Raw genomic sequence first — 72,089 nt, 5'->3', positions numbered from 1 at the left:
CATAGTGCACTACTTATGACCAGAGCCCTATGGGCCCTGGTCAAAAGTCATGTACTATGTAGGGTGCAATTTGGGACATGGCCACACATCCCAGGGAGTTATTTAAAGGGCTCCCGTCCTCCCCAATGCACCATGCAGGCTAAAATGGGCCAGGCAGGAGGCGAGTCACACTACCCAACTCTTTTCAGCAGGGCTTAATGTTTCTAATGTATTTAGGACATATTATTTAGTAGGCAAGAATGGTAAGAAATGTACTTTCTGTTACATATTTCAAAGTATGCTTTGAGAAAGTGGGAAGTGGGTGTGTCAGTAAAGGGAAGCCATCTTTGTGTTCAGAAATGTTTGGGGAAACAAATAAACTGTTTATAATTTAAAAGCACACTTTTTTCACTCCATACAAGTGAAAAATGTCTCAAGGGACATTAGATTAATCATCAAGAGAAGTTTCCTATCTGCGGACTGTTAGCTTCCAAGAATCAAAGGACTCCTTATATATTTGGGGGTTTCTCTGGACTATTTTCCTTTGTATTATTACACAGACTGACAACTGAACTGGTCCCGGTTTCCCGATAGCGATGGAACTTAGGCTTATGAGTGTTTTAACGATGCGTAATTCCTCCAAAGGCCGAAGATGTAATATCCGTTTCCCAAATCACAAAACACGTGCTAAGTGCGTCGTTGGAGCATGTGTCAATACTGAAAGGATCGAAAGAAAGGCAGCACTCGGATCAGCTTTCTCCACTCAAATCTTACCTTAACATCAGAATGATTTCACAATACTGACAACGGATCAGCTCCTAGAGATATATTATAACCTGTGGCTACAAATATTGAGGTGACTTAACCTAGCCTATTCTAATGCTTACCCAATAATTATGCACTAAATAACATATACTGTATGGCACATCATTGCGCTGATGTTACACATCATGTAATATATTGAGGCAAACATTAGGCTACAGACAGTAGCCTGCAATTAGCAAAATAGAACTCAATTGATTGAACATGAAATTCATTTGAATATGATTTAAATATATAGGCCGGTTTTTTATTTGAAGCATCCTTCGCTTGTTTGCAACAATTGCAAAGACACTGGCAACTTTGTATTTGTAGTCAACTTCGTTCTGAAGTTATTGGCGACGGTGACAGAAAGACAGATACAGTGCCTTACGAAAGTATTGACACCCCTTCACATTTTCAAAATCTTGTTGTGTTACAGCCTGAATTTAAAATGGATTAAATTGAGATTTTGTGTCACTGGCCTATACACAATACCCCATAATGTCAAAGTGAATTATGTATTTATAAATTTTTACAAATTAATAAAAAATGAAAAGCTGAAATGTCTTGAGTCAATAACTATTCAACCCATTTGTTATTATGGTAAGCCTAAATAAGTTCAGGAGTAAAAATGTGCTTAACAAGTCACATAAAAAGTTGCAATAATAGTGTTTTACATGATTTTTGAATGACTACCTCATCTCTGTAACCCACACATACAATTATCTGTAAAGTCCCTCAGTCGAGCAGGGAATTTCCAACACAGATTCAATCACGAAGACCAGGGAGGTTTTCCAAAGCCTCGCAAAGAAGGGCACCAATTGGTAGATGGGTAAAAAAAAAAAGCAGACATTGAATATCCCTTTGAGCATAGTGAAGTTATTAATGACATGTGTGTCAATACACCCAGTCACTACAAAGATACAGGCATCCTTCCTAACTCAGTTGCCGGAGAGGAAGAAAACTGCTCAGAGATTTCACCAAGGCCAATGGTGACTTTAAAACGGTTACAGAGTCTAATGAATGTGATAGGAGAAAACAACAACAATACTAACCTAAATGACAGAAAAGAAGGAAGCTTGTACAGAATAAAACTATTTAAAAATATGCATCCTGCTTGCAATAAGGCACTAAAGTAAATATGAAAAGAAATTAACCCCACTTGTATCACAACACAGGTGGGGCCATGTACAGTTGAAGTCGGAAGTTTATATACACTATAGCCAAATACTTTAAACTCTGTTTTTCACAATTCCTGACATTTAATCCTAGTAAAAATTCCCTGTTTTAGGTCAGTTAGGATCACCACTTTATTTTAATTTACACTTTATTTAAATTACTTACTTTTTGATATTATATTATTATATATTATATTATATATTATTATGATATTATTATATTATTATATTATATTATTATATTATATTTTAAGAATGTGAAATGTCAGAATAATAGTAGAGAGAATTATTTATTTCAGCGTTTATTTCTTTCATCACATTCTCAGTGGGTCAGAAGTTTACATACTCAATTAGTATTAGGTAGCATTGCCTTTAAATTGTTTAACTTGGGTCAAACGTTTCAGGTAGCCTTCCACAAGCTTCCCACAATAAGTTGGGTGAATTTTGGCCCATTCCTCCTGACAGAGCTGGTGTAACTGAGTCAGGTTTGTAGGCCTCCTTGCTCGCACACGCTTTTTCAGTTCTGCCCACACATTTACTATAGGATTGAGGTCAGGGCTTTGTGATGGCCACTCCAACACCTTGACTTTGTTGTCCTTAAGCCATTTTGCCACAACTTTGGGAGTATGCTTGGGGTCATTGTCCATTTGGAAGACCCATTTGCGACCAAGCTTTAACTTCCTGACTGATGTCTTGAGATATTGCTTCAATATATCCACATAGTTTTCCTTCCTCGTGATGCCATCTATTTTGTGATGTGCACCAGTCTCTCCTGCAGCAAAGCAACCCCACAGCATGATGCTGCCACCCCCGTGGTTCATGGTTGTGATGGTGTTCTTCGGCTTGCAAGCACCCCCTTTTTCCTCCAAACATAATGATGGTCATTATGGCCAAACAGTTCTATTTTTGTTTCGTCAGACCAGAGGACTTTTCTCCAAAAAGTACAATCTTTGTCCCCATGTGCAGTTGCAAACCGTAGTGTGGCTTTTTTATGGTGGTTTTGGAGCGGCCTTTCAGGTTATGTCAATATAGGACTTGTTTTACTGAGGATATGGATACTTTTGTACCTGTTTCCTCCAAGTCTTGACTGATTTCTTTTGATTTTCCCATGATGTCAAGCAAAGAGGCACTGAGTTTGAAGGTAGGCCTTGAAATAAATCCACAGGTCCACCTCCAATTGACTCAAATTATGTCAATTAGCCTATCAGAAGCTTCTAAAGTCATGACATACTTTTCTGGAATTTTCCAAGCTATTTAAAGGCACAGTCAACTTAGTGTATGTAAACTTCTGACCCACTGGAATTGTGATACAGTGAATTATAAGTGAAATAATCTGTTTGGAAAAAATTGTTGGAAAAATGACTTGTGTCATGCACAAAGTAGATGTCCTAACCGACTTGCCAAAACTATAGTTTATTAACAAGAAATTTGTGGAGTGGTTGAAAAACAAGTTTTAATGACTCCAACCTAAGTGTATGTAAACTTCCGACTTCAACTGTATATGCGATTTTCCTGGTATATCCTATTAATGTTGTGACAACATCACAGTATGTAGCCTTAATGTTTTATATTGCCAGCCCTCCCGGTTTTAGACTTTACCTCAGGTCTCCTTGTGTGAGGCACAATTAGGAATAACTGGCTGCTCCTGGCACCTGTACATGATCAGAGAGAAGGAGACAAGGATCGACAGCAGTGTAGAGAGACCAAGAAATAGTGGTGACTGAGTAATAATAGAATAGTGGCTACAGAGAATGAATGGAAAAGGGAGAGAGCGAGAAAAGCGTGTGATGGTACTGCAGGCCCTTGGCTGAATGGCCCCCTATCTGGAACATGGTCATCCATGGCTGACTGTAGGTTGGTTGGGCCCATCCCATGGTTAGGCTGCCTCTGGCTAGGGAGCATATGTCTGCACTGGGCTACCAGGTGTCCATGTGGAAACATTGTTAAATTATTACTTAACAACAACTCTTCTGTTTCACCACACGTTATTTCACCACAGGCCCACAGAGTAGTCATTTTGCCATTAGAGCTATTGTGGAGAGTATTGCATTTACTTTTATTTTTTGTCATGACATAGCAAAACCTTACCAAAATATTTTAATAGGTCTTGTCTGAGCTTCCCTAACATTTATTTTATGACCCAACACACACACACACACACACACAAACACACACACACACACACACACACACACACACACACACACCCACACATACCCACACACACCATGCACACAAACATCGTACACACACACACTTGTGAGCGTCCCTCCCTCAGCAGCCCATTAGGTGATTGGGTAACATCAAGGCCTCCCACGCGGATGGCAGTAATGAACCACAAATTTGGATCTAGACGATCCGGACGCGATGAGAGGTCGTCTCATTGGGTGTCTCACACTTACTGCATGTTCCAAACCCTACACCAGCCCCCTGTAACCCCTCTGACTTGGGGTCTTGGGGGAGGGGGGGAGGGGGGATGGGGAAGAGGTGGGAGGGAGTATCTAATATCCTTCCACAGATCAACCAACCGGACGTTTGAGTTCATTCAATTTCCAGCTTCATGCTGTTAGTTAGGCCAGACAGGAAGCAGCTCCCAACGGATGTGGGTGTCTAGGCTACAAAAGGTGGTAAAATAAATATAAATATCACAAAAGGTCAGAGGAAGAAGGTTGTGTGACCGTTATGTGAGCTTAATAAACAAGTGATACTGGCAGTGGCAAATGCAGTGTAGGATTTTATTTTCTCTAAAGTTACATTAGAGCAGACTAACAGGAAGGAAGAAGGCTACGCTGCCCTTTCTACACACCTGTGCCCCTGTTTCAACATCAGTAACTTAGTAACTCATAGGAGACAAAACAGTGTGTACTGTGTGCTATTTCCTGATAGCTCCGATGCGATGGTAGCTATTTCCTTGACAGCACATGGTATCCATTGTTTAGATATTACTCACACAGAGTTGGCTCTGAGGCCAACAGAGAGAATAAGAATACATCTGACGAGTGGAAGAGATGTGAGATGTGATGAAGCATATAAGTCCCACACAAGTATGGACTGACTGTTAATGTCTCCGGCAGCACTATTGACAGTGAGGATGATAAATAGCCTGGCATCCAAACTGACTTAGGGCTAGATTAAATCCGTAGCACAGAAGATCCGCGTTGTAGCTCGATAAACATTTTAAGGGAATTTCCGATTGAGCCGACATATGCAGTGTTTACCATGAATGCAGTCTCCACAAACGCGGGAACATTGCTTTTAAATTTCAATCGCGCTATAGGGTGGGTCTTCACTGTTTCACTGTTGTTTCACTTACAACGATGACATTACCGAAGTCAGATCAGACAACCAGGAGGAGAATCACGTGAGCACAGGTGCCACTGGATGTTCCTCACTGAGACTTTGGCTGTGTCTGAAAACGTTGCTAGCTGTCAAATCATTGCCTCCTTTGTCCTTGTTTTCTCAAAGAACATTAGAGGAGAGGATTCAAGGTCCCTCCCTAAGACCTCCTCCTCCTAAGATCTTTGAGAGGAATTGAGGAAACAAGGACAGAGGAACCAAGGATTTGACAGCTAATAATGTTTTTGGACACAGCAATTTCCAAATGGTACAATATTCCCTACATAGTGGACTACTGTTGACCAGAGCCTTGACCAGAGCCCTATGGCTCTGATGCCAAGAATGTCGCTGCAGAGGATAGTGGCCGTTTTACATGCTCCTGACCAATTCTGCTATTTTATGTGTTTTTTTATGCTGATCATTTCCTATGACCAAAAACGGCTTCTGGACATCAGAACAGCGATCACTAACCTCGATTTGAATGAAGAGTTCTACCTCAATGAGTTGAAAGCGCTGAAAATTCGGCTTACTCCGGACCAGGCCCTAATCCCCGGACTCGAAAGAGGAAGCGACGGCGAAAAAGAGGCATGCGAGGCGGTGCTCTCTGTTCTGTTGGCGTATAATGTGCAGTCACTGGAGAACAAACTGGATGAACTCTGTTTGAGATTATTCTATCAACGGGACCTGAAGAACTGTAATATATTTCTCTGAGTCTTGACTGAACAAGGACATGGATAATATATACAGTATCTTGCGGGTTTCTCCATGCATCGTCTAGATCGGACGGCAGCCTCAGGTAAGACTAGGGGGAGGGGTGTGTCTCTTTGTTAACAGCAGCTGGTGCGCGATCTCTAATGTTAAGGAAGATTCTAGTTTTTGCGCGCCTGAGTTAGAACAACTCATGCTGCAGACCAAACTATTTACAAAGAGAGTTTTCATCTATATTTGTTGTAGCTTGTCTATTTACCACAACAAACCGATGCTGGCACTAAGACCGGACTCAATGAGCTGTATAGGACCATAAGCAAGCAAGAATGTAGATTCAGAGGCGTCACTTCTTGTGTGCAACAAATATTCTTGTGGAAACAAAAAATGTTTTACCTCATTTTTACCAGCATGTCACCTGTGCAACTAGAGGTGACAAAACCCCTCTACTCCACACTCCCTCGCCTTCCCTTTCGCAAATCTGACCATAACTCTATCTTCATTTTTCCTGCTTACAAGCAAAAACTGCGCTCAATATGGAAGTGGTCCGATGAAGCGGATGCTACAGGACTGTTTCACTAGCACAGTTCCCAGATTCATTCAAAACATTGAGGACTTCACCACATCAGTCACTGGCTTCATTACTATGTGCATTGACGACGTCATCCCCACAGTGACCGTGCATACATATCCCAACCAGAAACCACGGATTACAGGCAACATCTGCACTGAGCTAAAGTCTAGAGCTGCCGCTTTCAAGGAGCAGGACACTAATCCGGATTCTTATAAGAAATCCCGCTACGACCTTCTACGAGCCATCAAACAGGCAAAACATCCATACAGGACTAACATCGAGTCCTACTGATGCTCGTTGGATGTGGCAAGGTTTGCAAACTATCACGGATTACAAAGGGAAACCCAGCTGTGAGCTGCCCAGTGACGCGAGCCTACCACACAAGCTAAATGCCTTCTATGCTCGCTTCGAGGCATTAGAGCAGCAACTCTGTGTGATCTGTGTGATCTCGCTCTCTGTAGCTGATGTGAGTAAGACCTTTAAACAGGTTAACATTCACAAGGCCGGGGGGCCAGATGGATTACGAGGATGCGTACTCAGAGCATGCGCTGATCAGATGGCAAGTGTTTTCACTGACATTGTCAAACTCTCCCTGACCCTGTCTGTAATACCAAGGTAACCTGTATTTCAAGCAGACCACCATAGTCCCTGTGCCCAAGAACGCCATGGTAACCTGTCCCATCTGTAGCCATGAAATGCTTTGAAGGGCTGGTCATGGCTCACATCAACACCATCATCCCAGACACCCTGGACCCACTCCATTTTGAATACAGCCCCAACAGATCAACAAATGATGGAATCTCTGCACTCTACACTGCCCTTTCCCAACTGGACAAAAGGAACACCTATGTGAGAATGCTGTTCATTGACTAGAACTCATCGTTCAACACCATAGTGCCCTCCAAGCTCATCACTAAGCTAAGGACCCTGGGACTGAACACCTCCCTCTGCAACTGGATCCTGGACTTTCTGACGGGCCACCCCCAGGTGGCCATGCTGACCCTCAACACAGGGCCCCTCAGGAGTGCATGCTTAGTCCCCTCCTGTACTCCCTGTTAGCCCATGACTGCGTGGCCAAGCACGACTCCAACACCATCATTAAGTTTGCCAACGACGCAACGGTGGTAGGCCTGATCACCGACGAGGATGTGACAGTGTGGTGCCAGGACAACAACCTTTCCCTCAACACCAGCGAGACAAAGGAGCTGATCATGGACTACAGGAAACGGCGGGCCGAGCACAACCCCATTCACATTGACGGGGCCATAGTGGAGCAGGTTGAGAGCTTCAAGTTAATCGGTGTCCACATCACTAAGGACCTATCATGGTCCAAACACACCAACACAGTCATGAAGAGGGCTCGACAATGCCTCTTTCGCCTCAGGAGGCTGAAAATATTTGGCATGGGCCCTCAGATCCTCAAAAAGTTATACAGCTGCACCATTGAGAGTATCTTGACTGGCTGCATCCCCTTGGCATCCGACTGTAAGGCGCTACAGAGGTAGTACATCACTGGGGCCGAGCTCCCTGCCATCCAGGACCTCTGTATCAGACAGGGTCAGAGGAAGGCCCTAAAAATTGTCAAAGACTCCAGCCACCCAAGTCATTGACTGTTCTCTCGGCTACCGCACAGCAAGCGGTACTGGAGCGCAAATTCTGGGACCAAAAGGCTCCTGAACAGCTTCCACCCCCAAGCCATAAGACCGCGGAACAGTTAATCAAATGGCTACCCTGACTATTTGCATTGATCCCCTTTGTTTTTGCACTGACTCTCTTGCACTGGCTCTATGCACATTCACTGGACTTTACCCACACACTCACAAATACTACACTGACACTCCAACACACACATACACACACACACACGCTCACACACATTCAACAATTTCAAAGATTTTACTGAGTTACAGTTCATATAAGGAAAACAGTCAATCTAAATTAATTAATTACGCGCTAATCTATGGATTTCACGACTGGGAATACAGATATGCATCTGTTGGTCACAGATACCTTTTGTTTTTTAAAGGGCGTGGATCAGAAAACCAGTCAGTATCTGGTGTGACCACCATTTGCATCGTGCAGCACGACACATCTCCTTCACATAGAGTTGATCAGGCTGTTGATTGTCGCCTCTTCAATAGCCAAATTCTCTAAAACGAGGTTGGAGAGAAATGTACTATTTCCTTTAAATTTTTTAACTCCACGTGGTTGGGAAAGGACTTGTAAGTAAGCATTTCACGGTAAAGTCTCCACCTGTTGTATTCGGCACGTGACAAATACAATTTGATTTGTATGGCTTCATTTCAGATGGATTTTTGTACATTTTAATGTTGCAGTAATAGGACCTAGGCCTAGGTGTTTGAGCGAGCGAGAGAAAACATAATTTTGATAACAAACCCTGATCCCAATGACTCGACTGCCCCCGCATGGAGAGAAATAGAACTGCTCATTTTCAGCCACTCGCAAGTCTCATTCAAATTTCCTGATGTATCAGAAAAATTATCCACGACAAAAGAGTGATCAAGTTAAGATCTGACATTTGTATATGTACAGTGCATTCGGAATATATTCAGACCCATTGATCTTTTCCACATTTTGTTACATTACAATCTTATTCTAAAATTGGTTAAATCGTTCTTTCCCCTCATTAATCTACACACAATACCCCATAATGACAAAGCAAAAACAGGTTTTTAGAAATTTTAGCAAATGTATAAAAATAAAAAACTGAAATATTACATATACATACGTCTTCAGACCCTTTACTCAGTACTTTGTTGAAGCACCTTTGGCAGCGATTACAGCCTTGAGTTTTCTTGGTTATGATGCTACAAGCTTGGCACACCTGTATTTGGGGAGTTTCTCCCATTCTTCTCTGCAGATCCTCTCAAGCTCTGTCAGGTTGGATGGGGAGTGTCACTGCACAGTTATTTTCAGGTCTCTCCAGAGATGTTCAATCGGGTTCAAGTTCGGGCTCTAGATGGGCCACTCAAGGACATTCAGAGACTTGTTCCGAAGCCACTCCTGCGTTGTCTTGGCTGTGTGCTCAGGGTTGTTGTCCTGTTGGAAGGTGAACAGCCCCCCTCTGAGGTCCTGAGCGCTCTGGAGCAGGTTTTCACCAAGGATCTCTCTGTATTTTGCTCCGTTCATCTTTCCCTCTATCCTGACTTGTCTCCCAGTCCCTGCCGATGAAAAACATCCCCACAGCATGATGCTGACACCACCATGCTTCACCGTAGGGATGGTGCCAGGTTTCCTTCAGACGGGACGCTTGGCATTCAGGTCAAAGTGTTCAGTCTTGGTTTCATCAGACCAGATAATCTTGTTTCTCATGGTCTGAGAGTCTTTAGGTGCCTTTTGGCAAACTCCAAGCGAGCTGTCATGTGCCTTTTACTGAGGAGTGGCTTCCGTCTGGCCACTCTACCATAAAGATCTGATTGGTGGAGTGCTGCAGAGATGGTTGTCATTCTGGAAGGTTCTCCCATCTACACAGAGGGACTCTGGAGCTCTGTCAGAGTGACCATCGGGTTCTTGGTCACTGACCAAGGCTCTTCTCCCCCGATTGCTCAGTTTGGCTGGGCAGCCAGCTCTAGGAAGAGTCTTGGTGGTTCCAAACTTCTTCCATGGAGGCCACTGTGTTCTTGGGGACCTTCAATGCTGCAGACATTTCTTGGTACCCTTCCCCAGATCTGTGCCCGACACAATCCTGTCTCTGAGCTCTACGGACAATTCATTTGACCTCATAGCTTGGTTTTTGCTCTGACATGCACGGTCAACTGTGGGACCTTATATAGACAGATGTTTGCTTTCCAAATCCATGTCCAATCAATTCAATTTACCACAGGTGGACTCCAATCAAGTTGTAGAAACATCTCAAGGATGATCAATGGAAACAGGATGCACCTGAGCTCAATTTCGAGTCTCATAGCAAAGGGTCTGAATACTTATGTAAATAAGGTATTTCTGTTTTTTATTTTCTATAAATTTGCAAAGCTTTCAACAAACCTGTTTTCGCTTTGTCATTATGGGGTACTGTGTGTAGATTGATGAGGGAATAAAATAATGTAATCAATTTTAGAATAAGGCTGTAATGTAACAAAATGTGGAAAAAATAAAAGGGTCTGAATACTTTCCGAATGCACTGTACATATCTACCTCAATTACTCGGTACTGGTAGCCCATATATATAGCCAAGTTATCGTTACTCATTGTGTATTTATTCCTTATGTAGTAGTGCGCTACATATGAAATAGGGTGCCATTTTGGAAGCATCATGTGTCCTACTTTCCCAAGCAGCATAGGTGTACCTCGTCATAGCAACAACCTGAGAATGACCTAGGCACCACTGAGTGATGAAGGACGCAGGAGGACCACAGATTGAGCTGTGAGGACCAGCATGCCTTGCTGTGTGGCATATGCTCTCTCAGTGTAACCACTAAATCACTTTCACTAGTCTAACCCTGCACAGTGAGGGGAGGGGGAGCACAGGTGGGTTTTCTGTGTGTGTGTGTGTGTTTGTGTGTGTGTTTGTGTGTTAATGACTAAGACAAATCTGTGCCCCCACTAAAACCGTACTTCCAATTTCGGAAAACATCTCTGTCTTGCCCCCATCAAATCTCAAAACATGCTTGATGGTTTATCATCCATGATGTGCATTTCATAAATGTTAAACATTCTCCAGTGAAGTCGTTAATGTAAAAGCCTTGCCAATTCTTGCGATTTCAATATTACAATTTACTTGACTCTCACCATAATGTTAGCTGACACAAGAATTGTAATTGCAATGCTGCTTACCGCCACACGCTCTCCTTATCATATTGAGGCATTTTGAAAATGTAACTTTTTCAGGCCCAATACTGTGTGAAATAATAATAATAATAATGTGAAACCTTACTGTATTCTAGCTGGAGTTGTGCTCTCCAGCGTTCCCTCTCACTCTTATGTAAGGGGGATTGTGTAACAACTGTGGATACATTTTTATTTGGGATATGGCCTCACCTCCCAAACACTCCCCACTGAGCCAGAAAGGTCAAATAATCCACAGGGATCGCCCGGACAGGGGGTGAAGAGGAGGGCGGTGGGGGCGGACGGTGGATAGGGAGGCGGACAAGAGGTAGGGGTGGACAGGGGGAGGGGGGTTGGCAGGGGTATGGGGGCGGACAGGGGATAGGGAGGCGGACAAGAGGGTAGGGGTGGACAGGGGGGAGGGGGGTTGGCAGGGGTATGGGGGTGGACAGCGGGTAAGGGGGCAGGCAGGGGGTAGAAGGGTTGGCAGGGTATAGCTAGGGGTGGAAAGGGATTAGGGGTCAACACGGGGTAGCTAGGAAGCAGACAAGGAGCAGGGGGCAGGGGATAGACAAGTGCTAAAGGGGGTATAGCAGGCAGAAGGTAGGGCTGGACAGGGGGTAGGGGGGACCCATCAGGACTAGTTTAACCCTTCCCACACACACACCACTGTGCTTGGTTTTCCCCATGCAAAAATAGCACATGCAGTGAGCAAAATAACATTTGAAATAGCCCAATACTCACTCACTGTAGAGACTCCTTCTCTCTTTGCCCCTGATCTCACACACAGACAGACTCGCTTGCGCACACACACACTCAGGAGATTATGATTAATTACACTGTGAGATCAGGCATGACTTATTAGAGTCTCTGTGTGTGTGTGTGTGTGTGTGTGTGTTTTGTAGAGCCCTATTCTGTCAGTGGCACAATCTGCTCCTCATGGTATATAATCCAGACTACCAGTCAGTTGCCTCTCTGGGATTACTAACAGATACAGCTCTCCTAGCACCGACACCGACACTGACACACACAGACACACACACACACACACACACACACACACACACACACACACACACACTCACTCTCATACAGCACTGAGAATTATGGCGCAACCCCTCGTCTTTGATTACTGTAAGATATTAATAGAACAAGACCACTCCACCTTAACCCCAAGACAGTTTTCAAGGTGACGGCGTAACACAAACACATATATGCACGCACACGCATGCACACAAACACACACAAACAAACATCAGCAATCTATGTAAATTTAAACTGGCAACAAGAAATCAACCAACACATGTATGACTACAGCAACAGGTAGTGCAGGTAATGGACTGTGTGTGTAAGTGTGTGTATAAACTTGTGTATGTTTTGGATTCTGCGATATTATATGAATATGTCTATGTATGGTGTTAAGGCCGTTGAAAATGTGTGTTACTTAATGTGTGTTCAGTTGTTTGTGTGTACACTGAGCATCAGGCTGCCTCTCAGTGCCAACGCAGTTCTTTGGGAGCGGACGAGCGCATATTCTGCAAATGCCAACTACAGTGACACATACGGAAAGGGAGAGAAAGAAAGAGAAAGAGGGAGGTAGAGAGAGAGGGGGCGGTGAGCAACAGTGAGTGAGCGAGAGAGATCTGCAGCAGAACTGGATCAGATAGCAGAGATAGAGAGAAAGAAGAGAGGGTGACTGTATGGATTGGACTAGGTTGGGGGAAACGTTGATTTAAGCAAGTGGATCCCTCCAGAGAGAGAGAGCGAGATAGAGAGAGAGAGAGAGAGAGAGAGAGAGAGAGAGAGAGAGAGAGAGAGAGAGAGAGATCCCCAAAGAACGTTCCGGAATGTCATGCTTTTTTTTTCTCCAGAAAATTGTTACCTCGCGAGGTTACCTTTGGGGGTTCTGGTCCTTTCCTTCCTAATTTTCCCATCTACCTATTTCTGAAATAGAGAGGACACAGAAAGAACCCAGGGCACCTATCGAGTGCGTCTTGTTGGAACAGGTGGTCCCTGTCCTGTCACTGCATTGTGTTGTGCGGGCACTTTTCCTGAACAGAGAAAGAGACCAGTGACGACCAGGACCGATCGAGATGAAGAACCTCAGCGGGTTTTTCCGGTTCTGCCTCACTCGGATGGAGTGGTTCTACCCATAAAGGATCTGAAGAGAATTAGCCAGAACCCAGCAGAGAACATGCTACAGTTCGGCTAAAGAACCTTATCGAGCAGAGGGGGAACTGGAAAACCTCCGTGGAACCTCTGTACCTCTGTTCTAGAGTAGTTGGAGAAAGGGAACTTTAACTGGAACAAATAGGGATCATCACATCACAAGGTAAGCAGCTAGACTATCAGACTGGCATTGATTGACACCTGTAATGGAATTAATTCACCACCTCTTTCTTTAACAGAAATCTAGCGCAGATTCGTTACCCTGAAAATCTGATAACTGACATTTTGAATGTAGCCTACATTCTCTGTTAAAATAACAGTTGTTGTACAGATATAAGCATGTATAATCATGTTATGTTAAACATGCATATTGTTCTGAGGGCCGGAAAGGGTCAGACAGGAGTCTAAGACAACAGTATGGATATTAATATGTCTGGTATGGTTCGCCGCTGGCATCCTAGCAACTGTATTGCTGTATGGCAAAGATTAGGTTTTCTACCTGCTCCCAACCTGCTGTATATCTGGGACATAACACATTGAACCTGGGGCAACATGCCAATGCATAAGCTGTTCTAAAACTGTTCTGAACCTGCATGGGTCTAATGGGAATACACTGATGAGACCATTGAGGAGGACAGAGCGTGAATTCATAGTCACAAATAGGTACGGTTAACTAGGCTATTAGTAAAGAGAGTAATTCTCCTCTCACTAAACATTCTAGACTAGACAATTACACCAGGAATCAAGGTTTCAAAGGCAATCATTATCAGTAGCTGGAGAAATTATATTCTTCCTGGGATAATTTTTGTTATTTTTTATGTCTTGCCAAGTTAAAAATATATATATATATATATATATATATATATATATATATATATATATATATATATATATACATATATATTCAGTACCAGTCAAAAGTTTGGACACACCTACTCATTCCAGGGTTTTTCTTTATTTTTACTATTTTTTACATTGTAGAATAATAGTGAAGACATCAAAACTTTGAAATAACACATATGGAATCATGTAGTAACAACAAAAGTGTTAAGTTGCCACCCTTTGCCTTGATGACAGCTTGGCACACTCTTGGCATTCTCTCAACCAGCGTCATGAGGAAGTCACCTGGAATGCTTGAAGGAGTTCCCACATATGCTGAGCACTTGTTGGCTACTTTTCCTTCACTCCGCGGTCCAACTCATCCCAAACCATCTCAATTGGGTTGAGGTCGGGTGATTGTGGAGACCAGGTCATCTGATGCAGCACTCCATCACTCTCCTTCTTGGTCAAATAGCCCTTACACAGCCTGGAGGTGTGTTTTGGGTCATTGTCCTGTTGAAAAACAAATGATAGTCCCACTAAGTGCAAACCAGATGGGATGGCGTATCGCTGCAGAATGCTGTGGTAGCCATGCTGGTTAAGTGTGCCTTGAATTCTAAATAGATCACAGACAGTGTCACCAGGAAAAGCACCCCCACATCATCACACCTCCTCCTTCATGTTTCACGGTGGGAACCACACATGCAGAGATCATCCGTTCACCTACTCTGCGTCTCACAAAGACACGCCGATTGGAACCAAAAATCCCAAATTTGGACTCATCAGGCTTAAGGACAGATTTCCACCGGTCTAATGTCCATTGCTAGTGTTTCTTGGCCCAAGCAAGTCTCTTCTTCTTACTGGTGTCCTTTAGTAGTGGTTTCTTTGCAGCAATTCAACCACGAAGGCCTGATTCACACAGTCTCCTCTGAACAGTTGATGTTGAGATGTGTCTGTTACTTGAACTCTGTGAAGCATTTATTTGGGCTGCAATCTGAGGGGCAGTTAATTGACGATTTCTGAGGTTGGTAACTCTAATGAACTTATCCTCTGCAGGAGGGTCTTCCATTCCTGTGGCGGTCCTCATGAGAGGCAGTTTCATCATAGCGCATGATGGTTTTTGCAACTGCACTTGAAGAAACTTTCAAAGTTCTTGACATTTTCCGGATTGACTGACCTTCATGTCAAAGTAATGATGGACTGTCGTTTCTCTTTGCTTATTTGAGCTGTTCTTGCCATAATATGGACTTGGTCTTTTACCAAATAGGGCTATCTTCTGTATACCACCCCTACCTTGTCACAACACAACTGATTGGCTCAAACGCACTAAAAATGAAATAAATTCCACAAATTAACTTTTAACAAGGCACACCTGTTAATTGAAATGCATTCCAGGTGACTACCTCATGAAGGTGGTTGAGAGAATGCCAAGAGCGTGCAAAGCTGTCATCAAGGCAAAGGGTAGCTACTTTGAAGAATCTCAAATATAAAATATATTTGTTTAACACTTTTTTGGTTACTACATGATTCCATATTTGTTATTTCATAGCTTTGATGTCTTCACTATTATTCTACAATGTAGAAAATAGTAAAAATAAAGAAAAACCCTAGAATGAGTAGGTGTGTCCAAACTTTTGACTGGTACTGTATATAAATTAAACATTATAACATTTTCAACATTATTGAATAGTTCTCATGGTTTTGGAGCTGTTTGATCCAAACATTTTGAGGAAATAACAGTACATACTTTTTTTGTTTCGCTCATTGGAAGATGAATAATCAAAATAAAGTTGATGTACTGTATCATGCATTTTTTCCCCATTATTAAAGGCAGACTATAGCCTACACACTTGGTATTACTGATATTTTTCTAGATTTATATACAGTATTTATTTGCCAAATATTATTATTACTCACTCACCACTATTTCGTTCGATCACTGAAATAAGCAAATGGTTGTTAGTTACATCAGAAGTTGAAATAAGTTCCTGAAAATGCTAGCACTATATGCACATATGTGTGTCCTGTAATACACACATGTTCAGGTCCTATCATAGAGTGCACGCCTACTCATAAATGTCTCTATTCCTGGTGTCAGCTGGTCTGAATGGGGATTCAGTTAAAATCAATGGATCAACAGAAACAGCTTCCATTTAGTCATTTATTGTACTTTTTAGTTTTAGTTGATCATCTGGTGAAAAATGTGTGATTACTGAATCACTGTATGCTGTAGATTGAGATCAACAAGGTGGTTTATTAGGAGTCTATCTGATTCAGGGCAAAACTTACCCCATGAGCTGTTCTGATTGTCTTTCATTTACAGCGGCAGTTCCATTATCAACCAATAACAAATTACTGTCCATAGTGATTTCTAGTTTGAATAGACAATTATTTACAAGATTTTTCAGATACTCACAAACGTAAGTGGAATTCATTACATACAGCAAAATATTTCTGAGACCTTCACAGAAGTTAAAACCGTTGTAAAATGTCTGTTTCTGTTTCATACAATTAACATTTAATGAGGGTACCACTTCACATTTCACCAAATTGAATAGAATTTGTAGGTGTTTTTTTGGACAGTTGTTTGGACAGTTAAATTAGTGTGTGCTTCTGTTGCTTGCTGTCATCACCACCACCATCCAACACCATACCAAGACCAGTGCTGTGCTCTCTTTCCCGCTACAGCAATAACCGCACACACATACCCCCTTCCGCCCTCCCCCCTCTCCCTCCCTCCCGTTTCACAGTTTATTTCTGTCCCAAACCTGCCAGTTTCCAACACCAGTCGGCTGTATCGGAGTCACAAGCGTCCGAGCACCTTGGTGCGAACGCCTTCCTAACGAACCAATCAGGTTTTTTTGTACGGCAGTGGGAAACCCAATCAATTAGACAATGTTGCTTCCAAGCTATGAGCTATGGTTAAAGAGCATCTGGCTGGTGGTGGGGTTGTGATGACAAATGGCACCCTATTCCCTAAAGTAGTGCACTAAATAGGGAATAGGCCATTTGTGTCGACAAAGCATAACAAGTATCTCATCACTTATCAATCTTTCTTTGGAACATACAGTGCCTTCAGAAAGTATTCATGCCTTGACCTTTTTCACATTTTGTTGTGTTACAAAGTGGGATTAAAATGGATTTCATAGTCATTTTTTTGTCAACGATCTACACAAAATGCTCTGTAATGTCCAAGTAGGAGTAATGTTGTAACATTTGTAAAAAAAGTAAAATAAAATATGAAAAGTAAAACACCAACATATCTTGATTAGATAAGTATTCAACCCACTGAGTCAATACATGTTTTCAGCGATTACAGCTGTGAGTCGTTCTGGGTAAGTCTAAGAGCTTTGCAGACCTGGATTGTACAATATTTGGACCCTATTCGATCCCACTTTAAATGACGTTCAGCTTATAAAAGTGATGTCATGTTAGTCAATTTACACCTAATCTCGTTCCCAGACACTTCTGCCCAAATGCGCGTAGGGTCTGGTGGACCAACGCATCAAACTTGGCCTTCATTAGTTAGGGTTAGGTTTAAAATAAAAGTTTAAGAAGATAAACTGTAGAAATGGACAGGGTTTAGCAATAATTAGGACTTTTTAACTGTGTTAAGTAGTGACGATAACAAATACTTTACTCAGGAAGGTCATTCCTATAGAATTCTATGGTCACTCCCACTAAGGCCAACTTTGAATGGTTGATATCCCAGGCTTATATGTGCTGTGTGTTCAATAGCCTGCGGACAACGCTACACCAAGAAACACTTACCTTGAACCCCCAACCTAAAGAAATTGAAAGTGTCTTTCTTTTGGAACCAAGTTACACGTTCCTCAGTACACAAACATGCACACAACAAAAACGAGCCGTACCACGCGGTGCTGAGCCCAGTCAGGTCATTGACACATACACCCACTCCCCTGCTGAAAGATCAACCACAAAATGTTGGCACTATTGTAACAGGTTGTAATCAAACCCTGGTCTCCAGCATGGGAACAGAAGAGGACTACTTGGTGTGGTAGTCTCAAGTTGGACTACTCCAAATCTTCTTGTTTCTGATAAACACACACACACACAAACGCAAGCTTTGCAGGTCCATCAACCCATTTAAATACCTCTCACATCCTACAGTAACCTGTGGATCATGAGAGAGTCTTCATAAATCATCAGAACGTTAATATCCTATTTATTGACACTTCATGTAGTGTCCTGTAATAAATCAAATCAAATCAAATTTTATTTGTCACATGCGCTGAATACAACAGGTGTAGACCTTACAGTGAAATGCTTACTTACAAGCCCTTAACCAACAATGCAGTTTTAAGAAAAAATGAGTGTTTAGAAAGTATTTACTAAATAAACTGAAGTACACAATAAATAAATAAAATGAAAAATATTTAAAAAAACAGTAACGAGGCTATATACAGGGGGTACCGGTACAGAGTCAATGTGCGGGGGCACAGGTTAGTCGAGGTAATTGAGGTAATATGTACATGTAGGTAGAGGTATATGCATAGATAATAAACAGAGAGTAGCAGCAGCGTAAAAATGGAGGGGACAATGCAAATAGCCCGGGTAGCCAGTTGGTCAGCTGTTCAGGAGTCTTATGTCTTAGTTTGAAGTGAGACATCTTCGATCATTCATAACACATCCATAAAGACTCTATATTGCATGACGCTGCACTTAATTTAAAGTCAGACCCCTTTGGTCATTTATAACAAATACATAAATGCCTTGTATCATATGACTCTGCACTTACTATAAGGTCAGACACCTTTGGTCATTCATAACACATAAATAAAGGCTTAATGATGTAAACACAAATGTATTAACACTTAGGGAATTATCACTAACAGCTAAAACAAATAAATATTAAAGACATGTTTAAACCATACATTTCCATTTGTAAAACAATACAAATACATTAAGTTTCAAAAAGTCCAGCAATGTAATTACACTATATATACAAAAGTATGTGGACACCCCTTAAAATTAGTGGATTCGGCTATTTCAACCACACCCTTTGCTGACAGGTGTATAAAATCGAGCACACCGCCATGCAATCTCCATAGACAAACATTGGCAGTAGAATGGCCTTACTGAAGAGATCAGTGACTTTCAACGTGGTACAGTCATAGGATGCCACCCATCCAACAAGTCAGTTCGTAACATTTCTGCCCTGCTAGAGCTGCCCCGGTTCTGCCACTGTAAGTGCTGTTATTGTGAAGTGGAAACGTCTAGGAGCAACAACATCTCAGCCACGAAGTGGTAGGCCACACAAGCTCACAGAACGGGACTACCGAGTGCTGAAGTGCGTAACACGTAAAATTTGTCTGTCCTCAGTTGCAACACTCACTACTGAGTTCCAAACTGCCTCAGGAAGCAACTTCAGCACAATAACTGTTTGTCGGGAGTGTTATGAAATGGGTTTCCATGACCAAGCAGCCGCACACAAGCCTAAGATTTCCATGCGCAATGCCAAGTGTCGGCTGGAGTGGTGTAAAGCTCGCCGCCATTGGACTCTGGAGCAGTGGAAGCGCGTTCTCTGAAGTGATGAATCACGCTTCACCATCTGACAGTACGACGGACTAATCTAGGTTTGGCGGATGCCAGGAGAACGCTACTTGCCCCAACGTATAGTGGCAACTTTAAAGTTTGGTGGAGGAGCTATTTTCCATGGTTCGGGCTAGGCCCCTTAGTTCAGTGAAGGGAAATCTTAATGCCACAGCATACAATGACATTTTAGACAATTCTGTGCTTTGAACTTTGTGGCAACAGTTTGGGGAAGGCCCTTTCCTGTTTCAGCATGACAATGCCCCCATGCACAAAGCGAGGTCCATACAGAAATTGTTTGTTGAGATCGGTGTGGAAAACTTCACAGCGCCCTGACATCAACCCCATCGAACAAATTTGGGAGGAATTGGAACACCAATTGCGAGCCAGGCCTAATCGCCCAACATCAGTGCCCGACCTCACTAATGCTCTTGTAGCTGAATGGAAGCAAGTCCCCGCAGCAATGTTCCAACATCTAATGGAAAGCCTTCCCAGAAGAGTGAAGGCTGTTATAGCAGAAAAAGGGGGACCAACTCCATATTAATGCCAATGAATGAGGTGTTCGACGAGCAGGTGTGAACATACTTTTAATCATGTAGTGTACATTGAATGTTACACAGGGCTGTGAATAGTGTAGCTTGTCCCTGAGCTGGAGAACACATGGTTCTTGCCTCTCTTCCTGCTGGAGATACTGCATGTTGGTTCCAACCTTAAAGTAACAACAAAGAAAGTTAGCAGGTCTGTTAGGAAATGCCTTTGTCACATCATCTGGATAAAGGCATTTCTGTGCTGCACCAGAAACACTACAGTACCCCGGGAAGATAAGAAACTCCATTCAATTAGTATTATTATATTCCTCCTTCATTTACAAATCTCATGACGTGACTATGAGACATGGCTGTATCTAGGGGGATTTGTATTTAGCTGAGCTAGCTAGCAATTACTGTGAAGTCACTGAAATTATTTGAAATAACGATTGAAGTAGCTACAGTATGTAATCTAACTCAACACTTAACTACTACCAACTAATTTAAATTACAATAAATAAAGGTTAACTTACTTGTCTTTTGCTGTTCAGTGGCAGCACAATTCGGGGCATTTGATTTGCGAACTCATCACACAATCAGCGTCTTGTTAGCAACACTGAAAAAAGTACTTCCGGGTCAGGAATTTAGGAAATGATTTTTAAAAAGCCTCCGACGTAATAGTAGAAAAGTGTCAATAACAGTCATAATATCTGAAAAATGATTGTCTATGCATTAACAATTATTTATATTTGTACATATTTAAGTGACTTTTGCATTAAATTTGGGTTTTAAAATATGTTTCCAAGGTCAATAGATGCCTCCAAAGCGAATCACTATATATGGAATACATATTGGCAGGGACGCAACTTTCACTGGGGACAGGGGGGACATGTCCCCCCACATTCTGAAATTGCATTTTTGTCCCCTCGAGTTTTATCATTGGAATATGATACAAAACTAGGCAACGGTGTGATTTAGGACCATGCGGACGCATTCGAGCGGTCGGGTAGGCTGTTTGGAGTGTTTATCCGACTGGAAAAATATATATATGTCCCCCCCACTTCTAAAACCAAAGTTGCACCCCTGCATATTGGCTTAGAGCACGAACTATTCTGGGTGCAGCAGTAAAAGTATAGGAATACTCAGTACGGTCTGCAGAGTGTATACATGGTGTCATTTCATGGGGCTCTGAATAATACGGAGTGTTGCTGACCTTTTACTTCACCCATTCCACTGGCGGCTGCATCACATCATGTGTGCTTACTGCACTACAGAAAACCCGCTAACCAAACAATAGTGCTCATGCTCACTGAATTAAAGGGCAACTACACTCAAAAAATCTACGTTTCTTAGACATCAAAAGTCATCCCCTGATGTGGTTTAAGCATTGTTGTGAACAAAGAAATCAAATCTTGTTGTTTTCCTATTAAACGAGTGTGAAAAGATTGGGTAAACCAGAAAAAATTGTGGAAATCCGAAGCCTGGAAAAACACAACCAAGAAAACTGAATTTTGGAAAAAACAGATTTAAAAGGCCCTACCAACGTTTCTTTCTGTGCACTTTAGCGTGTGTGTCATCCTGCAGCACAGCATTTTGGGGGAAGTTGAAGTCAGATCCAATATTGACTATGCACCCAAGAGGGAAAGAGGTTGGGCCATCCTAGAAATGTTTTAGTGAAATATGATTTATACAATTTTGCAGACACTTTTATCCAAAGCGACTTACAGTCATGCATAAATACATTTTCACTTATGGGTGGTCCTGTGAATCGAACCCAATATCCTAGCGTTGCACGGCTCTACCAAGATGCATGACAGGGTTATGAATGCTTTGGAAAGCCTCAATTTAATATGATTTATAAGACCTTTATTAGGCGGTTCTTATGCCAACCTTTATAAAGCACAGGTTTATGTCATATTTTACAAAGTGGGTTATGTCACATTTGACATTGGTGGTTATGTCACACAGTTATGCAACATTTATGAACCCTTTATAAAGCATGGCATATGGTTGTAGATGATTTGTAACACATTTATGTAGCATTTATGAAGACTTTATGAAGCCTCAATAAGCTGCACGTAATTTAAAGCGGGACCCATTATTCTTAAAAAAATTATTCAAGTTCTGTCAAGTTGGTTGTTGATCATTGCTAGACAGACATTTTCAAGTCTTGCCATATATTTTCAAGCTGATTTAAGTCAAAATTGTAAGTAAGCCACTTAGGAACATTCAATGTCGTCTTGGTACGAAACTCCAGTGTATATTTGGCCTTGTGTTTTAGGTTATTGAACTGCTGAAAGGTGAATTTGTCTCCCAGTGTCTATTGGAAAGCAGACTGAACCAGATTTTCCTTGAGGATTTTGCCTGTGCTTAACTCTATTCCATTAATTTGTATCCTTAAAAACTCCCTAGTCCTTGCTGATGACAAGCATACCCATAACATAATGCAGCCACCACCATGCTTGAAAATATGAAAAGTGGTACTCAGTGATATGCTGTGTTGGATTTCCCCCAAACATAATGCCTTGTATTCAGGATATAATTTCTTTGGCACATTTTTTGCAGATTTACTTTAGTACCTTATTGCAAACAGAATGCATGTTTTAGAATATTTTTATTACGTACAGGCTTCCTTCTTTTCACTCTGTCATTTAGGTTAGTATTGTGGAGTAACTACAATGTTGTTGATCCATCCTCAGTTGTCTCCAATCACAGACATTAAACTCTGAAACTGTTTTAAAGTCACCATTGGCCTCATTGTGATATCCCTGGGAGTTAGGAAGGACGCCTGTATCTTTGTAGTGACTGGGTGTATAGATACACCATCCAAAGTGTAATTAAATAACTTCACCATGCTCAAAGGGATATTCAATATCTGTTTATTTATTTATACCCATCTACCAATCAGTGCCGTTCTTTGCAAGGCATTGGAAGACCTCCCTGCATAGCCGCGGGAAGTAGGGGTGCTGAGGGTGCTGCAGCACCCCCTGAAAAACCAGAAAAAAAATATATATACACTACTGGTCAAAAGTTTTAGAACACCTACTCTGTGTTTTAAACAATAGCTAAGATGGGGAGAAGTCCATAATAGTCCATAATAACGCGCTGCTCTGCCTTTTTAACGACACTGTCAACAAGGCAGGTCCTACAGGCCCGAGTTTTGTCGCACCTGGACTACTGTTCATTCGTGTGGTCAGGTGCCACAAAGAGGGACGTCAGAAAATTACAATTGGCTCAGAACAGGGCAGCACGGCTGGCCCTTAAATGTACAAGGAGAGCTAACATTAATAATAAAAAATTTAATCTCTCATGGCTCAAAGTGGAGGAGAGATTGACTTCATCACTACTTGTTTTTGTAAGAAGTGTTGACATGTTGAATGCACCGAGGTGTCCGTCTAAACTATGATGATGTGTGAAAATATCACTTCGTAACTAATCAGCTGGACACCAAATGCACATCCAACAAGTATTATGCATAATTATTAAAGAACCACAGTAATGACGGTATCAATTTAGGTTTTAAGTGTCAAGGTAAGGTGACTCTTTCGGTTAGAAGCATTCCAATTTGCAATCATATTTATTATAACAGGATTCAAGTTCCATGTCTAATTTAACTGATTAATACTTAATATATGATATAACAACTTACACTGCCATAAATGCAAGGACAGAACTAATGTTTTATGTCACAAGATTTTGGACAAATCCATCAAGACACCAACCATGATAAAGGGTTAAACATAGGTTTTAAATCAACTCGTGAATTTAATTGAACATGGGTATAATCCCTCATTTCTCAATAAAATGCCATCAAACCTCACTGGTACCCTATTTTATAGAAAGACCCATTGGCATGTTTTGGAATATTTTTTATACTGTATATTTTTATTCTTCTTTTCACTCTGTCATTTAGGTCATTATTGTGGAGTTAATTATTAATACAATGTTGTTGCTCCATCCTCAGTTTTTTCAGCCACTGAACTCTATAGCTGTTTTAAAATCACCAATGGCCTCATGGTGCCATCCCTAAGCAGTTTCCTTCCTGTCCTGCAGCTCAGTTCAGAAGGACCTGCATCTTTGATGTGTCTGGGTCATTTAATGCATCATCCACAGCATACTTATTAACTTGACCATGCTTAAAATTACAGTGCGTTCAGAAAGTATTCACACTCCGTGACTTTTTCCATATTTTGTTGTGTACAGCCTGAATTTAGAATTGATTAAATTAATGTTTTTCATCAACAATCTACACACAATAACCCATAATGACAAAGCGAAAACAGGTTTTTTCAAAATGTTTGCAAATTTAGGTTGTTGCTATGACGAGGTACACCTATGCTGCTTGGGAAAGTAGAACACAGGATGCTTCCAAAATGGCACCCTATTTCATATGTAGCGCACTACTACACAAGGAATAAATACACAATGTGTAACGATAACTTGGCTATATATATGGGGTACCAGTACCGAGTAATTGAGGTAGATATGTACAGTGCATTCGGAAAGTATTCAGACCCTTTTATTTTTTCCACATTTTGTTACATTACAGCCTTATTCTAAAATTGATTACATTATTTTATTCCCTCATCAATCTACACACAGTACCCCATAATGACAAAGCGAAAACAGGTTTGTTGAAAGTTTTGCAAATGTATAGAAAATAAAAAACAGAAAAACCTTATTTACATAAGTATTCAGACCCTCGACTCAAAATTGAGCTCAGATGCTTCCTGTTTCCATTGATCATCCTTGAGCTGTTTCTACAACTTGATTGGAGTCCACCTGTGGTAAATTAATTTGATTGGACGTGATTTGAAAAGGCACACAGTGTCTATATAAGGTCCCACAGTTGACAGTCCACGTCAGAGCAAAAACCAAGCCATGAGGTCGAAGGAATTGTCCATAGAGCGCCGAGACAGGATTGTGTTGAGGCACAGATCTGGGGAAGGGTACCAAAAAATGTCTGCAGCATTGAAGGTCCCCAAAACACAGTGGCCCCCATCATTCTAAATGGAAGAAGTTTGGAACCACCAAGACTCTTCCTAGAGCTGGCCACCCGACCAAACTGAGCAATCGGGGGAGAAGGTCCTTGGTCAGGGAGGTGACCAAGAACCCGATGGTCACGCTGACAGAGCTCCAGAGTTCCTCTGTGGAGATGGGAGAACCTTCCAGAAGGACATACATCTCTGCAGCACTCCACCAATCAGGCCTTTATGGTAGAGTGGCCAGACGAAAGCCACTCCTCAGTAAAAGGCACATGACAGTCCGCTTGGAGTTTGCCAAAAGGCACCTAAAGGAATCTCAGACCATGAGAAACAAGATTCTCTGGTCTGATGAAACCAAGATTGAATTCTTTGGCCTGAATGCCAAGCATCACGTCTGGAGGAAACCTGGCACCATCCCTACGGTGAAGCATGACGGTGGCAGCATCATGCTGTGGGGATATTTTTAAGTGGCAGGGACAGGGAGACTAGTCAGGATCGACGGAAAGATGAACGGAGCAAAGTAAAGAGAGATCCTTGATGAAAACCTGCTCCAGAGCGCTCAGGACCTCACACTGGGGCAAAGGTTTACCTTCCAACAGGACAATGACCCTAATCACACAGCCAATACAACACAGGAGTGGCTTCGGGACAAGTCTCTGAATGTCCTTTAGTGGCCCAGCCAGAGCCCGGACTTGAACCCGATCGAACATCTCTGGAGAGACCTGCAAATTGCTGTGCTGCGACACTCCCCATCCAACCGGACAGAGCTTGAGAGGATCTGCAGAGAAGAATGGGAGAAACTCCCCAAATACAGGTGTGCCAAGCTTGTAGCTTCATACCCAAGAAGAAGTGAGGCTGTAATTGCTGACAAAGGAGCTTCAACAAAGTACTGAGTAAAGATTCTGAATACTTATGTTAATGTGATATTTCATTTTTTAAATGTTTCATTTTAAAAAACTGTTTTTGCTTTGTCATTATGGGATATTGTGTGTAGATTAATGAGGGGAAAAAACTATTTAATCAATTTTAGAATAAGGCTGTAACGCCTCCCGAGTGGTGCAGCAGTCTAAGGCACTGCATCGCAATGCTACAGGTGTCACTACAGATCCGGTTTCAATCCCGGGCTGTGTTGCAGCCGGCCGTGACCGGGAGACCCATGAGGTGGTGCACAATTGGCCCAGCGTCGTCCGGGTTAGGGGAGGGTTTGGCCGGCTGGGATGTCCTTGTCCCATCGCGCTCTAGCGGCTCCTGTGGCGGGATTGGCGCATGCATGCTGACACGGTTGCCATTTGGATGATGTTTCCTCCGATACATTGGTGCGGCTGGCTTACGGGTTGAGCAAGCAGTGCGGCTTGGCAGGGTCGTGTTTCAGAGGATGCATGCCTCTCCCGAGTCCGTACAGGAGTTGCAGCAATGGGACAAGATTGCAACTACCAATTGGATATCACGAAAAAGGGGTAGAAAATATTTGTTTTTAACGGCTGTAACGTAACAAAATGTGGAAAAGGTCAAGGGGTCTGAATACTTTCCAATTTTTCAAATTTTTCTGCAGGTGGGGGCTGTATCATGTTATGGGTATGCTTGTCATCGGCAAGGACTAGGGAAATACATGCAATAGAGCTAAGCACAGGCAAAATCCTAGAGGAAAACCTGGCTCAGTCTGCTTTCCAACAGACACTGGGAGACATATTCACCTTTTAATAGGACAATAACCTAAAACCAAGGCCAAATAAACTCTGGAGTTGCTTACCAAGACGACATTGAATGTTCCTGAGTTGCCTAGTTACAGTTTTGACTTAAATCGGCTTGTAAATCTATGGCAAGACTTGAAAATGTCTGTCTAGCAATGATCAACAACCAATTTGACAGAACTTGAAGAATTTTTTAAAGAATAATGTGCAAATATTATACAATCCAGTTGTGCAAAGCTCTTAGAGACTTACCCAGAAAGACTCACAGCTGTAATCGCTGCCAAAGGTGATTCTAACATGTATTGACTCAGAGATGTGAATACTTATGTAAATTAGATATTTCTGTATTTCATTTTCAATACATTTGCAAAAATGTCTAAAAACATGTTTTGAAACATGGTATGAATACTTTCTGAAGTCAATGTCTGATTTGTTATTGTTACCCATTTACCGAAAACTGCACTTCTTTATGAGGCTTTCGAAAAGCTCTCTGGTCCCTGAATCTGTGCTTGAAATGTAGTACTTGACTGATATTGTATGAATGGGGGACAGAGGAAGGGGTAGTCATTGAAAAATCGTCAACCCCCATTATTACACAGCGTGAGTCCACTCCTAATTTAGACTTGCCTAAACAAAGGGGGTGAAAACTTATGCTACGACTATATTTTTGCCATTTAATTTGTATTAATTTGTAAAGATTTGTAGAATTTTCTTTTCACTTTGACATTATGTAGGATGTTGTGTAGATCAATGTGAAAAATTACAAAATCTATTTCAATCCCACATTGTAACTCATCAAAATGTGAAAAACTTCAAAGGGGTGTAGACTTTCTATACACTTTTAGAAAAAAAGTGCTATCTACAACCTAAAAGGGTTCTTCGGATGTCCCCATAGGAGAACCCTTTGAAGAACCCTTTTTGGTTCCAGGTAGAACCTTTTTGAGTTCCATGTAGAACTCTTTCCATACAGGGTTCTACATGGAACCCTCAAGAGTTCTACCTGGAACCAAAAAGGGTTATCCTATGGGGACAGCCAAATAACTCTTTTGGAACCCTTTATTCTAAGTGTGTAGGCACTGTAGATATGTAAATCATAAACTGTGTTTGTCAAAGACACAACACAGAAATGTACCGTTCCACTGACGCAATTAGGGTAGGATGGGAGGCAGGGATGCATAGGAGTAATGTTCACTTAACACTTTCCTTAAGGGATGGTATTGATAACACCTTTTATTGCACCTTTGAGTATTGCTGCATCTTTGTTAATGACGCATTCATCAGTGTAATTTCTAACATTACAGCTTGGCAACAGCAGTAAAAATAAAAGTGCCTTTGTACTTTTTGGACATTAATTTATTCTATCTTTATTTTACTGCGAGGAAAGGGGTGCTCTTATTTTAGCATCTTCTCTCCAGGCATATTATAATACATTTACATTGATAAGATTGTTGTCATGAAGGAAAGGTGTAATGAGACATACATGTAAGGCGTTATGAGATGTTGAGATGCCACTATCCTACATACCCCCTTCTAGTAAAGTGTGACAGAACATTTCTTCCTCAGTTGTCAGACTCACTGGGACAGAAAGAGCACAAATGGGTCTTGTATGCCCAGCTACTCCCCTCGCCTCTGTCTCCCCTCCCTCTCTCCGTCCATCTACCGCCGTCTCTTTCTCCTCCTCCCCTCCCCCCTCTGTCTCTCCCTCACTCTGTTTCCGCGTCCGTCCATCCTTCCTCCCTCCCCCTCCCCTCCCCTCCCCTCCATCTCCCCATCTCCCCCCGTCTCCCCCATATCCCATCCATTCCCCCATCTCTCCTGTCTCCATCCAGGTGGGACACTTTGACCTTGTTCTGCTGCTGGCTGGACCAATTTCTGAACAGAGCTCAAATAGACTGAGCAACACCAGGCCAGATCCTCTTAACTCCCCATCTGAAAACACCAGATAGTACCAAGCCTATGGTCTGGTGGTAGTTAACAACACACCTGGCTCTTAACAGAGACCAGGGTTCGATCCCTGTGCCTACTGTGTCTCCTCCTCATTCATCTTCCGTTCTGATTTCATCCTGTCTTATAAAGCATGAAAAAACTCTGCAGTATATGAGACCAGATTTCTCTCCAGACCATCTCGCAGACCAGATAAGAGATCCTAAAATCCTAAATTGGCAGTGCAATATTGGGTATAACATTCTGCTGTTCAGGCAAACGGCCAAGCAAACCAGCAGCCCTGTCTGTTCTCCTGTTGCCATGGTGATTCTTTGAGAGCGCCGCTGGGTCTCATGGGAGCAGGTTTGGTGATGGACATGTCGACAGTCTGGGACCTGCCGTTCTTTGCATATGGCTTCCTTCCCCGATCAGCACGTGTCATGATGTCATACTCCTCCGGCGCTGTTCGTCAGGAAGTTTTACATTCAGGTTGCGTCCCAAATGGTACCCTTTTCCATATAAAGTGCACTATGGGCCTTGGTCGAAAGTAATGCACTATATAGGGAATAGTGTGCCATTTGGGGCGCAGATTCAGAATATGAGAACAGTAAGATGACAGCTGTCTCATCTGATTGGGCACAGGTAAACCTGAGATGAAAGGATGCCAAGGGGGACAGAGAGACGTGTCATTATTTATTTATTTGTTTATCCTTATTATTAACATTCTGTTAGGAGGGAGACCTGGACAGGGACAGATGGAAATAGGACATTTATACAGAGTGAATGTCCACGTTCAGTCTGTGGTTCTCTGGCTGTAATCTGTATGAGTCTCTCCTTGATCTCATCCCTTTATCTAATCTCTCTATCATTGGTCTGTGCAGCCTGTCTGCCCTAGGCTTGTAAGTGTCATACGGTTTTACCTGCCTCGAGTGTACCCACGTTTTTGACGCCTACATCCCTGCTGTTGATGTTATTGTGGACGGAAGACGTGATCTCGATTGACTAACAGAATGGCCGAAACTAGTAGTAGTTAAATGGCTTGAGAGGAAGCGAAGAGAGGATTTGAGGATAGGACAGAGGAAAGACTTTGAGATTCAACCTTTGTAGTTGGATTCAGGAAGTGCAGAAGACACAAAGGACTGAGACAGGAGTGAAGTCCTGACCAGCCAGAGACACCCCCGTAATAAGAGAATAGCACACTAAAGCTCCTCTAGTCAGATTATTATCTACCGTACATCACTGGACCCTGGAATAACCTAATCCGGACTCAATCCACCCAGCTCAAACACACAAGTACACATGCGTACAAATACACATGCGCACACATGCACACACTCGCACACACAGTCTTGTATAACTAACCTTGTGGGGACACACAAGTCAGTCCTAACTCTAACCCCAAAACCTAACCTTAACCCTAATCTTATAAACCTAACCCTAGCTCCTATTTCTTGAACAGACATCCCCATTCAAGTCTAAACCGGTAACAATTTAGTAGTGCTGAGCAATTAGCGCTTTTTGAGGTCGGTTCAGTTTTCGATTTCGGTTTAGATATTTTTTTTAAACATTAAATGCACTATGCATTATGTGGGTTGAATGCTGTAACAACACAAAATAAAACATTAATAAAAGTCCCATAATGGTAGTGACTGCCCATTACTGCTTTACACTTATTAACCATAATTTATTCACATTACTTTAATTAAATATTTCAGTTGTTGTGTATATTACATTTGTTTTATTTGATGACTGTTATTTCATTCCAAGTCATCATCTCATCTCTATAGAGTTGCTGCCTATGCTGTCTGATAAAATCACTATTTTAGTAGTTCTTCAAAGTAAATAAGGTATACTTTTATGACTGCTGAATACCAACTATCAATCACTTAGATCATGTATTTTCAGGTAGAGATACCTCGCGAAGCAACTGCTCTCTATCCTTCTCCTTCGCGCATTCTTCGGTCTCTTCTCTACCTCTCCATGTCTGCCACACACTAACCTAACGTAGCAGGCGTAAAAGAAACACACAAGTAGGCGCGTAATGGATTATGGCCATTGTAGTTAATTACCACATTTTCTTCTCTAAACTATGTAGAATATTGGCCTGTTGGAAACTATAACTCCCTACTACATCACACAGTTCGGGCTTGATCTGATTCATCTCTAGAGCGCATTGAGCTCGCAGACAAAACCCGAACTAAATGGAATTCAAATAATTAAACCAATGTTGGTCAACTACTTGTTAAAAAAATGAAAAATAACTGACATTTCTGTTAATCGCTCAGCACTACATTCTAGTAATTATATTTTTATGCCCTCCATGTTGTCTTTCTCCCTATTGTCATAACACCTCCACTGCAGCTGGACTCCAGATCCAGAGCATTCTGTGGTGCAGGGAGGAGAGAGGGAAGTGAGGCTTGAAGGCAGAGGTGGATATTTAGGCCATGGGCTGTGTGTGCTGTGAGAAGAAGGGGGAGAGGAGAAAAGGACAAGTGAGGTTCCCTAGGGGTCTCCTACAGAAGTCCCAGGGGACGCGACTGCACAGTCCTTCCTGTCTCCAAAAGACTTCACACAACTAAACTGACACGGAATGAGCACACCTCAACACTTGGGCCCAGGTTTATTCGCGGTGTCCTGACTGACCCTATGCTTCACTAGGGCATCATACAAACGTGAAAATCGTTAAACCCCAAGCAAACCCACCGTGAAATTTAAATACTACTAATTATAATTTGAGTATTACTAAGAGGCATAACTTGAATACAAATGACTCATGACTCATGACTCACACACCAAAAGCACAAGGAAGCCCTAATCCCCTCATTTGCACACACAGTTATGTAACAGGTTGCCTCTGAAGCATACTGTCTGGACTTACAGTAGGTGTTTGTCCCCGTAGGTGTATGGCACCCTATATAATGTACTACTTTTGACCAGGGACCATCACTGCCAACAAGACCAACCATATAGGCTACGGTACATAACAATACTTAATTTGCACATCAATAGTCAGTGTTGAAAAGCTGAATTGGTAGAGCATGGCACTTGTAACGCCAGGGTAGTGGGTTTGATTCCCGGGACCACCGATACGTAAAATGTATGCACGCATGAGCCATGAATGGCAAATTAGTCTGGCTGCGCAACCGATTGGCAAACGCACTGCAAATTGAGAAATCATGTGACTAAACAGAATATAAATGTAACAGTGTTGCTTCTGTCCTTCTCCTCGCCCCTACCTGGGCTTGAACCAGGAAACCTCTGCACACATCGACAACAGTCACCCTCGAAGCATCGTTGCCCATCGCTCCACAAAAGCCACGGCCCTTGCAGAGCAAGGGAAACAAGTACTTCAATGTCTCAGAGCGAGTGACGTCACCGATTGAAATGCTACTAGCGTGCACCGCTAACTAGCTAGCCATTTTACACCGGTTACATAAAGAAGAAGAAACAATACTATGAAACAAAGATAAATGATATAAAGAATGATAGTGAAAAGCTGTGGAGAAGGGAAAAAAAATTGTTGTATATCAACAATGACAAGCCATTGGGGTCTGACAACTTGGGTGGAAAATTTGTCAGGATAACAGTGGACGATACAGCCACTCCTATTTGCCATATTGTTATGATGAGTTTCTAGGGTATCAAGTGATTAAGAATGTAAGGATAGATTTAGATACTTTTGATGGGGAGTTCATATAAGATATTTAATATGGTACCATGGTTAGTTATAGCAGAATAAGGACATAGCCCTGCCTCTGCCATCTTCCAACTCCAGTACAAAGATATCCCTCAGCTTATATACACTCTGTTACAAGTTTCTTCACGAACATCTGTTAAACCTCCATGGGCTCCCTTTCTTTGATGTTATTACCTTTTACCCCTGTCATTATATCCTGTCCATTAATTATTCTAAGATCAACCTCAGTAATCTCCTTTGACATAAGGAATGCAGACTCTGTGGCACCAAGCCACTTATCTACCAACTCTCCCCTGGGTCACACAACGCTATGCAATGACATCATTACACATATCTTCAATCTAAGCCTGCTAGAAAGTGTGTGCCCTCAGCCTGGAGGGAAGCAAAAGTAATTCCGCTACCCAAGAATAGTAAAGCCCCCTTTACTGGTTTAAATAGCCGACCAATCAGCCTGTTACCAAACCTAAGTAAACTTTCGGAAAAAATTGTTTGACCATATACAATTATATTTTACTGTAAACAAATTGACAACAGACTTTCAGCACGCTTATAGGGAAGGACATTTAACAAGCACGGGACTTACACAAATGACTGGCTGAGAGAAATGTATGATAAAAAGTATGCTGCTGGAAAAGCTTAGGTGTTATGGCTTTACACCCCCTGCTATATTGTGGATAAAGAGTTACCTGTCTAACAGAACACAGAGGGTGTTCTTTAATGGAAGCCTCTCCAATCCAGGTAGAATCAGGAAATCCCCAGGGCATCTGTCTAGGCCCTTTACTTTTTTCAAGATTTACTAATGACATGCCACTGGCTTTGAGTAAAGCCAGTGTGTCTATGTATGCGGATGACTCAACACTATACACGTCAGCTATTACAACGACTGAAATCACTGCAACACTTCACAAAGAGCTGCAGGTAGTTTCAGAATGGGTGGCAAGGAATAAGTTAGTCCTAAATATTTCAAAAACTAAAAGCATTGTACTTGGGACAAATCATTCACTAAACCCTAAACCTCAACTAAATCTTGTAATAAATAATGTGGAAATTGAGCAAGTTGAGGTGACTAAACTGCTTGGAGTAACCCTGGATTGTAAACTGTCATGTCCAAAACATGTTGATACAACAGTAGCTAAGATGGGGAGAAGTCTGTCCATAATAAAGCATTACTCTGCCTTTTTAACAACACTGTCAACAAGGCAGGTCCTACAGGCCCTAGTTTTGTCGCACCTGGACTACTGTTCAGTCGTGTGGTCAGGTGCCACAAAGATGGAGCTCAGAAAATTACAATTGGCTCAGAACAGGGCAGCACAGCTGGCCCTTAAATGTACACAGAGAGCTAACATTAATAATAATCATGTAAATCTCTCATGGCTCAAAGTGGAGGAGAGATTGACTTCATCACTACTTGTTTTTGTAAGAAGTGTTGACATGTTGAATGCACCGAGGTGTCCGTCTAAACTACTAGCACACAGCTCGGACACCCATGCATACCCCACAAGACATGCCACAAGAGGTCTCTTCACAATCCTCAAGTCAAGAACAGACTATGGGAGGCGCACAGTACTACATAGAGCCATGACTACATGGAACTCTATTCCACATCAGTTAACTGATGCAAGCAGTAGATTTAAAAAAAAACTGATAATAATACACCTTATGGAACAGCAGAGACTGTGAAGAGATACACACACAGGAACAGACACACGCATACGCACACTCACGCTAGCACACTCTACACTATCTTCTGTACACCCCCCTACCGTGTCACAACACAACTGATTGGCTCAAACGCGTAAAGAAGGAAAGAAATTCCACAAATTAACTTTTAAGAAGGCACAGCTGTTAATTGAAATGCCTTCCAGGTGACTACCTCATGAAGCCTGTTGAGAGAATGCCAAGAGTGTGCAAAGGGTGGCTATTTGAAGAATCTCAAATCTCAAATATATTTTTATTTGTTTAACACTTTATTGGTTACTACATGATTCCATATGTGTTTTTTCATAGTTGTGATGTCTTCACTATTATTCTACAATATATAGAAAATAGTAAAAATAATGAGTAGGTGTTCTAAAACTTTTGACTGATAGTGTACGTACATTGTAATATTGTTGTATGGTGGTATTATACATTTTGTGTTGTGGATATGTAGTGGTGTAATAATGTTATATGATGTAATGTTTTTAACTTTTGTTTTATATGTGACATAAGTGGGGGGGGGGTGTTTGTGTACAGTAAATAAACCATCTTTATAACATGGCTTAACAAATACTATTCACATCAGTCTATATTGTAGAAATCTTGGTAACACTTTACCTGACACCCAATGTCATAACATGTTATGACACGGTCATAACCATGTCATATTATGTCATAACAGCTGACCTAACTTGTCATAACCTGTCATAATATGTTCATAACACTGCCATTTATTTACATCTGTTGTGACATATATTGCGTTATTTTATGGCTGGTTATGACACCTACATAAGTGTGTCAAAACCCACATTCCTTTTTTCGCTACGAAGAAGCTTCCTTTAATTTGAAAGTTTGTTTCTTATGTCCTTTATTGTTGTTGTAATTAATTATAACTTGTAGAAAATACACTTTATCACTGTCATGAAGCATTATGACCATCCTGTGTCCCTTTACTTGGACTAAGAAAATACACTTTATGACACTGTCAAGATGCATTATGACCATCATAATCATATCAGCTAGATAGGCTTATCATGTACATGCCCTTATATCAGTCATCAGTCACAAAGAGGGTGTCTTGTCCTGCTCCTGAAATCTGCTCCTGCATTCATCCCAGTCATCAGTAACAGAGCATTACGGTAGGTGCATGTCTGGCATCAATGTGTGCGCAATTACAATTACAATTTAATATGGTCAATAAAAAAATTACTAAATAACATTCACATACTGTTGACAGGTAGGCTAAATGATGTACATGTAAATGTAAATGTGATGGCCCAATGTTTTGTGGTAGGTTCTGTGGGTTTTGACACTCTTACGTAGGTGTCATAACCAGCCATAATGCATTATATGTCACAACAGGTCTAAATACAGTACCAGTGAAAAGTTTGGACACACATACTCATCCAGGGTTTTTCATTATTTTTACTATTTTCTACATTGTAGAATAATAGTGAAGACATCAAACTATGAAATAACATATATGGAATTATGTAGTAACCAAAAAAGTGTTAAACAAATCAATTATATTTTATATTTGAGATTCTTCAAAGTAGCCACCCCTTGCCTTGAGGGGTTGCGTTTGAGCCAATCAGTTGTGTTGTGACAAGGTAGGGGTGGTATACAGAAGATAGCCCTATTTGGTAAAAGACCAAGTCCATATTATGGCAAGAACAGCTCAAATAGGCAAAGAGAAACGACAGTCCATCATTACTTTAAGACATGAAGGTCAGTCAATACGGAACATTTCAAGAACTTTGAAAGTTTATTCAAGTGCATTCGCAAAAACCATCAAGCGCTATGACGAACCTGGCTCTCATCAGGACCGTCACAGGAAAGGAAGACACAGAGTTACCACTGCTGCAGAGGATAAGTTCATTAGAGTTACCAGCCTCAGACATTGCAGCCCAAATAAATGCTTCACAGAGTTCAAGTAACAGACACATCTCAACATCAACTGTTCAGAGGAAACTGCGTCAATCAGGCCTTCATGGTCGAATTGCTGCAAAGAAACCACTACTAAAGGACACCAATAAGAAGAAGAGACTTGCTTGGGCCAAGAAACACGAGCAATGGACTTTAGACCGGTGGAAATCTGTCCTTTGGTCTGATGAGTCCAAATTTGAGATTTTTGGTTCCAACCGCTGTCTTTGTGAGACGCAGAGTAGGTGAACGGATGATCTCCGCATGTGTGGTTCCCACCGTGAAGCATGGAGGAGGAGGTGTGATGGTGTGGGGGTGCTTTGCTGGTGACACTGTCAGTGATTTATTTAGAATTCAAGGAACACTTAATCAGCATGGCTACCACAGCATTCTGCAGCGATACGCCATCCCATCTGGTTTGCGCTTAATGGGACTATCATTTGTTTTTCAACAGGACAATGAATCAACACACCTCCAGGCTGTGTAAGGGCTATTTGACCAACAAGGAGAGTGATGGAGTGCTGCATCAGATGACCTGGCCTCCACAATCACCCGACCTCAACCCAATTGAGATGGTTTGGGATGAGTTGGACCGCAGAGTGAAGGAAAAGTAGCCAACAAGTTCTCAGCATTTGTGGGAACTCCTTCAAGACTGTTGGAAAAGCATTCCAGGTGAAGCTGGTTGAGAGAATGCCAAGAGTGTGCCAAGCTGTCATCAAGGCAAAGGGTGGCTATTTGAAGAATCTCAAATATAAACTATATTTTGATTTGTTATTTCATAGTTTGATGTCTTCACTATTATTCTACAATGTAGAAAATAGTACAAATAAAGAAAAACCCTTGAATGAGTAGGTGTGTCCAAACTTTTGACTGGTACTGCATATGTGTCATGACAGTGTTGTGACCATATTATAGCAGGTTATGACAGTTATGTCAGCTGTTATGACATATCATGACATGGTTATGACCGTGTCATAACGTGTTATGACGCTGGGTGTCAAGTAAAGTGTTACCGAAATCTTACAGAACACCCAAATAATTCTAATTGTGTCTGGGGAAGACAGAATTCTGATATTTTAGTTTCCAAATTGTGTGATTATTCATATCTAACTGTAAGCGGTTTAGTCAGATTGGCTATGAATGTGGTATGAGACAAATATGAGAAAGAGCCACACAACGTTCACATAGTCATGTTATTCCATCCTGTAGTCTGTGCATTCTGTCAGATGAGCATTCATACATACTCTACTGCGAACATTGAGGAACACACACACACCTGTGGTGTCCCGTCTGCATGCTGACAGCTCTGGGAGTTTGATTTCAGTACAGGTCAAAGATGGGAATTATGAGGTCCTCTCATTTCAACTCAGTACATTCAAAAACTGTAATAAACATTTTATAAATCATGAGATTCACTTGACCCTATAACTGTGCTGTGAATATTCAGAAAGCAGATAACATAAACCAAACCAACAGGTAGCCTAAATGTCTGTAACTAACTAATGTTAGTCAAACCAAACTACAGCAACAAGATCGTCTTGGCATGGACTTCAACACCCTCTTTTTATTACATTATAGTCATTTAGCAGATGCTCTTATCCAGAGCGACTTACAGTTAGTGAGTGCACACATTTTTATTTTCATACTGGTCCCCCGTGGGAATCGAACCCACAACCCTGGCGTTTCAAGCGCCATGCTCTAACAACTGAGCTACACAGGACTGTATTTAATAGTCATGAATACCAAGGAGATAATCATGGAAGGACTCTAATTTCTGTCTGTCTGTCTTTCTGTCTCTCTGTCAGTCTTTGTCTCTGTGTTTGAACGTATGTGTTGTATTGAGGGTTCGGACGTCGGAGTGTGTTTGTTAGACAGTCAGGCGGTGGGTCACATAAGTCTGATTACAATTGGCTATGTGCTGAATCATGTCACCGTACAGTGCTCTCTGACTCACTTAGCCTATGTCCCAAATAGTACTTTTTTTGACCACGGCCCATAGGGCGCTCTGAAAGTTTGTGTGTGTTCCTCTGTTCAGCTCTTATTTATTTTATTCCTGCCCCACTAACTCTGTGATAATTTAATTGCGATTGGACCCAGCAGGCTTTTAATAATGACATGAAATGTAGTGTTTAATTAATACATGCTCAGTGTACATTATAGACAATATTCAGCCCCACTTCATCAGAAAACCATTAAAGAGAAAAGTGACATTAAGTACAAGGCCTGTTCTAAACTAGTCTAGCCTGCCTTGTTTCAATGGCCAGACAGAGACTAATATATATTCCAATGTTCAGCCATAGACTAATACACAGTATATTCCAATGGCCAGCCATAGACTAATATATGTTTTTCCCCCTCTGAAGATGTTCCAGCTCCTGTCCTGTCCCTCTACTGTGTAACATCTAACACCTCCGTGTGTCTATTCGTGGCATTAAAACACTCATATGATCTGCAAGTCATCTGGCAATAGCGCAGCCTCTGCATATAACCACGTGTGACTGCCATCTCAGACGGCTGATCAGGTTCAGATGGCAATTATCTCAGGGTTTCACTGTCGAAGAAGAGGCAAGTAAATGTTGGGTAACATTACGTGTTGCACAGGGACAGTGTAATGGTGTTAAAATCTCACTCTGTAAGATGTGCATAATGCAATACATTTAAGGGTACTTATTTTCTCAGATAGCACTTGAGTTCTATTCTATATCTGTAGAGAGCAACGTTACATTTTTACGCATGATTTCAAGCTATAATACATAGCTTGTCTACCAAGTCTCATATGACAACAAAAACATAATTTGTTTTTTATGATTCTAAGACATTACAAGGCATAATAACGGAAATCAAAATCAAATCACATTTTATTTGTCACATGTGCCAAATACAATAGGTGTACAGTCGTGGTAAAAAAGTTTTGAGAATGACACAAATATTAATTTTCACAAAGTCTGCTGCCTCAGTTTCGATGATGGCAATTTGCATATTCTCCAGAATGTCATGAAGAGTGATCAGATGATTTGCAATTATTTGCAAAGTCCCTCTTTGCCATGAAAATTAACTTAATCCCAAAAAAAACATTTCCACTGTATTTCAGCCCTGCCACAAAAGGACCAGCTGCCATCATGTCAGTGATTCTCTCGTTAACACAGGTGAGAGTGTTGACGAGGACAAGGCTGGAGATCACTCTGTCATGCTGATTGAGTTAGAATAACAGACTTGAAGCTTTAAAAGGAGGGTGGTGCTTGAAATCATTGTTCTTCCTCTGTTAACCATGGTTACCTGCAAGGAAACACGTGCCGTCATCATTGCTTTGCACAAAAAGGGCTTCACAGTCAAGGATATTGCTGCTAGTAAGATTGTACCAAACTCAACCATTTATCGGATCATCAAGAACTTCAAGGAGAGAGTTTCAATTGTTATGAAGAAGGAGTCAGGGCGCCCAAGAAAGTCCAGCACGCGCCAGGACCGTCTCCTAAAGTTGATTCAGCTGCGGGATCGGGGCACCACCAGTGCAGAGGTTGCTCAGGAATGGCAGCAGGCAGTTATGAGTGCATCTGCACGCACAGTGGGCGAAGACTTTTGGAGGATGGCCTGGTGTCAAGAAGGGCAGGAAAGAAGCCACTTCTCTCCAGGAAAAATATCAGGGACAGACTGATATTCTGCAAAAGGTACAGGGATTGTACTGCTGAGGACTAGGGTAAAGTCATTTTCTCTGATGAATCCCCTTTCCGATTGTTTGGGGCATCCGGAAAAAACCTTGTCCGGAGAAGAAAAGGTGAGCACTACCATCAGTCCTGTGTCATGCCAACAGCAAAGCATCCTGAGACCATTCATGTGTGGGGTTGCTTCTCAGCCAAGGGAGTGGGCTCACTCACAATTTTGCCTAAGAACACAGCCATGAATAAAGAATGGTAACAACACATCCTCCGAGAGCAACTTCTCCCAACCATCCAAGAACAGATTGGTGAAAACCAATGCCTTTTCCAGCATGATGGAGCACCTTGCCTAAGGCAAAAGTGATAACTAAGTGGCTCGTGGAACAAAACATCAACATTTGGGGTCCATGGCCAGGAAACTCCCCAGACCTTAATCCCATTGAGAACTTGTGGTCGATCCTCAAGAGGCGGGTGGACAACCAAAAACCCACAAATTCTGACAAACTCCAAGCATTGATTATGCAAGAATGGGCTGCCATCAGTCAGGATGTGGTCCAGAAGTTAATTGACAGCAGGTCTTGAAAAAGAAGGGTCAACACTGCAAATATTGACTCTTTGCATAAACTTAATGTAATTGTCAATAAAAGCCTTTGACACTTATGGAATGCTTGTAATTACCGTGGGGGAAAAAAGTATTTAGTCAGCCACCAATTGTGCAAGTTCTCCCACTTAAAAAGATGAGAGAGGCCTGTAATTTTCATCATAGGTACACGTCAACTATGACAGGCAAAATGAGAAAAAAAATTCCAGAAAATCACATTGTAGGATTTTTAATGAATTTATTTGCAAATTATGGTGGAAAATAAGTATTTGGTCAATAACAAAAGTTTCTCAATAATTTGTTATATACCCTTTGTTGGCAATGACACAGGTCAAACGTTTTCTGTAAGTCTTCACAAGGTTTTCACACACTGTTGCTGGTATTTTGGCCCATTCCTCCATGCAGATCTCCTCTAGAGCAGTGATGTTTTGGGGCTGTCGCTGGGCAACACGGACTTTCAACTCCCTCCAAAGATTTTCTATGGGGTTGAGATCTGGAGACTGGCTAGGCCACTCCAGGACCTTGAAATGCTTCTTACGAAGCCACTCCTTCGTTGCCCGGGCGGTGTGTTTGGGATCATTGTCATGCTGAAAGACCCAGCCACGTTTCATCTTCAATGCCCTTGCTGATGGAAGGAGGTTTTCACTCAAAATCTCACGATACATGGCCCCAATCATTCTTTCCTTTACATGGATCAGTCGTCCTGGTCCCTTTGCAGAAAAACAGCCCCAAAGCATGATGTTTCCACCCCCATGCTTCACAGTAGGTATGGTGTTCTTTGGATGCAACTCTTCATTCTTTGTCCTCCAAACACGACGAGTTGAGTTTTTACCAAAAAGTTCTATTTTGGTTTCATCTGACCATATGACATTCTCCCAATCCTCTTCTGGATCATCCAAATGCACTCTAGCAAACTTCAGACGGGCCTGGACATGTACTGGCTTAAGCAGGGGGACACGTCTGGCACTGCAGGATTTGAGTCCCTGGCGGCGTAGTGTGTTACTGATGGTAGGCTTTGTTACTTTGGTCCCAGCTCTCTGCAGGTCATTCACTAGGTCCCCCCGTGTGGTTCTGGGATTTTTGCTCACCGTTCTTGTGATCATTTTGAGTTCTTGTGACTGTTTGAGGTTGTGGACAGGTGTCTTTTATACTGATAACAAGTTCAAACAGGTGCCATTAATACAGGTAACGAGTGGAGGACAGAGGAGCCTCTTAAAGAAGAAGTTACAGGTCTGTGAGAGCCAGAAATCTTGCTTGTTTGTAGGTGACCAAATACTTATTTTCCACCATAATTTGCTAATAAATTCATTAAAAATCCTACAATGTGATTTTCTGGATTTCTTTTTCTCAATTTGTCTGTCATAGTACCTATGATGAAAATGACAGGCCTCTCTCATCTTTTTAAGTGGGAGAACTTGCACAATTGGTGGCTGACTAAATGCTTTTTTTCCCCACTGTATACTTCAATATACCATAGTAACATCTGACAAAAATATCTAATAACACTGAAGCAGCGAACTTTGTGAAGACCAATACTTGTGTCACTCTCAAAACTTTTGACCACGAATGTAGACCTTACCATGAAATGCTTACTTTACACGCCCTTAATCAACAATGCTGTTTTAAGAAAAATAAGAGTTAAGAAAAATATTAAATAAAAGAGCAACTATACAATAACAATAACGTGGCTTGCGAAAGTATTCACCCCCCTTGGCATTTTTCCCATTTTGTTGCCTTACACCCTGGAATTAAAATGGATTTTTGGGGGGTTTGTATCATTTGATTTACACAACATGCCTACCACTTTGAAGACGCAAAATACTTTTTGGGGTGAAACAAACAAGAAATCAGACAAAAAAACTGAAAACTTGAGCGTGCATAACTATTCACCCCTCCAAAGTCAATACTTTGTAGAGCCACCTTTTGCAGCAATTACAGCTGCAAGTCTCTTGGGGTATGTCTCTATAAGCTTGGCACGTCTAGCCACTGGGATTTTTTCTCATTCTTCAAGGCAGAACTGCTCCAGCTCCTTCAAGTTGGATGGGTTCCGATGGTGTACAGCAATCTTTAAGTCATACCACAGATTCTCAATTGGATTGAGGTCTGGGCTTTGACTAGGCCATTCCAAGACATTTAAACGTTTCCCCTTAAACCACTTGAGTGTTGCTTTAGCAATATGCTTAGGGTCATTGTCCTGCTGGAAGGTGAACCTCATATCTCTGGAAGACTGAAACAGGTTTCCCTCAAGAATGTCCCTGTGTTTAGCACATTCATCATTCTTTCAATTCTCACCAGTTTCCCAGTCCCTGCCGATGAAAAACATCCCCACAGCATGATGCTGCCACCACCATGCTTCACTGTGGGGATGGTGTTCTCGGGGTGATGAGAGGTGTTGGGTTTGCGCCAGACATAGCATTTTCCTTGATGGCCAAAAAGCTCACTTTTAGTCTCATCTGACCAGAGTACCTTCTTCCATATGTTTGGGGAGTCTCCCACATGCCTTTTGGCGAACACCAAATGTGTTTGCTTATTCTTTTCTTTAACAATGGCTTTTTTCTGGCCACTCTTCCGTAAAGCCCAGCTCTGTGGAGTGTACGGCTTAAAGTGGTCCTATGGACAGATACTCCAATCTCCGCTATTGGAGCTTTGCAGCTCCTTTAGGGTTATCTTTGTTGCCTCTCTGATTAATGCCCTCCTTGCCTGGTCCGTGAGTTTTGGTGGGCGGCCCTCTCTTGGCAGGATTGTTGTGGTGCTATATTCTTTCAATTTTTTTAATAATGGATTGAATGGTGCTCCGTGGGATGTTCAAAGTTTCAGATATTTTTTTATAACCCAACCCTGATCTGTACTTCTCCACAACTTTGTCCCTGACCTGTTTGGAGAGCTCCTTGGTCTTCATGGTGCCACTTACTTGGTGGTGCCCCTTGCTTAGTGGTGTTGCAGACTCTGGGGCCTTTCAGAACAGATGTATATATACTGAGATCATGTGACAGATCATGTGACACTTAGATTGCACAAAGGTGGACTTTATTTAACTAATTATGTGACTTCTGAAGGTAATTGGTTGCACCAGATCTTATTCAGGGGCTTCATAGCAAAGAGGGTGAATACATATGCAAGCACCACTTTTCCGTTCTTTATTTTTTAGAAGTAATTTTTTTCATTCAACTTCACCAATTTGGACTATTTTGTGTATGTCCATTACATGAAATCCAAATAAAAATCCATTTAAATTATAGGTTGTAATGCAACAAAATAGGAAAAACACCAAGGGGGATGAATACTTTTGCAAGGCACTGTACAGGGGGTATCGGTACCGAGTCAATTTACGGGGGTACAGGTTAGTCGAGGTAATTGAGGTAATATATACAAAAGTGGTAAAGTGACTATGCATAGATAATAGATAATAAAACGTGAGTAGTATCAGTGTAAAAAAAAAGGGGATGGGGGGTCATTGCAAATAGTCCAGGTAGACATTTGATTAGCTGTTCAGGAGTCTTATGGCTTGGGGGTAGAAGCTGTTAAGAAGCCTTTTGGACCTAGACTTGGTGCTCGGTACCGCTTGCCGTGCGGTAGCAGAGAGAACAGTCTATGAGTGTTTGGAGTGTTTGGCAATTTTTAGGGCCTTCCTCTGACACCGCCTGGTAGAGAGGTCCTGGATGGCAGGAAGCTTGGCCCCAGTGATGTACTGGGCCGTACGCACTACCCACTGTAGCGCCTTGCGGTCGGAGGCCGAGCAGTTGCCATACCAGGTGGTGATGCAACCAGTCATGATGCTCTCGATGGTGCAGCTGTATATCTTTTTGAGGATCTGTGGACCCATGCCAAATCTTTTCAGTCTCCTGAGGGGGAATAGGCGTTGTCGTGCCCTCTTCACGACTGTCTTGGTGTGTTTGGACCATGATAGTTTGTAGGTGTTGCTGACACCAAGGAACTTGAAGCTCTCAACCTGCTCCGCTAAAGCCCCGTCAATGAGAATGGGGGGCGTGCTCGGCCCTCCTTTTCCTGTAGTGCACAATCATCTCCTTTGTCTTGATCACGTTGAGGGAGAGGTTGTTGTCCTGGCACCACACCGCCAGGTCTCTGACCTCCTCCCTATAGGCTGTCTCATCATTGTTGGTAATCAGGCCTACTACCACTGTTTTGTCATCGGCAAACTTAATGATGGTGTTGGAGTCGTGCTTTGCCACGCAGTCATGGGTGAACAGGGAGTACAGGAGCGGACTAAGCACACATCCCTGAGGGGCCCCTTTGTTGAGGATTAGCATGGCAGATGTGTTGTTGCCTACCCTTACCTACCCTTACCACCTGGGGGGCGGCCCGTCAGGAAGTCCAGGATCCAGTTGCAGAGGGAGGTGTTTAGTCCCAGGGTCCTTAGCTTAGTGATGAGCTTTAAGGGCACTATGGTGTTGAACGCTGAGCTGTAGTCAATGAACAGCATTCTCATGTAGGTGTTCCTTTTGTCCAGGTGGGAAAGAGCAGTGTTGAGTGCAATAGAGATTGCGTCATCTGTGGATCTGTTGGGGCGGTATGCAAATTGGAGTGGGTCTAGGGTTTCTGGGATGATGGTGTTGATGTGAGCCATGACCAGCCTTTCAAAGCACTTCATGACTACAGACGTGAGTGCTACGGGTCGGTAGTCATTTAGGCAGGTTCCCTTGGTGTACTTGGGCACAGGGACTATGGTGGTCTGCTTGAAACATGCAGGTATTACAGACTCGGCCAGGGACAGGTTGAAAATGTCAGTAAAGACACTTGCCAGTTGGTCAGCGCATGCTTGGAGTACACGTCCTGGTAATCCGTCTGGCCCTGCGGCCTTGTGAATGTTGACCTGTTTAAAGGTCTTGCTCACATCTGCTACGGCGAGCGTGATCACACAGTCATCCGGAACAGCTGGTGCTCTCATGCATGCTTCAGTGTTGCTTGCCCTGAAGCGCGCATAGAAGTCATTTAGCTCCTCTGGTAGGCTTGTGTCACTGGGCAGCTCGCAGCTGGGCTTCCCTTTGTAGTCTATAATAGTAAACAATCCTTGCCACATCCGACAAGTGTCGGAGCCGGTGTAGTAGGATTAAATTTTAGTCATGTATTTACGCTTTGACTGTTTGATGGTTCGTCTGAAGGCATAGCGGGATTTCTTATAAGCGTCTGGGTTAGAGTCCCGCTCCTTGAAAGCGGAAGCTCTACACATTACCTCAGTGCGGATGTTGCCTGTAATCCATGGCTTCTGGTTGGGGTATGTACGTCCAGTCATCGTGGGGACAACGTCATCGATGCACTTATTGATGAAACCGGTGACTGGTGTCGTATACTCCTCAATGCTATCGGATGATTCCCAGAACAGTCCTGTAGCTTAGCATCTGCGTCATCTGACCACTTCCGTATTAAGCGAGTCACTGGTACTTCCTGCTTTAGTTTTTGCTTGTAAGCAGGAATCAGGAGGACAGAATTATGGTCAGATTTGCCAAATGGAGAGCGAGGGAGAGCTTTGTATGCGTCTCTGTGTGTGGAGTAAAGGTGTTCTATAGTTTTTTTCCTCTTGTTGCACATGTAACATGCTGGTAGAAATGAGGTAAAACTGATTTAAGTTTCCCTGCATTAAAGTCCCCGGCCACTAAAAATATAGATGAACAGTCTCTTGGTAAATAGTGTGGTCTACAGCTTATCATCAGGCGAGCAAAACCTCGAGACTTCCTTAATATTTGATTTTGCGCACCAGCTGTTATTGACAAATATACACAGACCGCCACCCCTTGTATTAACGGAGGCAACTGTTCTGTCTTGCCGATGCACGGAAAAACCAGCCAACTGTATATTATCCATGTCGTCATTCAGCCACGACTCGGTGAAACATCAGATATTACAGTTTTTTAAGTCCCGTTGGTAGGATAGTCTTGAACAGAGCTTTATTGATATGATTGCACATTGGCCAATATGATGGTTGGTAGAGGCGGGTTACCCACTCGCTGACGAATTATATCAAGGCACGACCTGCATCGGCGTCTTCTCTTCATGCGAATGACGGGGATTTGGGCCTGGTCGGGTATCTCGGTTAAATCCTTCGCATCCGACTCGTTAAAGTATCTTTGTCCAGTTCGAGGTGAGTATTCGCTGTTCTGATATCCAGAAGCTCTTTTCGGTCATAAGAGACGGTGGCAGAAACATTATGTACAAAATAAGTTAAAAACAACGTGAAAAAACACACAATAAAGCACAATTGGTTAGAAGCCCGTAAAACGGCAGCCATCTCCTCCGGCGCCATTCCATTCATGCATACTGGCATCATAACGCATTGTACCTGTTGACTGTAGCCCTTTCCCGCAGCCAAATTTCTAGTGGCCTCATGGGTCGAATGTTATTAATATTTTTCATAATTTCATAATTAATCAACTTTTTTTTCAATGTTTTTTTTGTTTCTATGTTAAACAGTTTTGTTATATTTCAGTCTTCTGTGATGTATATAAAGTGTAATATTAGGATGCAAACTCAAAATAAATTGAATACATTTCAACTCTATATCTGACATGGTACAGGTGTCTTCTTTTTTTTAAGCCCATAACCATGTGTGTGAGGTGTATACTTTTGTTTCAAAGTACATTTGTTTAAGACTACCAAGAAACACTCTGTGTGACCCTGATTTAGCCCACTGCAGTAAAATGGAGTAAAATTATACTGAAATGTCTAACAGCAGGCAAGTACAGAACAAGAGGAGAGCAGTAACCACGGTGACAGCATCAGAGGGTTTTTCTTTGGTTATCGGAGAGAAAGCGGAGTCATTTCTTGGCAGACGTTTGATCAGTATCCGTTTCTCCCTCTCGCTCCCTTCCACAGTCCCAAGGGTCCCCCCTGTTTCCTGGCTCCTTCTCTTCCCTTTCTTCCTCCTTGTGGCCTCCCTGTCTTCCCTGACCTCTATCCTTTTTTAATCCTTTCTTCTCACCTCTTCACTCTCTCTCTCTCTGGTTTCTCTGTGTTCCATTACAGTACTTCCCTCTCACCATCACTCGCCCTCTCCATCTTATCTTCCTCAGTCTGTCTCGCTGTTGGTTGGTTTCTCTGTACATGGGCTACGTTCCAAATGGCATCCTATTTTCTATAGAGGGCTCTGGTCAAAAGTAGTGCACTATATAGGGTGCCATTTGGACACAACCATGCTCACAGGAGGGGGGCAACTCTTCCTGACTGTTCTGCCACCTGGAGGGAACCAGAAATACTTCATTTAGTGTGGCAAGACACCAAGACGGGCCAGGCCAGTTATTCCTGTAAAACAAAATCGATTTACAGCCATATTCTGGGAGAGGAGGAGATAGTGAAGAGGGCAGGAAGGAAAGACTGTCCAAGGATGGTTTTAAGTTACCTGCGTAGTACTGAGACAACAACAATCCACCAACATTAGGAAATGACGAACCACCTCACCCCTGTGATCATACCAGCCCCCAAAGTTACCACATCTTAGGTGTAGCTACAGTATGCCGCACATCCAATCTCAGCAGACCTCAGTCTCGGAGCGGTGACCTGTTTCCATGGTGACGCCTTTAACCACTCTCTTACATTGAGCCGTCCCACAATACCTCAGCAAATCAGGTTCCCTTTCAGTGACTCCTGTTTACTGGTTGGTCACCACACTGAGCCAAACGCAACATGTGGCGATACTAGAGAGAGAGAGACTTGAGAGAGATAGAGAGAAAGAGAATAGGAGATGCTACAACAGAGAGAGAGAGAGAGCGAGAGAGAGAGAGAGAGAGAGAGAGAGAGAGAGAGAGAGAGAGAGAGAGAGAGAGACTATGGGAGAGAAAGAGAGTGAGAGAAAGAGAGAGAGACTACGAGAGAGAGAGAGAGAGAGAGAGAGAGAGAGAGAGAGAGAGAGAGAGAGAGAGAGAGAGAGACTACGAGAGAGGTGCCTGTAGTTAGGAGGTTAGTCAATAACGATGTGGTCCATATGCCATAACCTACTTTTTGTGTCACTAAACATTTCACTGCATTATGGTATCAGTTCTGTCTCCGTCTTCAGCACCTGATGAACGCCTAAGGGTCAAAACAGTGTTTCACTGAAATTAGCTCCTTAGTTGCGTTGACATGAACTGTGCTGGAGTTGCATTGAAATAAAATGGTCTGTACAGTACTTGTGTTGAAAAGAAATGCACTCAGAACGCAATGCGCTCTCAGAGTCTGAGCTGTGGAAAAGGGGGCTCAACGTGACTGGCAGCTATTATTAGAGAGCGCATTGCCACTAGACTACAGCACAGTCAGAGCCAGATGACGGGTGGTGGTGGTGGTGGGAGGTTACTCCTAAATCAGGTCCTTAATGGTATTAGATACCAATTGATTCTTAAAGAAGGTCACTTATAAATGCCTTATTAGCTTACTATAGTTACAGTACAAAGGGTCTTACTTTGCCTATAATAACCCCAAATCTAAGGTTGTATTGTTCAATTCAGAAGATGAGTTTCAATTCAATTTCAGGACTATAAAAATATACAGTACATAGTGAAAACGGAATAAAAATCTAGGTGATGAATTGATCGAGTTCAAATGGAATTGAACCCCCAACCCTGAAGCAAGTGAATCTGTTGTTTAGATCTAGGATGCTTCCCAAATGGCACCCTATTCCTTATATAGTGCAATACTTTTGACTAGTGCCCTATTGGGCCTGGTCAAAAGTAGTACACTATAAAGGGAATAGGGTGCCATTTGGGACACAGACCTAGTCTACTGAGTACTTTAAAAACGACTATTATAAGCCTCAAGACCAGGATCCCAGCTGAATGGGCTGCTTACAATTTTCACAAGAAAGAGTGTGAACTTGGTTTAATTAGCAACATCTGCTGCTACTAAGGCGCACCGAGCCCAAAGTGACGGAGTACTACACACCACACCATTGTAGTGATATAACACTGCTTAAAATAAAGCAGAAAGCCGCTGAGTTGATTAGTCTTTGAGGGGTGTTGTTTAACATGGCCTGCGTGTAATAGCTTGGTTTTTATTGAAGTGTTGCATATATAATACACATAAATGTTTCAGATATAAAAATAAATACATTAAATATCATACAAACAGTAGATAATATCAGGATCCTGTGTGTAGTAGACTAACCTCTGGCTTCTCTTCTCTCCTCAGGTCAGGAAGTGTGTGTCTAGGACCCATTTGGCCCACTTGGACAGAGATCTGTTTTGGCAGCAAGGGGGAGCTGCCTGTGCCCATTTCCTGTGATCCCCAGTGCTGTCTCCCGTGTCTATTGAGTTGGAGCAGCGACTCTCTGGTGCCCCACTGGCTGAGCCTGGATCGGTCATGAGTGTGGTCGGGGCGCACCGCTACAGCATCGTGTCCTCGGAGGAAGAAGGCCTGCGTCTCGGTGCCATGCCTGCCGTCACAATGGGCAACGGCTTCGGCAACGGCAAGATCCACACGATGCGCCGCAAGTGCCGCAGCCGCTTCGTGAATAAGAACGGCCAGTGCAATGTACGCTTCTCGCACATGGACGAGAAGTCGCAGCGCTACATGTCGGACATCTTCACCACATGCGTGGACATCCGCTGGCGCTGGATGTTCCTGATGTTCACACTGGTGTTCGTGGTGTCCTGGCTGGCATTCGGCCTGGCCTTCTGGGTCATTGCTTTGCTTCACGGGGATATGGACAACCCGAGTGGTGGAGACGATAACTTCACCCCCTGCGTCCTGCAGGTCAACAGCTTCGTGGCCGCCTTCCTGTTCTCCGTGGAGACCCAGACCACCATTGGTTATGGCTTCCGCTGCGTGACGGAGGAGTGCCCCTCGGCCGTCTTCATGGTGGTCTTCCAGTCCATCTTGGGTTGCATCATCGACTCCTTCATGATTGGCGCCATTTTAGCCAAGATGGCACGGCCTAAGAAGCGTGCAGAGACGCTGCTGTTCAGCAACAATGCAGTGATCGCCATGCGGGACGGGAAGCTGTGCCTTATGTGGAGGGTGGGAAACCTGAGGAAGAGCCACATGGTGGAGGCCCACGTCCGTGCCCAGCTCATCAAGCCCCGCATCACCGAGGAGGGTGAGTACATCCCCCTGGACCAGATCGACATCAACGTAGGGTATGACACGGGCATCGACCGCATCTTCCTGGTCTCCCCGCTCACCATTGTGCACGAGATCGATGAGGAGAGCCCCCTGTTCAGCATCAGCAAGCAGGACCTGGAGTTGTCCGACTTTGAGATAGTGGTGATACTTGAAGGGATGGTGGAAGCCACAGCCATGACAGCGCAAGCTCGCAGCTCCTACCTGTCCTCAGAGATCCTGTGGGGTCACCGCTTCGAGCCTGTCGTCTTCGAGGAGAAGAGCCAGTACAAAGTGGATTACGCTCACTTCCACAAAACCTTCGAAGTGCCGTCCACCCCCCAGTGCAGTGCCAAGGACATGACGGAGATGGAGGACGAGGACAAGGATCCTACGCCCACCGCCAACTCTTTCTGCTATGAGAATGAGCTGGCTTTCATCAGCCGGGACGAGGAAGAGGATGAGGAGGGGGAGGAGGATGAGGATGGGGACAGGGTGCCAGAGCTGGAGAGACTGCAGGCCACCGTCAGCCTAGACCAGAGGTCATTTCGTAGAGAATCAGAGATATGACCTTTGACCTTTCACAATATTTTTCTTGTAACTCAGTTCTAGCGGGTTGTTTTCCATGTGAATACATGCAGAGCAATGCAAGTGCCATATGAAAACCATGACTTATGTGTTAGCATCACGCTACAGCCATGAAGAAGGAGGAAATCACTCTAGTCAGACTAGAAACAGCAAGGAGTGGAGACAGCATTGCTGCTTCCTCATAGCATGGAATAACAGGAACGGTCATAAAAAGACCCATCTCTCCTTAGGAAAACTTGAAATCTTTTGGTCATGAGATAGTTTGAGGTAGGAGCTTTATATAATGCAATATTCATTGTCTATTAGGAAATAATATCTTAGCTATAAAAAAAAAAGTAGATTTCTTAGTTAAGTGTGTAAAGTATTTTCAACAGATCAAGAGGGTATTTTGGGGGATTCTTATAACTGCCCTGTACTGTAGTTTACAGCATGAGTGAAAGAGGGAGAGTGTGCAGGAAATAGAAACACTGGATACAATCTGCTGCTTATTTAAACATTGCACACCTGTAGTTATTAAAGGTGCTTCCCATAAATATTGCCTGCTGCTAATTAGCTATTTGAAATTTATATGAAACATAACCTTGAAATTGGAAGAATACAGTGATAAAATGTTGAAATGCATAAATGTGCATTGTGTATTTTGCATTTCTATACAATTTGAGGCCCTTAGAAAGTAAACAATTGATATTATGAAAGTAGATGTTGTTATATTGCCTTCAGAAAATATTCAGACCCCTTGACTTTTTCCACATTTTGTTGCGTTACAGCCTTATTCTAAAATTGATTAAAATTGTTTTTTTTGTTCACTCATCAATCTACACACAACCCTATAATGGCAAAGCAAAAACATGTTTTTAGAATTTTTTGCTAAATTGTTAAACATAAAAAACTGAAATATCACATTTACATAAGTATTCATACCCTTTTCTCAGTACTGTGTTGAAGCACCTTCGGCAGTGATGACAGCATCAAGTCTTCTTGGGTATGTACAGTTGAAGTCGGAAGTTTACATACACTTAGGTTGGAGTCATTAAAACTCATTTTTCAACCACTCCACAAATTTCTTGTTAACAAACTATAGTTTTGGCAAGTCGGTTAAGACATCTACTTTGTGCATGACACAAGTAATTTTTCCAACAATTGTTGACAGACAGATTATTTCGCTTATAATTTACTGTATCACGATTCCAGTGGGTCAGAAGTTTACATACACTAAGTTGACTGTGCCTTTAAACAACGTGGAAAATTCCAGAAAATTATGTAATGGCTTTAGAAGCTTCTGATAGGCTAATTGACATCATTTCAGTCAATTGGAGGTGTACCTGTGGATGTATATCAAGGCCTACCTTTAAACTCAGTGCCTCTTTGCTTGACATCATGAGAAAATCAAAAGAAATCAGCCAAGACCTCAGAAAAAAAATTGTAGACCTCCACAAGTCTGGTTCATCCTTGGGAGCAATTTCCAAATGCCTGAAGGTACCACGTTCATCTGTACAAACAATAGTACGCAAGTATAAACACCATGGGACCACGTACCCGTCATACCGGTCAGGAAGGAAATGCGTTCTGTCTCCTAGAGATGAACATACTTTGGTGTGAAAAGTGCAAATCAATCCCAGAACAACAGCAAAGGACCTTGTGAAGATGCTGGAGGAAACATGTATCTATATCCACAGTAAAATGAGTCCTATATCGACATAACCTGAAAGGCAGGTCAGCAAGGAAGAAGCCACTTCTCCAAAACCGGCATAAAAAAGCCAGACTACGGTTTGCAACTGCACATGGGGACAAAGATCGTACTTTTTGGAGAAATGTCCTCTGGTCTGATGAAACAAAAATAGAACTGTTTGGCCATAATGACCATTGTTATGTTTGGAGGAAAAAGGTGGGGCTTGCAAGCCGAAGAACACCATCCCAACCGTGAAGCACGGGGGTGGCAGCATCATGCTGTGGGGGTGCTTTGCTGCAGGAGGGACTGGTGCACGTCACAAAATACATGGCATCATGAGGAAGGAAAATTATGTGGATATGTTGAAACAACATCTCAAGACATCAGTCAGGAAGTTGAAGCTTGGTCACAAATGGGTCTTCCAAATGGACAATGACCCCAAACATACTTCCAAAGTTGTGGCAAAATGGCTTAAGGACAACAAAGTCAAGGTATTGGAGTGGCCATCACAAAGCCCTGACCTCAATCCTATAGAACATTTGTGGGCAGAACTGAAAAATTGTGTGCGAGCAAGGAGGCCTACAAACCTGACTCAGTTACACGAGCTCTGTCAGGAGGAATGGGCCAAAATTCACCCAACTTATTGTGGGAAGCTTGTGGAAGGCTACCCGAAACGTTTGACCCAAGTTAAACAATTTAAAGGCAATGCTACCAAATACTAATGGAGTGTATGTCAACTTCTGACCCACTGGGAATGTGATGAAAGAAATAAAAGCTGAAATAAATAATTCTCTCTACTATTATTCTGACATTTCACATTCTTAATATAAAGTGGGGATCCTAACTGACCTAAGACAGGGAATTTTTACTAGGATTAAATGTCAGGAATTGTGAAAAACTGAGTTTAAATGTATTTGGCTAAGGTGTATGTAAACTTCCGACTTCAACTGTACCTGTATTTGGGGAGTTTCTCCCATTCTTCTCTGCAGATTCTCTCAAGCTCTGTCAGGTTGGATGGGGAGCGTCGCTTGGTTTCATCAAACCAGATAATCTTGTTTCTCATGGTCTGAGAGTCTTTAGGTGCCTTTTGGCAAACTCCAAGTGGGCTGTCATGTGCCTTTTACTGAGGAGTGGCTTCCGTTTGGCCACTCTACCATAAAGGCCGGATTGGTGGAGTGCTGCAGAGATGGTTGTCCTTCTGGAAGGTTCTCCCATCTCCACAGAGGAACTCTAGAGCTCTGTCAGAGTGACCATCGGGTTCTTGGTCACCTCCCTGACCAAGGACCTTCTCCCCTGATTGCTCAGTTTGGCCGGGTGGCCAGCTCTAGGAAGAGTCTTTGTGGTTCCAAACTTCTTCCATTTAAGAATGATGGAGGCCACTGTGTTCTTGGGGACCTTCAATGCTGCAGACATTTTTTGGTACCCTTCCCCAGATCTGTGCCGCGACACAATCCTGTCTCGGAGCTCTACGGACAATTCCTTCGACCTCATGGCTTGGTTTTTGCTCTGACATGCACTGTCAACTGTGGGACCTTACATAGACAGGTGTGTGTCTTTCCAAATCATGTCTAATCAATTGAATTTACCACAGGTGGACTCCAATCAAGTTGTAGAAACATCTCATGATCAATGGAAACAGGATGCACCTGAGCTCAATTCCGAGTCTCATAGCAAAGGGTCTGAATACTTAGGTAAATAAGGAATTGTTTTGCTTTGTCATCATGGGGTATTGTGTGTATGATTTTTATTTATTTAATCAATTTTAGAATAAGGCTGTAACGTAACAAAATGTGGAAAATGTCAAGGGGTCTGAATACTTTCAGAAGGCACTATAGAAAACAATTAGTGGGTAGAATTCACAATCAAGTGAACAAAACGCTGTGTTTGCTGTCTAAATCACTCTCTAGCAATTGCACCCTGACTGATTTAGACAGCTCCAGTTATTACAATGCACACAGCTGAACGGCAGTCCAGGCAGCAACATTGATAAAGCACAGTTACGGGTTAGCTCGCATCGAAATCTAGCACAAATAGAACAAAGCACTGCATTAAGGGGCTACACTCGGCTACACTTGAAAGTCAAACAAATTATCCCATTAGCCACCGCACAAAAGCTAAAGATAGGCTAACAAAAGAGCAGTAGCCTTAGCTGTATATTAGGCTACATTTCAGCTGATAATACATTACATTTACGTCATTTAGCAGACGCTCTTATCCAGAGTGACTTACAGTTAGTGAGTGCATACATTTTCATACTGGCCCCTCGTGGGAAACGAACCCACAACCCTGGCGTTGCAAGCGCCATGCTCTACCAACTGAGCTACAGTGAGATTTGGCTGGGTGACTGAGGTTAAAGACCAGATAATATAGAACTGTAGTATTGACCTACTGAAAGACAGTCTTACCAAAAACCTTCAAACAGAAGAAATAAGTGAAAAGTGGGAATAAAATTGGGGGGAAAAAAGAGGATGAGAGATTAAAGTTGGCCGGTAAAGTCAATCAATCATCACTTAGATAAAGTACGGTACGGTACTAAAAATGGGTATATAATTTGCACTGTTAAGTCTCCTTCCAGTCATCACATTGGCATGGGTCATGTTCATTAGGCACCAAAAGGGAATAAAAACAGACTAAAACAGGAACCGCACATTTTTGTTTACCATTGCACATGTTTTGAAACGTTGTGTGCCCTAATGAACACGGTCATGAGGTTGCTTAAAGAGGAGATACCATTGGACATCCCTAAACAGACCCAAAGGAGGAAATAGTGAGAAATAGAATAATGGAGAGAGACATAAGAGGATTACATTAGCGACCTGTTCTCCCACGAGGGATCTTTGCAGACAGGCAGCACTTGGAGAAATGAACATGTCTAATTACAGTATGGGGGGGATTATGTAACATAATTAAAATAAATTAAATGTGTTGTAGAAATAGATTACTGCCTGCAAAACTTGTCACAACGAAGTAGAAAAACTCTGGGTGGGAAATAGAGTGGATGGATCATGGTTACGTCCCAAATGGTACCTATTCCCTACACAGTGCACTACTTTTGACCAGGGCCAATAGTACCTATTCCCTACATAGTGCACTACTTTTGACCAGGGCCCATAGTACCTATTCCCTACATAGTGCACTACTTTTGACCAGGGCCATAGTACCTATTCCCTACATAGTGCACTACTTTTGACCAGGGCCCTATAGGTGTGTAGGAAATAAGATGCCATTTGTGACACAACCCTTGTTTTTTCTGCTTTTCATATCTGAACTATGCACGTTAGATACAGTTTTAAGAAAAGAAGAGTGAAAACTAATAATAACACGAAAACAATACTCTATGGTCAAGACACGGGTCATTCATCAAGGTTCAACACAACAGTAAGTGTACACCTGACAGAATTGGACATATATCAGTACATGGTAGTAGATCAGACCCTCTCTTAGGTTAGGTTGTGTTATTACTGTTTTACTTACACCGATTTATGCCACTCTGGTTTTGAACAGGAATCAAGAAGTGTATGGTGGTAGGGACTAGAACTACAGTGGTTTATGTTAATTTAAAACTGGATTGTATAGTCCTGCTATCCAGAATTCGCCCCGTCTATCAAGGTCCATTCAGATAAGCATTATTCTCAAGGTGAAGCTTGCTGTTGGCTTTTGTGGGCGTGTATCAGAACCTCTCATGTTGTATCCAATCCAAGCAACCGACTCTTATTATTCAAACCATGATTGGCTATAGACAAAAGACAGGCCCAAAATAGACCTCCTGATGCTTCTTTTCTTTCAACACTTTCAAGCAACACAAAACGTTGGCTTCAAGCCCTAACTACCCGTCGGGCCTCTTCTTCCCCAATGAAACCTACACCAAAGTTGTGTACTGGAGTTGTGTAGTCTGCAGTCAGAGCCAGATAGGGCTGGTTTTAGTGCATGATCTTGTATGTGTCAGGTTTATTGCACTGTACTGTATGTGTCAGGATGTAATATCCGAAATCACACCCTATTCCGAAATGGCACTCTATTCCTTATATAGTGCACTATAGTGCTCTAGCTCTGGTAGAGTAAAGTAAAATAGTGCACTACAGTACATAGGGAATAAGGCACCATTAAGGACGTACCCTCAGTCCTCCCTACAAACCAAACAGAGCCCCAGGACACTGCTGTAAGGTTCCACAGCCAGGTCAAACAGGTTACTGTTTTCTAGTATATTTTTTAGAGTACAATAATTCCTTGTCCCTTCTACTGCACAAAGTAACTCACTATATAGCCCTATATGACCTATAATAGTTTGTGTGACAATCTTTCATAGAGTAGACATGAGGGACGTAGAAATGTATTGTATAAAATGGCATCACCTTTTGAAAAGCAGTGTTGGATGGATGACAGTCAGATGGCTAATGAACGGTTTGATGAAATATTCAAGTAATTGTCGATTTTTTTGTTTTGTTTCAGTACTTTGTGTAATTCACACACTATCTGATCTGTTCAATTGTGCGGCTATATCGTTTTGTTCATAATAATTCACGTGGAATGGAGAGAACAGTATCTATACATTGTAATTCTAAGCTCTCACAGTCTCACGTCAGAATTAGACGTCAATCCATGTTTCTCAAACGTCAAATTTCTAAGTTCTTCCAAACGTCTAATTTTGTACCTTAAACAGTGGTTAAGGTACTTAGGCATTAACTCCACATTTTTAAGGTTAGGGTTAAGTTTAGGCATTAACTCCAAAATCTTAAGGTTAGGCATTAAGTCCGAATGGTTAAGGTAAGGGTTAAGGTTTGGGATAGGCTTAGAACAAAAATCTCAAAAACAACTTTCTATCACTGGATTTGAACAAGCAATCTTTGACACCAGAAGCAGACATTCATGCCTACCCACCATCCCTGTCCACAATGCCTAAGCAATACCAAAACCTACTTGAAGGTAACAGTACTCACTTTTGCCCCTAGTGGCCAGTTTCCACATCATATCAGATATTGATGGATGTCGAATACTGACTTGTATCAATGGTGACCTGGCTGGTAATTCTACAGCATCACATTGCTTTGCCTTCTGGGAAGGTCAATGAAACACATGGCGAGGAAGATTGGTTGCATCCAAATGGCACCATATTTATTTTATAGTGCACAACTTTGGGCCCTGGTCAAAAGTAGTGCACTATGAAGGGAAACAGTTGCATTTTGGGACGTAGACATTTACTTGCTGCTACTACTGTACAAGGTGTCATCTCTGTAATAATGATGGCAATGGGCGATCATAGAGATGCAAAACCATCATCAACATCTGCTTTATCTACGGCATCATGGGGTAGTGGATGACCATTGGTAGTTAATGAGCCGAATTAACACTTTTGATACCCAATTCCCTATATAGTGCACTACCTACAGTGGGGGAAAAAAAGTATTTAGTCAGCCACCAATTGTGCAAGTTCTCCCACTTAAAAAGATGAGAGAGGCCTGTAATTTTCATCATAGGTACACGTCAACTATGACAGACAAAATGAGAAAAAAATATCCAGAAAATCACATTGTAGGATTTTTAATGAATTTATTTGCAAATTATGGTGGAAAATAAGTATTTGGTCAATAACAAAAGTTTCTCAATACTTTGTTATATACCCTTTGTTGGCAATGACACAAGTCAAACGTTTTCTGTAAGTCTTCACAAGGTTTTCACACACTGTTGCTGGTATTTTGGCCCATTCCTCCATGCAGATCTCCTCTAGAGCAGTGATGTTTTGGGGCTGTCGCTGGGCAACACGGACTTTCAACTTCCTCCAAAGATTTTCTATGGGGTTGAGATCTGGAGACTGGCTAGGCCACTCCAGGACCTTGAAATGCTTCTTACGAAGCCACTCCTTCGTTGCCCGGGTGGTGTGTTTGGGATCATTGTCATGCTGAAAGACCCAGCCACGTTTCATCTTCAATGCCCTTGCTGATGGAAGGAGGTTTTCACTCAAAATCTCACGATACATGGCCCCATTCATTCTTTCCTTTACACGGATCAGTCGTCCTGGTCCCTTTGCAGAAAAACAGCCCCAAAGCATGATGTTTCCACCCCCATGCTTCACAGTAGGTATGGTGTTCTTTGGATACAACTCAGCATTCTTTGTCCTCCAAACACGACGAGTTGAGTTTTTACCAAAAAGTTATGTTTTGGTTTCATCTGACCATATGACATTCTCCCAATCCTCTTCTGGATCATCCAAATGCACTCTAGCAAACTTCAGACGGGCCTGGACATGTACTGGCTTAAGCAGGGGGACACGTCTCGCACTGCAGGATTTGAGTCCCTGGCGGCGTAGTGTGTTACTGATGGTAGGCTTTGTTACTTTGGTCCCAGCTCTCTGCAGGTCATTCACTAGGTCCCCCCGTGTGGTTCTGGGATTTTTGCTCACCGTTCTTGTGATCATTTTGACGCCACGGGGTGAGATCTTGCGTGGAGCCCCAGATCGAGGGAGATTATCAGTGGTCTTGTATGTCTTCCATTTCCTAATAATTGCTCCCACAGTTGATTTCTTCAAACCAAGCTGCTTACCTATTGCAGATTCAGTCTTCCCAGCCTGGTGCAGGTCTACGATTTTGTTTCTGGTGTCCTTTGACAGCTCTTTGGTCTTGGCCATAGTGGAGTTTGGAGTGTGACTGTTTGAGGTTGTGGACAGGTGTCTTTTATACTGATAACAAGTTCAAACAGGTGCCATTATTACAGGTAACGAGTGGAGGACAGAGGAGCCTCTTAAAGAAGAAGTTACAGGTCTGTGAGAGCCAGAAATCTTGCTTGTTTGTAGGTGACCAAATACTTATTTTCCACCATAATTTGCCAATAAATTCATAAAAAATCCTACAATGTGATTTTCTGGATTTTTTTTTCTCAATTTGTCTGTCATAGTTGACGTGTACCTATGATGAAAATTTCAGGCCTCTCTCATCTTTTTAAGTGGGAGAACTTGCACAATTGGTGGCTGACTAAATAGTTTTTTCCCCCACTGTATGCCCTGGTCAAAAGTATTTCACTATGTAAGGAATAGGGTGCCATTTGGGACTTAGTTGTCCATGACTCTTAGTAATACTCCCATATGGGTCCATAAGTAGGACAGTCTCATTATTTTACATGCTCACTATTTTCACAAATCAACACTATTCTATTTTTATATCGATCTTGCTGAGCTGTTTTTGTTGTTGTTGTATATCTCTGAATATGCTTGGAGGACGAGGAAAGGGGTTGGGTTAGCTTGATACTTGAGCACAAACTGAAACTGCAAACTTGGGACGAGGAGAGGGAATTGGGAAAAAGATACAAACTGAAACTGCATTCAAACCGAGCTCTGAGCTTTTAGCACGTCATAACTACTGATCTATGTTCTCTAGATCTAGAATTAAAATACCAATAACATAATTTACCAGATGATACCTACCGGAGAGTTGTGGAGATATAAGAGATGTCCGAGCTGCTCGCTAAGCCTCTGATTAAAGCTAATGGCTATTTATCTTCAGAAAGGAGAAGGGATACTGTAACTTACTCGACTGGATGGACTGATTGAACTTTGACCTCTATCGGACGTCTTCCACTGACTGAACGAGCCTGAGATGCTGAATTACATTGACTGGGTTGTTCTTGTGCATTTTTCTCCTACCTTTTGGTTTATTTCAATGAACAATGAATGATGAAAACTTTAATAAATAATCAAAAGAAATTCTAATTACAAAACATAACTGCGTTTTAACTGTCTCTTTTCTCATTGACATAATTATTTGTGATGTGACTGGAGAGAAAGAAGTGTGGGAGTTAAGAGGAGAGAAGAGAAGAGAAGAGAAGAGAAGAGAAGAGAAGAGAAGAGAAGAGAAGAGAAGAGAAGAGAAGAGAAGAGAAGAGAAGAGAAGAGAAGAGAAGAGAAGAGAAGAGAAGAAAATAGAAGGGAAGGGAAGGAAGAGAAGAGAAGAGAAGAGAAGAGAAGAGAAGAGAAGAGAAGAGAAGAGAAGAGAAGAGAAGAGAAGAGAAGAGAAGAGAAGAGAAGAGAAGAGAAGAGAAGAGAAGAAAAAGGGGAGAGGGAGAGAGACAGGTGGGATTTATGATTGGCAATTTGGGGTACGGTGTCAGGGACCTCTACACACACACACACACAACACACACACTTGCAAGTGGAGAGGATCCACATTTACAGTCTAGATTGATGTGTAAGTCCTTATAAGGTCCCTGATCCTACAACTTTGGGTGAACTTTGGGAAATAAATGGAAAGTGTAATCTGCTCTGGGATAAATAGTGTGTGTGTGTGTGTGTGTGTGTGTGTGTGTGTGTGTGTGTGTGTGTGTGTGTGTGTGTGTGTGTGTGTGTGTGTGTGTGTGTGTGTGTGTGTGTGTGTGCGTGCGTGTGTGTGTGTGGAACATGTTATGTTGTGTGTATATATCCAACAAATGTAAAATGTCTTATTTTTCAAAAGGCTATGTATCCAGGGTTATGTATCAACGGCTGAAAATATGGGGTAAAAACATGGCATAGCTGGGCCAACAACGAAATAACACAGCGGTTGCATCCCAAATGGAACCCTACTCCCTACATAGTGCACACATTTGACCAGAGCCTTATTGGCCCTGGTCGAAAGTGATGCACAATATAGGGAATAGAGTACCATTTGGGATGCAGACAATTACTTAGCAACCAGTACCCACCCACTGGGCACAGACGTCAATTCAACATCTATTCCAACGTCATTTCATTGATTCAACCAGTGTGTGTCCAGTGGACAGTTACCAGTTGCCAGTATAACCACCTCTCCATTAAGCTCTGTGGCTTGACCCTTGACTGTGTGTGTGTGTGTGTGTGTGTGTGTGTGTGTGTGTGTGTGTGTGTGTGTGTGTGTGTGTGTGTGTGTGTGTGTGTGTGTGTGTGTGTGTGAATACAGCAGTGACAGCACATTTTTTGTGTGTGTGGCCGGGATTCAATACGATCTTGGGTTATAGGAATTGCGGCTTTGAGCCGACATATGCACCGTTTACCGTGATTGCAATCTCCGCAAAAGCGAGAACATTGCCTTTAAAAGCTGAAATGCCTACAGTGAGGGAAAAAAGTATTTGATCCTCTGCTGATTTTGTACGTTTGCCCACTGACAAAGAAATGATCAGTCTATAATTTTAATAGTAGGTATATTTGAACAGTGAGAGACAGAATAACAACAAAAAAATCCAGAAATAAAACGCATGTCAAAAATGTTATAAATTGATTTGCATTTTAATGAGGGAAATAAGTATTTGACCCCCTCTCGATCAGAAAGATTTCTGGCTCCCAGGTGTCTTTGATACAGGTAACGAGCTGAGATTAGGAGCACACTTAAAGGGAGTGCTCCTAATCTCAGTTTGTTATCTGTATAAAAGACACCTGTCCACAGAAGCAATCAATCAATCAGATTCCACTCTCCACCATGGCCAAGACTAAAGAGCTCTCCAAGGATGTCAGGGACAAGATTGTAGACCTACACAAGGCTGGAATGGGCTACAAGTCCATCGCCAAGCAGCTTGGTGAGAAGGTGACAACAGTTGGTGCGATTATTCGCAAATGGAAGAAACACAAAATAACTGTCAATCTCCCTCGGCCTGGGCCTCCATGCAAGATCTCACCTCGTGGAGTTGCAATGATCATGAGAACAGTGAGGAATCAGCCCGGAACTACACGGGAGGATCTTGTCAATGATCTCAAGGCAGCTGGGACCATAGTCACCAAGAAAACAATTGGTAACACACTACGCCGTGAAGGACTGAAATCCTGCAGCACCCACAAGTTCCCCCTGCTCAAGAAAGCACATATACAGGGCCGTCTGAAGTTTGCCAATGAACATCTGAATGATTCAGAGGAGAACTGGGTGAAAGTGTTGTAGTCAGATGAGACCAAAATCGAGCTCTTTGGCATCAACTCAACTCGCCGTGTTTGGAGGAGGAGCAATGCTGCCTATGACCCCAAGAACACCATCCCCACCGTCAAACATGGAGGTGGAAACATTATGCTTTGGGGGTGTTTTTCTGCTAAGGGGACAGGACAACTTCACCGCATCAAAGGGACGATGGACGGGGCCATGTACCGTCAAATCTTGGGTGAGAACCTCCTTCCCTCAGCCAGGGCATTGAAAATGGGTCGTGGATGGGTATTCCAGCATGACAATGACCCAAAACACACGGCCAAGGCAACAAAGGAGTGGCTCAAGAAGAAGCACATTAAGGTCCTGGAGTGGCCTAGCCAGTCTCCAGACCTTAATCCCATAGATCATCTGTGGAGTGAGCTGAAGGTTCGAGTTGCCAAACGTCAGCCTCGAAACCTTAATGACTTGGAGAAGATCTGCAAAGAGGAGTGGAACAAAATCCCTCCTGAGATGTGTGCAAACCTGGTGGCCAACTACAAGAAACGTCTGACCTCTGTGATTGCCAACAAGGGTTTTGCCACCAAGTACTAAGTCATGTTTTGCAGAGGGGTCAAATACTTATTTCCCTCATTAAAATGCAAATCAATTTATAACATTTTTGACATGCGTTTTTCTGGATTTTTGTTGTTGTTATTCTGTCTCTCACTGTTCAAATAAACCTACCATTAAAATGATAGACTGATCATGTCTTTGTCAGTGGGCAAACGTACAAAATCAGCAGGGGATCAAAAACTTTTTCCCTCACTGTATAACCTGCGATGGGATTGAATCCTGGCCTGTGTCTGTGTGTGTGTGTGTGTGTGTGTGTGTGTGTGTGTGTCTCTGTGTGTGTGTGTGTGTGTGTGTGTGTGTGTGTGTGTGTGTTCAATCTAAGCATGTACAGAAGGATCAATGGGAATATTCTTCAAAAAATAATAATATTGGGATCAATCAGATTAGATTAGTGATGATGATGTAATGTCACCTCCATAGTTCCCATGACAGCCAGAGTGCGGCAGTGCCAAGGCATCAGCGTGAAGCCTAATCTGGTGCCTAAACCTGCTGGTGCGTCCTGCCGATTAATCCCTGACAAGATCAGAGGTCAAAGGGTCGTGTGCCATTGCTTCCAAATGGCACCCTATTGCCTTTATAGTGCACTACTTTTGAACAGGGCCCGTAAAGGCACTATTTAGGGAATAGGGTGCAATTTGGGACTCTACCCCAGGCCTCCTACCTAGGCCTCCTACATAAGAGTTAATTTGTCAGTCGCGCACCAGGCAGCACTGTGTAATCCAGGTGAAGGACGGACACCATGGCTGTGTCCCAAATGACCCCCTTTTCACTTTATAGTGCACTACTTTTGATCAAGGCAAAAGTAGTGCCTTCATAAAGTATTCATACTCCACATTTTGAATTCAAAATGGATTAAAACAAACAAAAAAAATCAATCTACACAATTTCTAAAAACATGTTTTCACTTTTTGTCATTATTGGGTTTAATGACAAAAAGTGAAAACGTGTTTTTAGAAATTTTTGCAAATGTATTGAACATTTTATTACAGAAATATTGAATTTACATAAGTATTCACACCTGAGTCAATACTTTGTAGAAGCACCTTTGGCAGAGCTTACAGGTCATCTTGGGTATGTCTGCATCAGCTTTGCACATCTGGATTTGGGGATTTTCTCCCATTCTTCCTTGCAGATTTTCTCAAGCTCTATTAAGTTAGATGGAGAGCGGCGGTGAACAGCAATCTTCAAGTTTTTCCACAGATTTCCAATGGGATTCAAGTCTGGGCTTTGGCTGGGCCACTCAAGGACTTTCACATTCTTGTTCTGAAGCCATTCCAGCATTGCTTTGGCTGTATGATTGGGGTCATTGTCCTGTTGGAACGTAAATCTTCACCCCAGTCTAAGGTCGTGTGCACTCATCAATATATATATTTTTTTATCCCTTTTTCTCCCCAATTTCGTGATATCCAATTGGTAGTAACAGTCTTGTCCCATCGCTGCAACTCCCGTACGGACTCGGGAGAGGCGAAGGTCGAGAGCCACGCATCCTCTGAAACATGACCCTGCCAAGCCGCACTGCTTCTTGACACACTGCTCGCTTAACCCGGAAATCAATGTGTCGTAGGAAACACCGTCCAACTGGTGACCGTGTCAGCATCGCCGGCCAAACCCTCCCGTAACCCGGACGACGCTGGGCCAATTGTGCGCCGCCTCATTGGTCTCCCGGTCGCAGCCGGCTGCGACACAGTCCGGGATAGAACCCGGATCTGTAGTAACGCCTTAGACCGCTCGGGAGGCCCTTCCACTCATCAAGGATTTGCCTGTATTTGGCTCCATTTATTGTTCCCTCTATCCCTACCAGGCTCCCAGTCCTTGCCGCTGAAAAGCATCCCCATAACATGATGCTGCCACCGCAGTGCTTCATGGTAGGGATGGTGTTAGACGGGTGATGAGCTGTGCCTAGTTTTCTCCAGACATAGCACGCCAAAGCGTTCCATTTTTGTCTCATCAGACCACAGAATATTTTGCCTTATGATCTCAGAGTCTTTCACCTGCCTTTTTCTCAAGAGTGGCTTCTGTCTGGCCACTCTCGCATAAATTCCAGATTGGTAAAGTGCTGCTGAGACTTTTGTCCTTCTGGCAGGTTCTCCCATCTCAGCCAAGGAACTCAGTAGTTCTGTCAGTGTGGTCATTGGGTTCTTGGTTACCTCCCTGACCAAGGTCCTTCTTGCCCGGTTGCTCAGTTTGGTCAGATGGCCAGCTCTAGGCAGAGTCTTGGTAGTTCCATGTTTTTTCTATTTCCCAATGGAGACCGCTGTGCTCTTGGTTACTTTCAACACTCTAGAAATTATTTTATACCCTTCCCCAGATACACTATATGCCTAATCACAATTCTATCTCGGAGATTTACAGACAGTTCCTTGGACTTCATGGTATAGTTTCTGCTCTGACAAGCACTGTCAACTGTGGGACCTTATATAGACAGACAGGAGTGTTTCTTTCTAAATCATGTTCAAACAATTGAATTGGCCACTGGTGGACTCCAATAAAGTTGTAGTGACATCTCAAGGATGATCAAAGGAAAATGGATGCACCTGAGCTCAATTTGGAGTGTCATAGCAAAGGGGTGTGAATACTTATGTCAATGAGATATTTCTGTATTTCATGTTCAAACATTTTCTAAAAATGTCCATTCACTTTGTCATTATGTGTTATTGTGTGTAGATGGATGAGAAAAATCTATTGAATCAATTTTGAATTCAAGCTGTAACACAACAAAATTGCATGCTCCCTCAAAACTTGAGACATCTGTGGCATTGTGTTGTGTGACAAAACTGCACATTTTAGAGTGGCTTTTTATTGTCCCCAGCACAAGGTGCACCTGTGTAATGATAATGCTGTTTAATCAGCTTCTTGATATGCCACACCGGTCAGGTGGATGGACTATCTTGACAAAGGAGAAATGCTCACTAACAGGGATGTAAACAAATTTGTGCCCAACATTTGAGATAAATAAGCTTTTTGTGCATATGGAACATTTCTAGGATATTTTATTTCAGCTCATGAAACATGGGACCAACACTTTACATGTTGCGTTTTTATTTTTGTTCAGTGTACATACTGAGGCATAGACGCAGACATACATGCACGCACACACGAATGCACACACACACACCCACATACACTTTGAAGAAGTTCAGTGACGGTGTCCCACTTTGGCAGAGAGGCTTTTCATCTCTCATCCAGATGTGCCAGGGTCACCTTCCCCTCAATCACACGCACACACACAGAGACACGCACACACACAGACTAAAAAACACTCCACACACACACACACACACACACACACACAGACTAAACAGCACTCTACAAAAGTGGTTTGCATGGCACTCACTGCCAGGGGAACTCAGCTCTCAGACTCCCTGAGATGCTCTCTCTCTCTTAGTTTGTACAATATCAAAAAGACAGAACTGAATAATTACATCCCATTGTGTGAATGTGTGCAAAGGTGTGTTTTTAACCACGTTTGTGTTGAAGTGGTTACATACCCTCACGAAGGGACAACATCCAGTGTATATGTGTGTGTGCCTGTCTGTTCTTGCCTCTGTGTGTGTGCATCATGCGTATGTGCATAGCTGTGTGTGTGCCATGTGTCTGTGAGTGTGTGCCTGAGTGTGTGTGTGCCTGTGTCTTGCTGTGTGAGTGTGTGTGTATAGCTGTGGGTGTACCTGTGTTGCAGAGCAGGCTGAATTGGAAGGTCACATCACTGCTATTGGTGGGTCAATAAGAGTTCATTACAGTTTTTTACAATCACTTTGGCACTAATTTCAGAACCTTGACGTCATTTTTCAAAACTCTAGACACAAAACTCACAACCATGATCAAAATGCACATTTTTCAAAACTCTAACACTTTTTCAATTGCTTGGATACAATACACATAAAACTAAGATCATTTGTTCATTTAACAAAAATCACCTGTTCAATATTTTTTATTTAACCAGGTAAGCCAGTTGAGAACAAGTCCTCATTTACAACTGCGACCTGGCCAAGATAAAGCAAAGCAGTGCGATAAAAACAACAACACAGAGTTACATATGGGGTAAACAAAACATAAAGTCAAAAATACAACAGAAAATATATATACAGTGTGTGCGAATGTAGTTAGTTATGGAGGTAAGGCAATAAATAAATAGGCCATAGTGCAATAATAGTTACAATTTCGTAATTAACACTGGAATGATATACAGTGGGGAGAACAAGTATTTGATACACTGCCGATTTTGCAGGTTTTCCTACTTACAAAGCATGTAGAGGTCTGTAATTTTTATCATAGGTACACTTCAACTGGGAGAGACGAAATTTTTAACAAATATCCAGAAAATCACATTGTATCATTTTAAAGTAATTAATTTGCATTTTATTGCATGACATAAGTATTTGATACATCAGAAAAGCAGAACTTAATATTTGGTACAGAAACCTTTGTTTGCAATTACAGAGATCATACGTTTCCTGTAGGTCTTGACCAGGTTTGCACACACTGCAGCAGGGATTTTGGCCCACTCCTCCATACAGACCTTCTCCAGATCCTTCAGGTTTCGGGGCTGTCGCTGGGCAATACGGATTTTCAGCTCCCTCCAAAGATGTTCTATTGGGTTCAGGTCTGGAGACTGGCTAAGCCACTCCAGGACCACTCCTTAGTTGCCCTGGCTGTGTGTTTCGGGTCGTTGTCATGCTGGAAGACCCAGCCACGACCCATCTTCAATGCTCTTACTGAGGGAAGAAGGTTGTTGGCCAAGATCTTGCGATACATGGCCCCATCCATCCTCCCCTCAATACGGTGCAGTCGTCCTGTCCCCTTTGCAGAAAAGCATCCCCAAAGAATGATGTTTCCACCTCCATGCTTCACGGTTGGGATGGTGTTCTTGGGGTTGTACTCATCCTTCTTCTTCCTCCAAACATGGCGAGTGGAGTTTAGACCAAAAAGCTCTATTTTTGTCTCATCAGACCACATGACCTTCTTCCATTCCTCCTCTGGATCATCCAGATGGTCATTGGCAAACTTCAGACGGGCCTGGACATGCGCTGGCTTGAGCAGGGGGACCTTGCGTGCGCTGCAGGATTTTAATCCATGACGGCGTAGTGTGTTACTAATGGTTTTCTTTGAGACTGTGGTCCCAGCTCTCTTCAGGTCATTGACCAGGTCCTGCCGTGTAGTTCTGGGCTGATCCCTCACCTTCCTCATGATCATTGATGCCCCACGAGGTGAGATCTTGCATGTAGCCCCAGACCGAGGATGATTGACCGTCATCTTGAACTTCTTCCATTTTCTAATAATTGCGCCAACAGTTGTTGCCTTCTCACCAAGCTTGCCTAATGTCCTGTAGCCCATCCCAGCCTTGTGCAGGTCTACAATTTTATCCCTGATGTCCTTACACAGCTCTCTGGTCTTGGCCATTGTGGAGAGGTTGGAGTCTCTTTGATTGAGTGTGTGGACAGGTGTCTTTTATACAGGTAACGAGTTCAAACAGGTGCAGTTAATACAGGTAATGAGTGGAGAACAGGAGGGCTTCTTAAAGAAAAACTAACAGGTCTGTGAGAGCCGGAATTTTTACTGGTTGGTAGGTGATCAAATACTTAGATACTTAGATTTCGTCATGCAATAAAATGCAAATGAATTACTTAAAAATCATACAATGTGATTTTCTGGATTTTTGTTTTAGATTTCGTCTCTCACAGTTGAAGTGTACCTATGATAAAAATTACAGACCTCTACATGCTTTGTAAGTAGGAAAACCTGAAAAATTGTCAGTGTATCAAATACTTGTTCTCCCCACTGTATGTGCAAAAGATGATGTGCAAATAGAGATACTGGGGTGCAAATTAGCAAAATAAATAACAATATGGGGATGAGGTAGTTGGGTGGGCTAATTTCAGAATGTCTGTGTACAGGTGTAGTGATCGGTAAGGTGCTCTGACAACTGACGCTTAAAGTTAGTGAGGGAGATAAGAGTCTCCAGCTTCAGAGATTTTTGCAGTTCGTTCCAGTCATTGGCAGCAGAGAACTGGAAGGAATGGCGGCCAAAGGAGGTGTTGGCTTTGGGGATGACCAGTGAGATATACCTGCTGGAGCGCAGACTACGGGTGGGTGTTGCTATTTAGGGCTGTACCTGGTAGGTTCGTTAATAATTTGTGTGAGATTGAGGGCATCTAGTTTAGATTGTATGTTAAGCATATCCCAGTTTAGGTCACCAAGCAGTACAAACTCTGAGGATAGATGGGGGGCAATCAGTTCACATATGGTGTCCAGGGCACAGCTCGGGGCTGAGGGGGGTCTGTAGCAAGCGGCAACAGTGAGAGACTTATTTCTGGAAAGGTGGATTTTTAGAAGTAGAAGCTCAAACTGTTTGGGCACAGACCTGGATAGTACGATAGAGCTCTGCAGGCTATCTATACAGTAGTTTGCAACCCCACCCCCTTTGGCAGTTCTATCGAGACAGAAAATGTTGTAGTTGGGGATGGACATTTCTGAGTTTTTGGTGGCCTTCCTAAGCCAGGATTCAGACACTGCTAGAACATCAGGGTTGGCGGAGTGTGCTAACGCAGTGAATAACTCAAATTTAGGGAGGAGGCTTCGGATGTTAACGTGCAAGGAACCAAGGCTTTTACAGTTACAGAAGTCAACAAATGATAACACCTGGGGAGTAGGAGTGATACTGGGGGCTACAGGGCCTGGGTTAACCTCTACATCACCAGAAGAACAGAGGAGGAGTAGAATAAGGATACGGCTAAAGGCTTTAAGTACTGGTCTTCTAGTGCATTGGGTACAGAGAAAAAAGGGGCAGATTTCCGGGCGTTGTAGAATAGATTCAGGGCATTATGTACAGACAAGGATATGGAAGGATATGAGTACAGTGGAGGTAAACCTAAGCATTGGGTAACGATGAAAGAGATAGCATCACTGGAGGCACCGATTGAGTCGGTCTCCGCGTGTATGGGGGTGGGACAAAGGAGCTATCTAAGGCAGGTTGAGCTGGGCTGGGGGATCTACAGTGAAATAGTACAATAAGAAATAACCGAAACAGCAATAAGCAAGGCATATTGACATGGGAGAGAGGCATAAAGCAATCACAGGTGTTATTCGAGAGAGCTAAGACAACAGCTGGTAATGGCGACAAAGTTTGGGCTGAGGCTAAACATAAACAGGATGCGGTACCATATAAAGGAACAGTCCAGCAGGCATCAGCTGTATAGCTGAGTTATCATAAGGTCCGGTGAACAGCAATAGGATAGTTCGGAGGTAGTTCGGGGGCTGCTACAGCACTGGCGAGCAAGAGGCCACGGCTAGCGTGTGCTAGCGGGCCGGAGCTAGCAGATGGATCTTCGTGCTCGACGTCGTAACGGGAAGCCTGTTGAAACCACATCAGATGATTTCGTCGGCAGACCAGACGTGTTGGATCGGCGGGGCTTCGTGTCAACACTAGGAGGTCCCGTCCGGTTGACAGAGAGGTAGATAGCTGGGAGATGGGCCTGGCTCTAGGCTAGCTCAAGGCTGATTAGCCAACAACAACGTCCATTTGGTTGCAGCTAGCTAGTTGCGAATATGACACAACTTAACATCAAAGTACTACTATTTCAAAAGGCAATTCACACATTTCAGATGAGTGTCTATTCATTTAATTACAATTATCCAACTATCAATTGATACAACTGCTCAAAATGATAAGTAACTGTTGCATTACTCTAAATGCATAGTTGTATGGAAACAGACGAAACAATATTCCATGTTTAGATCATGAAAGTTTAGAGATAACGAGATTCATTGTCATCAATTAGCGTGGAGCATGAACCAATTAGACTTCATTATCTATGGATGTAATATTTCATCATCATTCTTTATCAGACACCATTTCTATGGTCCCATGTACCACCTTTTCAGACTATTTACAGTATTGACAGTACTGCACTGTATGGATGCAGGCCCTTGTAATTGCTTGTCCAATTCTGCCAACTCATTACTGATGATTGAGTTCACATTGTGGAACGAGTATACAGTGGGAAAAAAAGTATTTAGTCAGCCACCAATTGTGCAAGTTCTCCCACTTAAAAAGATGAGAGAGGCCTGTAATTTTCATCATAGGTACACGTCAACTATGACAGACAAATTGAGAGAAAAAAAATCCAGAAAATCACATTGTAGGATTTTTAATGAATTTATTTGCAAATTATGGTGGAAAATAAGTATTTGGTCACCTACAAACAAGCAAGATATCTGGCTCTCACAGACCTGTAACTTCTTCTTTAAGAGGCTCCTCTGTCCTCCACTCGTTACCTGTATTAATGGCACCTGTTTGAACTTGATATCAGTATAAAAGATACCTGTCCACAACCTCAAACAGTCACACTCCAAACTCCACTATGGCCAAGACCAAAGAGCTGTCAAAGGACACCAGAAACAAAATTGTAGACCTGCACCAGGCTGGGAAGACTGAATCTGCAATAGGTAAGCAGCTTGGTTTGAGAGAGCTGGGACCAAAGTAACAAAGCCTACCATCAGTAACACACTACGCCGCCAGGGACTCAAATCCTGCAGTGCCAGACGTGTCCCCCTGCTTAAGCCAGTACATGTCCAGGCCCGTCTGAAGTTTGCTAGAATGCATTTGGATGATCCAGAAGAGGATTGGGAGAATGTCATATGGTCAGATGAAACCAAAATATAACTTTTTGGTAAAAACTCAACTCGTCGTGTTTGGAGGACAAAGAATGCTGAGTTGTATCCAAAGAACACCATACCTACTGTGAAGCATGGGGGT

At 42.6% G+C, this 72,089-nt stretch overlaps 1 protein-coding gene and 1 non-coding gene across 2 annotated transcripts; one reads left to right on the top strand and one right to left on the bottom strand.

Moving 5' to 3' along the window:
• Positions 1–12,943: 12,943 nt before the first annotated feature.
• LOC121551545 (ATP-sensitive inward rectifier potassium channel 12-like) lies at positions 12,944–51,954 on the top strand. Its single transcript, XM_045210632.1, has 2 exons — positions 12,944–13,690; positions 49,709–51,954. Exon 2 carries the CDS (start codon positions 49,880–49,882, stop codon positions 51,185–51,187), a length of 1,308 nt encoding a protein of 435 aa, XP_045066567.1. The 5' UTR covers positions 12,944–13,690; positions 49,709–49,879; the 3' UTR covers positions 51,188–51,954.
• On the bottom strand, positions 37,991–38,064 carry trnas-uga. The gene has a single exon. It is a non-coding gene; the product is annotated as a tRNA-Ser (tRNA).
• Positions 51,955–72,089: the final 20,135 nt, after the last annotated feature.

The sequence above is a fragment of the Coregonus clupeaformis genome, chromosome 35, assembly GCF_020615455.1.
Source record: "Coregonus clupeaformis isolate EN_2021a chromosome 35, ASM2061545v1, whole genome shotgun sequence".
NCBI lineage: Eukaryota > Metazoa > Chordata > Actinopteri > Salmoniformes > Salmonidae > Coregonus > Coregonus clupeaformis.
The sequence above is the reverse complement of the archived record's forward strand: the minus strand, read 5'-3'. Positions and strand labels throughout refer to the sequence as shown.

Coding starts and splice junctions, on each gene's coding strand:
- LOC121551545 (XM_045210632.1), top strand. CDS start 49,880: ATGAGTGTGGTCGGGGCGCACCGCTACAGCATCGTGTCCTCGGAGGAA.